We start from the raw sequence: 72,089 nt of genomic DNA on the forward strand, positions 1-72,089 counted from the left end.
TCTGTTCCATTGATCTGTGTGTCTGTTTTTGTGTCAGTGCTGTAATGTTTTTGATTACTATAGCTTTGTAGTATAGTTTGAAATCAGGGAGTGTGATACTTCCAGCTCTGTTCTTCTTTCTCAAGACTTTTTTGGCTATTCACATTTTTTGTGGTTCCATAAAAATTTTAGAATTATTTGTTCTAGTTCTGTGAAATATGCCATTGGAATTTTGATAGGTATTACATTGAATCGCTAGACTGATTTGGATAGAATGGACATTTTAGCAATTAATTATTCCAATCCATGAACACAGAATATTATTCCATTTATTTGTATCATCTTCAGTTTCTTTCATCAGTGTCTTACAGTCTTCAGTGTTTAGGTCTTTCACCTCCTTGGTTAAATTTATTCCTAGGTATTTCATTATTTTTTGACACAGTTATAAATGGAATTGCTTTCTTAATTTCTCTTTCTGATAGTTATTTTGTTTTGTTTTAATATTTATTTATTTATTTATTTATTTGGTTGTGCTGGGTCTTAGTTGCAGCAGGTGGGTGCCATAGTTGCGGCTCACAGGCTCCTTAGTTGCGGCTCATGGGCTCCTTAGTTGTGACATGCATGTGAGATCTAGTTCCCTGACCAGGGATTGAACCCGGGGCTCCCTGCATTGGGAGCATGGAGTCTTAACCACTGCACCACCAGGAAATGCGGGATCTTTCGTTGCAGCACACTGGCTCCTTGTTGTGGCACGCAGACTTCTCTCTAGTTGTGTTGTGTGGGCTCCATAGAGCATGGACTCTGTAGTTTGTGGCATGCAGGCTCTCTAGTTGAGGTGCACGGGCTCAGTAGTTGTGGTGTGTGGACTTGGTTGCCCCATGGCATGTGGTATCTTAGTCCCCCGACCAGGGGTTGAACCCATATCCCCTGCACTGGAAGGTGGATTCTTTACCACTGGACCACCAGGGAAGTACCTCTGATAGTTTGTTTTTAGTGTATAGAAAAGCCACAGATTTCTGTATATTGGTTTTGTATCCTGAAACTTTACTGAATTCATTTATTAGTTCTAATAGTTTTTTTAGTGAAGTTTTTAGGGTTTTCTATATATAATATCATGTCTATTTATAATAATAAATAGTGACAGTTTTACTTCTTCCTTCCCAATTTGGATGCCCTTTCTTTCTTCCTCTTCTTCTTTTTTTGCCTAATTTCTGCTGCTAGGACTTCCAATATTATGTGGGATAAAAGTGGTGAGAGTGGGCATCCTTGTCTTATTCCTGATCTTAAAGGGAAAGCTTTCAGCTTTTTACTGTATGGTGTTAGCTGTGGGTTTGTCATATATGGCCTTTATTATGTTGAGGTATATTACCTCTATACCAACTTTGTTGAGGGTTTTTATCATAAGTGGATGTTGAATTTTGTCAAGAGATTTTTTTGCATCTATTGAGATGATCAAATGGTTTTTATTATTCAGTTTGTTAATATGGTGTATCACACTGATTGATTTGCAGATACTGAACCATCCTTGCATCCCTAGAATAAATCCCGCTTGATCATGGTGTATTATCTTTTTAATGTATTGTTGAATTCAGTTTGCTATTATTTTGTTGAGATTTTTTGCACCTATGATCATCAGAGTTATTGCCCTGCAATTTTCTTTTTGTGTGTGATGTCTTGTCTGGTTTTGGTATCTGGGTGATGCTGGCCTCATAGAATGAGTTTGGAAGTGTTCCTTCCTCTGCAATTTTTGGAATAGTTTGAGAATGATAGGTGTTAACTGTTCCCTAAATGTTTGATAGAATTCACCTGTGAAGCCATCTGGTCCTGGACTTTTTTGGGAGTTCTTATTGTGGTTTTGATTTGCATTTCCCTGATAATTAGTGATGTTGAGCATCTTTTCATGTGTCTATTGGCCATCTGTATGTCTTCTTTGGAAAAATATCTATTCAAATCCTCTGCTCACCTTTTAATTGGGTTGTTTATGTTTTTGATACTGAGTTGTATGAATTCTTTATACATATTTGGATATCAACCCCTTATTGAATATATCATTTGCATATATATCTCTCATTCAGTAGGTTGCCTTGTCACTTTGTGGATGGTTTTGCTGTGCAAAAACTTTTTAGTTTGGTGTAGTCCCATTTGCTTATTTTTGCTATTGTTCCCCTTGCCTGAGGAGATATATCCAAAAAATATTGTTAAAACTGATGTCAAAGAGCTAACTGCCTATGTTTCTTTCTAGAATTTTTATGCTTTCAATCTCAATTTAAGTCTTTAATCCAGTTTATTTTTATACATAGTTTAAGAGTGTGTTGTATATTTTCATGTTACTAATTAGCATCCTCTTATTTCAGCTGGAAGAACTCCTTTCAGTATGTCTTACTACCATTTCAGTAAGGTAGGTCTACTGGTGATGAACTCCCTCAGCTTTCATTTGTCTGGGAAAGTCTTTATCCTCCTTCGTTTCTGATGGATAACTTTGACAAATACAGTATTCTCAGTTGGCAGTATTTTTCTTTCAGCATTTTGAATATATCATCCTACTGTCTCCTGGCCTTTAAGGTTTATGCTGAGAAATCCACTGATAGCCTTATGGGGAGTTCCCTAACAAGCTGTTTTCTCTTGTTGCTTTTAGGATTCTCTCTTTATCCTTAACTTTTACCACATTAATTATAATGTTTCAGGTGTGTGTCTCTGGGCTTATCTTATTCAGGACTCTCTGGGCTTCCTAGACCTGGATGTCTGTTTCCTTCTCCAGATTAGAGAAGTTTTCAGCCAGTATTTCTTCAAGTAATTTTTCTGGCCCTTTTTTGTTCTCTTCTCCTGGGATCCCTATAATGTAAATGTTATTCCACTTGATTTTGTCTCAAAATCCCTTGAGGTATCTTCACTTTTTAAAATTCTTTTTTCATTTTCCTGTATTGTGTGGGTGAGTTCAATTGTTTGTCTTCCAGCTTGCTGATTTATTTTTCTACCTCATCCAGTCTGCTGTTGAACCCCTGTAGCATATTTTTCAGTTCTGTATAACTTATGTTTGATACCTTCTTGTATTTTCTATCTCTTTGTTGAAGTTCTCACTGTGTTCATCCATTCTTCTTCTGAGTTTGGTCAACATCTTTATGACCGTTACTTTGAACTCTTTATCAAGGAGACTGCTTATCTCCATTTTGTTTAGTTCTTTTTCTGAGGTTTTATCTTGTTCTTTCAACTGGAACATATTCCTCTGTCTCCTCATTTTGCCTAATTCCTTGTGCTTATTTCTATGTATTAGGTAAATCACCTATCTCTCCTAGTCTTGAAGGAGTGACCTTATTTAGGAGATGTCCCGTGGGGCTCAGAAGTGCAATCCCACCTGTCCACCAGAGCCAGGAGCTCAAGGGGTGTTCCCTGTGTGGCCTATGTGCACCTTCCTGTTGTGGTGGGACCACAGCTGCTGTGGTGTGCTGATGGGCTGGGCTATTGCCACACTCCCCCAACTGTTAGGCCCAGCTGAGGTGTAGGGATGGGCAGGGCTCTCAATGGCCGTGCCTACTGGTGCTAAAAGGTTAGAGGGAGAATTCCAAAACAGCGCCCTCCAGTGCTGGCATTAGTAAGGTAGCCTGAGATAAAAAAAAATGGCTCCCATCAGTGCCTCAGTCCCTGAGGAGTGTCCCAACTGGTTCTTGCCTCTCCAGCAAAAGCATTAAGATTAGTAAGTCCCCTTCACCTGTGGTCCATGTGATTTTCAGTCTGGTGTTTTTGTGCTGGATTGTGGGTCAAGTTAGCCTGCACATGAGCTCTATGAGACTGGATTTTCTGTTACCTGCAGTTCTGTAGTTTTCCTGGGCATATTTTTCATTGGTTTTCAAAGTCAAATATTTTGGGGGTTAATTTCTCTTGTGCAGGATCTAGGTGCTGGGGTGCCTGATGTGGAGCTCAAATCTCTCATTCCTCAGGGAAAAGATCCATACCTTTGTGATCCCTCTTAATAGTGGGTCACTGTGGCTGGGATGTGCATTTTTTCTTGGTGAGACCGTATCTCTGCCTCTCCTCTGTGTCTTGATGTGGTCCTTTTACCTTTTGTTGTGGAACTCCATTCATCCAGTTTTCAGGTTCCTTTCCAAGGGACTTATTCTATATGTAGTCATAGATATGTTGTGTTTGTGGGAGGAGGTGAGTCAGGATCTTCCTATGCTGCCATCTTGAGCACATCCCCATGTGCGATTTTTTAAATGTTTATATTCTGTTGAAAATATTGATATTCAAAAAAGTAGTTTTGGATATGTTCTAAAAATTTAGATGTCACCAATAAATTAAAATCAGAAGTGTTGGTTTTATTGTTAAAAGAAATATTCATTCTTGTAAGACTTAACTGAGACTTAATTTCTACCTAAATGATTGCTTGCTAAACAAAGTATCAAATATGAATTGTAGTGTAGCAAGAAAATAAATGGGCATAAATAATTATTTACACAGCAAAGGAAACAATCAACAAAGTGAAGAGGTAACCTACAGAATGGGAAAAAATATTTGCAAACTGTATATCCAAGAGGATAGTTCATATACAAAATGTATTAAAAACTCATTCAACTCAATAGCAAAACAAACAAATAATCCAACTTTAAAAATGAGCAAAAAACCCAAATAGACATTTTTTTCAAAGAAAATATAGGAATGACCAACAGGTACATGAAAAGATGCTCAACTTTATTAGTCATTAGGGAAATGCAAATCAAAACCACAATGAGATACTACCTCACGCCTGTTAGAATGACCATCATCAAAAAGAGGAGATAAAAAATACTTGTGAGGATCTGGAGAAAAGGGAACCCTTGTGCACTACTGTTGGTGGGATTGTAAACTGGTACAGCCACGATGGAAAACAGTATGGAAGATCTTCAAAAAATTAAAAATAGAACTGCCATATGATCCAACAATTCCACTTCTGGGAATATATTGAAAGCAAACAAAAACAGTAACTGGAAAAGTTATCTTCACCCCTATTTTCATAGCAGCATTATTTACAATATTTAAGACAGGGAAACAACCTAAGTGTTCATCAGTGGATGAATAGATAAAGAAGTTATGGTATACAAGTAATAGAATATTATTCAGCCATTCCTGCTATTTGCAGCAACTTGGATGGACCTTGAGGCATTATCCTAAGTGAAACATGTCAGATGGAGATATACAAATACCATATTATTTTAGTCATATGTGGAATCTTAAAACAAAACAAAACAAACTCATAGAAAAAGAGATCATATTTGTGGTTACCGGAGGTGGAGTGGGAGAAAGTAGAATTGGAAGAAGGTGGTCAAAAGGTACAAACTCCTAGTAATAAGTAAGTCCTAGGGATGTAATGTATAATATGATGACTATAGTTAACAGTGCTGCCTGATATATATGAAAATTATTAACAGAGTAAATCCTAAAAGTTCTCATCACCAGAAAAAATTTTTTTTCTTTTTAAACAATTGTGTCTATATGAGATGGTGGATACTACATAAATTTATTGTGGTCATCATTTCACAGTATATGTAAATCAAACCATTATGCTATACACCTTAAACTTATACATGTATCAATTACATCTCAATAAAACTGGAAAAAAAGAAAAAATAATTAACCAGTAGCAATAATCCAGACTACCTTTTCATGAAGTTTGGATACACAAAGAATGGGAAAATATTGTCATAAGATTTTGCAGCATACAAAAGCATTTGATCCTAATTCATCATCGTTAATACTCCTGTCTTCTTCAGTAGTGATGGACCTAAGTTATCTTCTGCCAATTTATTTTATTTTTTGTTTATTTTATTTTTATTTTTTTTCTGGCCATGCCACCATGGCTTGCAGGATCTTAGATCCCTACCAGAGATCGAACCCGGGCCCTCGGCAGTGAGAGTGCAGAGTCCTAACCACTGGACAGCCAGGGAATTCCCTCATTAGGTTTATTCCATGAACCATAATGCAGGCATATGTGAAGGATAGGTCTTGAATGCCAACGTCTTCCATAGGCTGCTTTAGTGAAATAGGACTTCACTGTTGATTTCATTTACTAGGCATATCCTTTTCCTCTGAGATGTATCATGCTACCCTTCTGGGGTTTTTTTCTTCAGGAGGTATGAATGAGCTGCAAGGTAGACAAGTAATGTACTTAACTACTAGAACAGGCAATAAGCAAAGCAAGGCAGAAGAGAAAGCCATTCTGGCACTGTGAACTCTGAGGGGCTGGGATGGCTCAGGATACACTGGAAGCAGCACCTTTCCCACGCAGGCCATGTTCTCTAGCACTTCTTCAGAGTACCTTTACCTTTAGTTGAAACTGCCAGTTCTGCATCAGCCTTGGTTGCCTCAGTCTTAGCTGGGCCATTCTGTTGCCTGTGGTTGTACCTTGTTCATTTTCTTTGCTGTATAGCATTCCATCGTTTGAAACTGCCACAATTTATTTATCTATTTTAATGTTGATAAATTCTTTCTTAACATCTGTCATTCCTCTAGGCCGCATGTCCATACAGAGTTCAATAGATTTTTGTTGGATAAATGGATACTAAGTAGGTGATGTGAAATAATACTGGGAAGCTATTTGAGGCCATAATGTAGAGAACCTACAAGTCTAATAAGTGTGCCCTAGTTTCTTGGACAAACAAGCTTCAGGGAGGAGAGGTTAAAACGATGGACTATGGAGCAGACTATTTGGATTTGACAGCCAGTTCTACTTACTAGCATTTACTGTCTATATAACTTGGGGCAACTTACCTAATATCTCTGTGCCTCAGTTTCTTTATCTAAAACAAATGGGTATCATAGGGCAATTGTAAAGATTAAATGAGTTAATATTTATAAATTGCTTAGACCAGTACCCAGCACTTAGTAAGTTTTACAGCAGCAATTGCTAAGTAAAATGGGCGTCCACTGTAAGTTTTTGAATAGGGAAGTGGCATTTTTGGTTCAGGGTGAAAGGCTAATAAAGGGAGGGCCAGCAGTCCAGTTACAGCTACTATTTTTGTCAGGAGGCTGACTCTCATTGACCCAAGGAATATTGCCTGAATAAGAAACACTAGTGAGCAACTCACATACAGGGAAAAAACTTGAAATTTAGAATGAGAAATTTACATTTCAAAGATTCCATCCTTTGCCTCCACAGACAAATTGTGAATGGGTGGTTTGGAATTATAACCTGTAATTAGAAAATTTTCATCTTTTATAACCATCAGTTAGTGAGCAAACTATAGTTGTTACAGCAGTGGAATTTCAGACCAGCAGGAGAGGGATTTCTTTTCATTTCACTGAAATGGCACAAAGTAAGAATTGCCCTCTTGCCTAAGCATCTGACTGGTTTGGTGAGATTTGCAGAAATTTCCACTGGAAGTTTCCTGCAGTGAACTTGTCTATGTTGTGCTGGGTTATCTCATGGAGCCAAACTATGGAACAGCGAATATAACGGAGTCTGGGAAGAAACATGCTGCACTCCAACAGCATAATTTGAAAATAATTTAAGAAAAGGACCACTTATGAAGTTAAGAAAAACAACAAAGGATAGTGCAGAATCTTAGACTAGAAACCCTGGGAAGACCTGACCACCCTAGGCTGAAGGGGAAGTGGGAGGAAGTGTTTACCAGAACCCGGAGAGGGCTGAGGACAGAAGCCATGGGCTTTGGTTGAGGAGGCATCCAACCAATGGCTCCCTGGTAAGGAGGGAGCTGTGAGAATGAACATGGGATAAATAACAGACTTTCCTCTTACCCCACCTCCCAGTCTCCTGCCAGCACACCCATTGGCTGAACCTGTCTGGAAGCTGGAAGGCGTGGGGGTCCATTGATGCAGTTCAGAAGGGTGAGCCTTCCTAAGGCTCAGAGCACGTGGAGAAGGCAGAGGCGTGGACATGAAGGGGCAAATAACGAACGTCCAACAGAAACAGAGAACAATGGCATGGGCCAGGTAGCCCATTTGGCTATTTCCAGAGTCAACCTGATCTCATAAAACAGCTGTAATTAATATTAGTAATAATAACTGGTATAGTAAAAATGTGGCTTTTATTTATTGGGCATCCCCTATGGGCCAGGCAGTGTACTCAGAAAGTTGCATACTTTATTTTATTTAATCCTCACAATATTCCCATAGCTAGTATCACTGCTATCTTGCAGAATAGAAAAACTGAGGTTTAGAGAAGTTAGGTGATTTGCCCCAAATCCCATAGCTCATAGAAACAGGAAAATTAGTTTAGTCCCATGTTTTCTAATGCCAAAGTCCATGCCCTTTTTACCACTTCAGTGGTAATCAGTAAAGTAATTTACTGATTACTTTTATTTGTGCATTCACTTGAAGTATTTTCTACTCAAGTGAACTTATTTGTATAAAAATAGAAACAATGCAGAAATTATCGATTCAAAAGTTCAGTTTCATCTCTGTTCCTCAAAACATGTCCCTCCTCAGGAGATTTCACTGTTAATGGTAGGTTATGTCTCCTTCTCCCGGAATCTTTTTTTCCTATGTATTTACAAATTTGCATATATGTAAGCACCTACATAGCTATTTATTTTACATAAATAGGGTCATTTTGTTTATAATTTGTTCAACTTCTTACTGTGGCCTTTTTTTCCCCCTTTGGACCCCTCCCTACCATAGTGACTTATGTTATTATCCTGTGGCTTAAATACATACAGTTATATAATTCCTAATTTTGTGCTTCTAGGTGGTACACAACTATAAAACCCAAATAAAGAACCAACAAAATTTCAAAATAAAAAATTAAATTATCAATGTTAATGTAATGCAGTTTAATGTAATTGAATTTAAATTGTCAGGGGTTTAGTTTAGTAATAGGAAGATGTTTTATCTTCTACTTGTTGACTTGATCCTTTTGATTTTAAGCATGATGGGCCATTATTTATGGCATCAGCATTATCATTTTATTATTTTTCCTTTTAAACAATAAACAATACACTCTCTTTTGATCCTTTGAGCAATTAATGTAATAATGCATGCCCAAATATACTGAAAAATTTTAAAAGGACCATTTAACAAAAACATTTTCCATGTATCTCTATAATTACGTGTTCTGGTAGTGAACTTTTGCCAGCTAATTAGATCAGAGGGAGATACATACAAAGAATCCACTTTCTTACTGAATGGTATTAACAGTTATACTGCTATATCTGGATTAATGTCTATAGTATGACACAACTCTCCAACAAATGTTTCTCTACTCAAACTATTGTTAAGCTTTTAGGTAGGACAAAATGAGGTAATTTTTGGCCTCCAGTTGACTTTGGTGCCTTATTTCCATTCTAGGTCTGCCTCAATTCTTTCCTCATTAGGAGGAAATCAATCAATTCTTTCCTCATTATGTTCCAATAAAGTATGCTACTGAACACTGTCATTTTCATGATGTATAGCAAAATCCCAATTTATTAAGTTACTTAAGAAACTAAAGTTTTAGTCCATGAAAATGTCTTTCAATTTTGAGTATCACTGCAAATCTCAGGATTTATCTTTATAATTGGTTAAACGAAATGACCTAAGTATGACAGCAGATATAGAATGTTGTCATTTGGATATTAGGACATGCCAGCTCAAATGCATTCAGTTATGCCTATTAGCACATAGAAGTTAAATGCTACCTCTTCAAATGATCAGTTGATAATGACCTGATTATAAACCACTGTGCAAAAATGAGAACACTGGAATTAATATCTGTTTGTGGGTATTGAGTGGTCATCCTGATTGACCCAGAATATACCTATGTTATTTTTTTCCAAGAGTTTCAATCAATCATATGAGAATAAAGAATTATAATAATCTCAAGGTATTTGTGGATACAGCTTCCCCTGCCCCTGCCCTGGTGTAAATGAGTGCTTCCCAATTTGAGAATTACTGTGTACTATGTTCTACTTTCCTGCATGGGGTACAGAGGCCATCAGGTTTGGTGGCAGTTACCACTCTGCTAGTTTGTACTGTGGCTTTGAGGCCCTTTTTTCCTCTTTCAAGATATACTCACTTACTCTAAAAGATAAGAGGGAAAGTCATAATGGTAGTTATACTGGTATGTAATGACCTCAGAAATGTATTATCCTGCTGTGTAACTCATCCAGGTGGCATGACTGCCAGAAATGTGTTTTGTTTCTAGATCCTTCCTTGGTATTCAATATGGGAATATCTCATTGAAAAGAAAGTGTCCCCTTAAAATGCTACTTGTTTTCAAAGTTACTGATAGTTAAGAAAAAGACACAAAAGGTTAATTTTCCTTTCATTCCGCTCCCTCCCTGCTTTCCCTCTTTTCCTTTCTCCCCTCCTCCTCCTTCTTCTCCTCCTCTAACAACTTCTTTTTTTCTGAAAAATATACTTTAGGCTACCTCCTTTGACTTGAAAGTATAAAACAGACATATTCCCAAGTTGATAAAGCTTGTTAGGGGCAGAACTGTTACTAGACTAGGATCTCCAAGCCTCCCAGGACTGTGCTCTACATACTAGACATCTGCTGAAGAGCATAAATCAATAATATATTAAGAAACATGCAGCCTTACACAATTCCAATTAATATAGTAGGAATGAGGGAACTATAAAACCACCATTTGGCAAATACCACAGCAATAATTGTTGCAGGCAAGATCCACTGATGGATAAAATCAGTGGGTGAAAGATAGGGTAGAAATAGCATAATAGCAAAATCTCAAAAAAATCTCCCCCCCCCAGGGAGAATGATAACTTGTAATAATAATTTGCAATGAAGAAACCCAACAGACGCCATAATGACCAAGTGTTCAAGGTCAATGTCCCTGGTACTGAGACATATCAGTATCTCATACCTCTTGATATCATGCACTGAGAAGTACACAAGATCACTTTTGCAGTAATCGTGCCAGAAAAGGCACAAACTTCTCTTTAATCATGAGAAAACATCACATAAACCCAAACTGAGCAACATTCTACAAAATACCTGTCTACTACTCATTAAAAGTATCAAAGTCACGAAAGATAAGGAAAGACTGAGGAATTGTCACAGACTGGAGGAGACTAAGGAGACAACCAAATGCAGTGTGGGATCCTAAATTGATCCTGGAACACTAAAAGGACATTAAGAGAAATACTAGAGAAATTCAAATAAGATCTGTAGTTCAGTCAATAGTATTGACTGAATATTGGCATATTAATTTCCTGGTTTTGATACATGTTAACATTAGAAGAAGCTAAGTAAAGGGTATATGGAAACCCTTTGTACTGTTTTTGAAACTTTTAAATTATTTCAAAATAGAAAGTTTAAAAAAGTAAAGAAAAGGTAGAATTGGTTCAAGATGGTCAGGGTAGAAGGACGTGTGCTCACTCCCTCTTGCAAGAGCACCAGAATCACAATAAACTACTGAACAGTCATCGACAGGAAGACACTGGAATTCACCAAAAAAGATATCCCACATCCAAAGACAAAGGAGAAGCTGCAGTGAGATGGTAGGAGGGGCGCAATCACAATAAAATCAAATCCCATAACCTCTGGGTGTGTGACTCACAAACTGGAGAACAGTTATACCACAGAAGTCCACCCACTGGAGTGAAAGTTCTGAGCCCCATGTCAGGCTTCCCAACCTGGGCATCTGGTAATGGGAGGAGGAATTCCCAGAGAATCAGACTTTGAAGGCAAGCGGGATTTGATTGCAGGATTTTGACAGGACTGGGGAAAACAGAGACTCCACTCTTAGAGGGCACACACAAAGTAGTGTGTGCATCAGGACCCAGGGTGAAGGAGCAGTGACCCCATAGGAGACTGAACCAGACCTACCTGCTAGTGTTGGAGGGTCTCCTGCAGAGGCTGGGGGTGCTGTGGCTCACCACAGGGACAAGGACACTGGCAGCACAAGTTCTGGGAACGACTCCTTGAAATGAGCGCTCCTGAGTCCGCCATTAGCCCCACCAAAAAGTCTATAGGCTCCACTGCTGGGTTGCCTCAGGCCAAACTACCAACAGAGAGGGAACTCAGCCCCACCCATCAGCAGACAAGTGGATTAAAGTTTTACTGAGCTCTGCTCACCAGAGCAACACCCAGCTATACCCACCACAAGTCCCTCCCATCAGAAAGATTGCACAACCCCCTTAGATAGCCTCATCCATCAAAGGGCACACAGCAGACGCAAGAAGAAGTACAATTCTGCAGCCTGTGGAAGGAAAACCACATTCACAGAAAGATAGACAAAATGAAAAGGCAGAGGACTATGTACCAGATGAAGGAACAAGATAAAACTACAGAAAACATGCTGAGACACATAGTAATCAAATTGACAAAAATTAAAGACAAAGAAAAATTATTAAAGGAAACAAGGGAAAAACAACAAAGAACGTACAAGGGAACTCCCATAAGGTTGACAGCTGATTTCTCAGCAGAAACTCTACAAGCCACAAAGGAATGGCATGATATATTTAAAGAAATAAAAGGGAAGAACCTACAACCAAGATTGCTCTACTTGGCAAGGATCTCATTCAGATTGGAAGGAGAAATCAAAAGCTCTACAGACAAGCAAAAGCTAAGAGAATTCAGCATTACCAAACCAGCTCTACAGCAAATGCTAAAGGAACTTCTCTAAGTGGGAAACACAGAGAAGAAAAGGACCTACAAAAACAAACCCAAAACAATTAAGAAAATGGTAATAGGAACATACATATCAATAATTACCTTACATGCGAATGGATTAAATGCTCCAACCAAAAGACACAGCCTTGCTGAATGGATACAAAAAAAAGACCCATATATATGCTGTCTATAAGAGACACACTTCAGACCTAGGGACACATACAAACTGAAAGTGAGGGGATGGAAAAAGATGTTCCATGCAAATGGAAATCAAAAGTAAGCTGGAGTAGCAATACTCATTTCAGATAAAATAGACTTTAAAATAAAGTATGTTACAAGGACAAGGAAGGACACTACATAATGATCAAGGGATCAATCCAAGAAGAAGATATAACAATTAAAAAAATATATGCACCCAACATAGGAGCACTCAATACATAAGGCAAATGCTAACAGCTATAAAAGAGGAAATCGACAGTAACACAATAATAGTGGGGGACGTTAACACCTCACTTACACCAATGGACAGATCATCCAGACAGAAAATTAATAGGAAACATGAGCTTTAAATGACACAATAGACCAGATAGATTTAATTGATATTTGTAGAACTTTCTATCTGAAAACATCAGACTACACTTTCTTCTCAAGTGCACACGGAACATTCTCCAGGATAGATCACATCTTGGGTCACAAATCAAGCCTCAGTAAATTTAAGAAAATTGAAGTCATATCAAGCATCTTTTCTGACCACTACACTATGAGATCAGAAGTCAATTACAGGGAAAAAACCATAAAAAACACAAACACATGGAGGCTAAACAATACGTTACTAAATAACCAAGAGCCCACTGAAGAAATAAAAGAGGAAATCAAAAAATACATAGAGACAAATGACAACGAAAACATGATGATCCAAAAACTATGGAATGCAGCAAAAGCAGTTTTAAGAGGGAAGTTTATAGCAATACAATCCTACCTCAAGAAACAAGACAAGTCTCAAGTAAACAATCCACCCTAACACCTAAAGGAACTAGAGAAAGAAGAACAAACAAAACCTAAGTTAGAAGGAAAGAAATCATAAAGATTAGAGCAGAAATAAATGAAATAGAAACAGAGAAAATAGCAAAGATCAATACAACTAAATTCTGGTTCTTTGAGAAGGTAAACAAAATTGATAAACCATTAGCCAGACTCATCAAGAAAAAGAGACTCAAATCAATAAAATTAGAAATGAAAAAGGAGAATTTACAATGGACACCGCAGAAATACAAAGCATCGTAAGAGACTACTACAAGCAACTCTATGCCAAAAACTGACAACCTGGAAGAAATGGACAAACTCTTAGAAAGGTATAACCTTCCAAGACTGAACCAGGAGGAAACAAAAAATATGAACAGACCAATCACAAGTAATGAAATTGAAACTGTGATTAAAAATCTTCCAACAAACAAAAGTCCAGGGTCAGATGGCTTCACAAGTGAATTCTATGAAACATTTAGAGAGGAGCTAACACCTATCCTTCTCAAACTCTTCCAAAAAGTTGCAGAGGGAGGAACACTCCCAAACTCATTCTATGAGGCCACCATCACCCTGATACCAAAACTAGACAAAGATACTACAAAAAAAGAAAATTACAGATCAATATCACTGATGAATATAGATGCAAAAATCCTCAACAAAATACTAGCAAACAGAATCCAACAACAGATTAAAAGGATCATACACCATGATCAAGTGGGATTTATCCCAGGGATGCAAGGATTCTTCAATATACACAAATCAGTCCATGTGATACACCATATTAACAAATTGAAGAAGAAAGACCATATGATCATCCCAATAGATGCAGAAAAAGCTTTGACAAAATTCAACACCCATTTATGATAAAAATTCTCCAGAGAGTGGGCATAGAGGGAACTTACCTCAACATAATAAAAGCAATATACAACAAACCCACAGCAAACATCATTCTCAATGGTGAAAAACTGAAAGCATTTCCTCTAAGATCAGGATCAAGACAAGGATGTCCACTCTTGTTGCTGTTATTCAACATAGATTTTGAAGTCCTAGCCATGGCAATCAGAGAAGGAAAAGAAATAAAAGGAATACAAATTGGAAAAGAAGAAGTAAAACTGTCACTGTTTGCAGATGACATGATACTATACATAGAGAATCCTAAAGATGCCACCAGAAGACTACTAGAGCTAATTAATGAATTTGGTAAAGTTGCAGGATACAAAATTAATGCACAGGATACAAAATGCAGGATACAAAATTTTGCACATTAATGCAAAATTAATGCACAAATCTCTTGCATTCCTATACACTAACAACAAAAGATCAGAAAGAGAAATTAAGGAAACAATCCCATTCACCACTGCAACAAAAAGAATAAAATACGTAGAAATAAACCTACCTAAGGAGGTAAAAGACCTGTACTCAGAAAACTATAAGACACTGATGAAAGAAATCACTGTTGACACAAACAGATGGAGAGATATACCATGTTCGTGGATTGGAAGAATGAATATTGTGAAAATGACTATGCTACCCAAAGCAATCTTCAGATTCATCACAATCCGTATTACATTACCAATGGCATTTTTGACACAACTAGAACAAAAAAATCTTAAAATTTTTATGGAGACACAAAAGACCCCAAATAGCCAAAGCAATCTTGAGGGGAAAAAATGGAGCTGGTGGATTCAGACTCCCTGACTTCAGACTATACTACAAAGCTACAGTAATCAAGAGAATATGGTACTGGCACAAAAACAGAAATATAGATCAATGGAACAGGATAGAAAGCCCAGAGATAAACCCATGCACCTATGGTCAACTAATCTATGATGAAGGAGGCAAAGATATACAATGGAGAAAGGACAGTCTCTTCAATAAGTGGTGCTGAGAAAACTGGACAGCTACATATAAAAGAATGAAATTAGAGCACTCCCTAACACCATACACAGAAATAAACTCCAAATGGATCAAAGACCTAAATGTAAGGCCAGACACTATAAAACTCTTAGAGGAAAACCTAGGAAGAACACTCTCTTGACATAAATCACAGCAAGATCTTTTTTGATCCACTTCCTAGAGTAATGGAAATAAAAACAAAAATAAACAAATGGGACCTAATGAAACTTAAATGTTTTTGCACAGTAAAGGAAACAATACGAAAAGATAACCCTCAGAATGGAAGAAAATATTTGCAAACGAATCAATGGACAAAGGATTAATCTCCAAAATATACAAACAGCTCATGTAGCTCAATATTAAAAAAACAAACAACCCAATCAAAAGATGGGCAGAAGACCTAAATAGACATTTCTCCAAAGAAGACATACAGGTGGCCAAGAAGCACATGAAAAGCTGCTCAACATCACTAATTATTAGAGAAATGCAAATCAAAACTACAATGAGGTATCACCTCACACCAGTTAGAATGGGCATCATCAGAAAATCTACAAAGAACAAATGCTGGAGAGGGTGTGGAGAAAAGGGAACCCTCTTGCACTGTTGGTGGGAATGTAAATTGATACAGCCACTGTGGAGAACAGTATGGAGGTTCCTTAAAAAACTAAAAATAAAATTACCATATGATCCAGCAATCCCACTACTGGACATATACCCAGAGAAAACCATAATTCAAAAAGACACATGCACCCCAATGTTCATTGCAGCACTATTTACAATAGCCATGTTATGGAAGCAACCAAAATGCCCATTGACAGATGAATGGATAAAGAAGATGTGGTATATATATGCAATGGAATATTACTCAGCCGTAAAAAGGAATGAAATTGGGTCATTTCTACACATGTGGATGGACCAAGAGAGTGTCATAGAGAGTGAAGTAAGTTAGAAAGAGAAAAACAAATATCATATATTAATGCATATATGTGCAATCTAGAAAAATCGTACAGATGAACTGGTTTTCAAGGCAGAAATAGAGACACAGATGTAGAGAACAAATTTGTGGACACCAAGGAGGGAAAGTGGGGATGGGGTGGGGAGGGTGGGATGAACTGGGTGATTGGGATTGACATATATACACTAATATATATAAAATAGATAACTAATAAGAACCTGCTGTATAAAAAAATAAATTAAATAAAATTTAAAAAAGATTTGAAAGGTAAAAAATAAATAAAACTTTAAAAAAAGGTAAAGAAAAAATATTCAGGACAGAGATTCTCTCCTCTTGAGAAGGGAAGAAAAGTTTGAAATTTTTAGGACCATCTTTAGATGGTCAGTCAAGTTGACAGGGTAAAGTTCTTTGAGAACACTTGTATACTGTAGTTTGCCTGAGGAATTCATTTTGTTTTAACTTTTAAGAATATATGTTTATTTATTTGGCTGCATCAGGTCTTAGTTGTGGCATGTGGAATCTTCGTTGCAGTGTGCGGGTTTCTCTTTAGTTGTGGCACATGGACTCCAGAGCACGCGGGCTCAGTAGTTGTGGGCTTAGTTGCCCTGCGGCATGTGGGATCTAAGTTCCCCGACCAGGGATCAAATCTGCGTCCCCTGCATTGGAAGGCAGATTCTTAACCACTGGACCACCAGGGAAGTCCCATGAGGAATTTTATTGATTTCATTTTGTCTTCCCTTTCCTATTCTCCACCAGAATATCTTGCTATTCCTTAACAAGTGTGACTTGAAAATTGTGTTGTATATTAAATGTTATTTTATAAAATTCTGACCACATAAATTTTTCCTGTTGAGAACTCATTTCCAACTTTACAGGGAGATGAAATGAGTTTTGATTCCCCCAGTTATCTGCGGTAGTCTGCTTTTATGGACTGTATCTCATCTTTTAAATGAGTCACAGTTGTATCTAAATCTGATAAAGTTAATCAATCAGCAAGTGTCTACTTACCACTTGCTGAGAACTCAGAACATAGCCACAGTCCTCAGTAAGCTCACAATGTCTTTGAAGAAAGAAGATGAACACAGAGAAATCAGGGCAAAACCCTTAATGAAGTCCTGAATGAGGTCCTGGTGTAGAATTTAAGCACTGTTGGAGGAAAGGGGTTAGGAACTGGAATGGTCAATGTAAGTTTCCTGCATAAAAAATTATTTGTGTCAGTACATCAAGTTGTACCTCTTAAATAAATACAATTTTTATATGTTAAAGATAATTTCAATAAAGCTGTTAAATAAGAAATTATTTGATCTAAGTCTTGAATTGTGGGCAGAAGTCCATAGATGGTGAAGGAAAGGATTTCAGATAGAGAACAAGTCATCACTGGAGTGGTCAATGGCAGGAACAGCCTGCCTAGATGTTGTGGCAGTGGATGTTGACCTGAGGTTGGATCAATAGTCAGTGGTAGGGGAAGAGGAGAGACTGGATTATGGAGATTCCTGAAAACCAAGTCAAGGATATTAGAGTACAAGCCTGCTGCAGATAATAGAGAGCCTTTGCATGTTTGGGAATAAGGAGGCTGTTGTAATAATCCAGATGGGACCTGAGACCATGCTAGGTTTGCATGTTGATAGTGGGGATGAAGAATGGATATGACTTAGAATACCATAGGAAACATTAAGATTTGATGAATATGAGGGAAATGGAAAGGAGTGACAGAGGACCTGAAGATTTTAGGATCAGATAGGTGGATGCCAGTACCATTGACAGCAGGAAATTCAGGAGGCAAAGAAATTTAGGGAAAAAGGATATCATTCTGGTGTAAAGTTTGAGAAATTGCAAGAGGTTCAAATGAAAATGTTTTAATAATAGTTTTATAAACTCATTAATTCAACAAATGATCACTTGTTTTGTGCTGGAATTTAATGCTAGGTGCTGAGGATAAAAAAACCTATGATATGGGGCTTATCCTAAGGGAGTCTGGTAGAGACAAATATACAGGCTATGTTTGTAGGGAGGATGAAAACGTTCTAAGAGCTCAAAAAGGGACAATTTCCCCAAGGTTTGGGGAGTATGGGATTATAGGTCAGGCAAAATATGAAAGATCTGAAAAATTTTGAGTCATTAGCAAGAAGTAGTAAGTGGTATCTTAGATTGGCTAAGTCCAATTATTTTTAATTAATTAATTAATTTATTTTTGGCTGAGTTGGGTCTTTGTTGCTGCGTGCAGGCTTTCTCTAGTTGCAGTCAGCGGGGGCTACTGTTCATTGTGGTGCACCGGCTTCTCATTGCGGTGGCTTCTCTTGTTGTGTAGCACAGGCTCTAGGTGTTTGGGCTTCAGTAGTCGTGGCACGCGGGCTCAGTAGTTGTAGCTCGTGGGCTCTAGAGCACAGGCTCAGTAGTTGTGGTTCATGGGCTTAGTTGCTCCGCGGCATGTGGGATCTTCCTGGACTAGGGCTTGAACCCGTGTCCCCTGCATTGGCAGGTGGATTCTTTTTTTTTTTTTTTTTTTACATCTTTATTGGAGTATAATTGCTTTACAATGGTGTGTTAGCTTCTGCTTTATAACAAAGTGAATCAGTTATACATATACATATGTTCCCATATCTCTTCCCTCTTGCGTCTCCCTCCCTCCCGCCCTCCCTATCCCACCCCTCCAGGCAGTCACAAAGCACCGAGCTGATCTCCCTGTGCTATGCGGCTGCTTCCCACTAGCTATCTACCTTACGTTTGGTAGTGTATATATGTCCATGCCTCTCTCTCGCTTTGTCACAGCTTACCCTTCCCCCTCCCCATATCCTCAAGTCCATTCTCTAGGATGGCAGGCGGATTCTTAACCACTGCGCCACTAGGGAACCCCGCTAAGTCCAATTTTTTTTTAAATTAATTTTTTATTTTTAGCTGTGTTGGGTCTTCGTTTCTGTGCGAGGGCTTTCTCTAGTTGTGTCAAGTGGGGACCACTCTTCATCGTGGTGCACAGCCCTCTCACTGTCGCGGCCTCTCTTGTTGCGGAGCACAGGCTCCAGACGTGCAGGCTCAGCAGTTGTGGCCCACGGGCCCAGCTGCTCCACGGCATGTGGGATCTTCCCAGACCAGGGCTCGAACCCGTGTCCCCTGCATTGGCAGGCAGATTCTCAACCACTGCGCCACCAGGGAAGCCCCGCTAAGTCCAATTTTAATGAAAGAAAAAAAGGCAGACAATCAAGGTGTGAGTCCTGATGATACTCTCACTGAGAGAACAGGAGAAAGTTGAGAGTCAGTGATAGGAATGGAGAAAGTACTGGAAAAGCTGCAGGAGAATTTGTAGTGGCGCCACAGACACTGAGAGAGTTTCAAGGACGAGAGAGTTTGCCAATTGTTTGGATTTGAAACAGCTTTGAGGGGATTATTTCAGTGAATTGGAAAGGGCAGAAGTTGGAGAGTAACCAGAGAGGAAATAAAAGCATTGAGCACTCATTTGAAAAGTATGTAATAAAAGAAAGATGTAAAATAGGAAGGTAACCAGAGGGGGCACCAAGAGTGAGTGCAGTAAAATCTTCTCCACTCATTCACTCTACTCAAAAAATGTTGAGTCATTTGCCAGACACTGGGATGGGTACTTCACATATATTTTCTCTTTTAGCCCTCACAATTTTTTGAGTGGGTATTATCTCTTCAGCAAATATTTATTGAGGGCTCCTTGGTGCCAGATAGTATTTCAGGTGATGAGGATACAATAGCGGACAAAAATAGTCACAGTTCCTGCCCTCTTGGTGCTTATTGTCTGAAGGGAGAATTGACATTAGATAAATCATGTCACACATTATGAAAAATTGCAACAGGAAGAAAGTATACTATTGTGGGATAGTGATCATTCATATAGGGTGGTGCTCCAGTTCACCTTTGTCCTGTGAACAAAAGTTTTGCTCAACAAGTTAATAGAGGAAACGTCATGACATCTTTATGAAAAATGTTCCAACTTGCAGAGAAGTGTGCAAATGGGCACACTGGGTTTGCTGTGACTTTTAGGGCCACTATGATTGTGGGCACTGATGTTAGATGACTTCAAGTGGAGACCTGTTCTGCTGCCCTCCTGAATCTTTTGACTCATCAAAGGTGTCTTTTCAAAGTCAAGAATGGTTCCAAGATTGTGCTCCGAAAGTGGTGGAGCTCATGTTTAAACCTGAACCTGGGAAGCTGGTTCAGGTTGACCAAATGTCCTCTTCTCCCCAACCTCCCAGAGGCATCCTGGAATTTAGAACCTCCAGATAGCCCACCCAGAGGTGGGAACCATGGAGTTTCTGGGCAGCATTCCTACTCCAGCCTCTGGAGTTTCTCATTTGGTCTTGACTCCCTATTTCTGTTGTCCTAGCTCCTGATTATTTTCCTTTTTGCCCATATCCTGATCTCAGTTTTTAACTCCTGCCCGGTAAATTGAAATCACCTCTGACTGGTTTCTTGTTTGTAAGTTGGTTTCTGTCTCTGGAAGAGTTGTGCTCCCATCTTCTGATAGGTTTCATCATTGTTTCCCCTTGCCCGTCATCTGGGAGGCAGGCAACTTCAAGTTTCCAGGATATATGATCACCTTGAAAGCAGATCGACTTTTGAGCTTCGTTTAGTGTCCTATTATGGTGATTAACCAAGAGCCATCCTGGTGTGGCTTTGAGGAAGTGAAATGCATCCTCCCTGCATTCTTCTCTGAGCTTCTTAGTGATTTCAGGTCTTACAGGTAAAAGTGTCTTACAAGGCTTGTATCTTTGTGTGTCTGTGGAACAAATTACCATCGTGAGCAGGTTGAAAATAATTATTGTAATAAATTTGAAAAATAAGACTGTTAAATAAATTCATGATCACCAAACCAGAAACAAAAGTAAGGTTCCAACCTGGTCCCTTTTTATTCTCTCCCTTAACAGCATGCTTTCCTGTTAGCCCAATCCTCCCTAAACTAGGTCTCAGAGTGTAAAAGTGGAACCAATTTTTATTTGTCTGGAACTCACCAAAATGTATCATCTTTTCCCTCACATCCTCATGGAGTTACCAGCTCATTATGTTTGATTTACTGGAGAGTCTGAAGCTCTTGACCATAAGAAGAAATGATTTCCCACACTCTCTCGTGTCCTGAAGTATTTTCTTGTTTCCTAATCAAGAGTTTTATTAAAGCTTTCCCTCCCTTTCTAACGACACAAGAACATGACCTGGAAGTGACCTTTTTAAGCTTTTCATATGTAAAGCAATTTACCATAATTACGATAGGACTGAACTTTTTTCTTGAGTTTGAGGAAAATTTAATATGAATCCATTCATTTTATTTATTTTATTTATTTTTAATTTTTATTTTTTAAAATAAGTTTATTTATTTATTTAATTTTGGCTGCGTTGGGTCTTCGTTGCTGCGCACGGGCTTTCTCTAGTTGCGGTAAGCTGGGGTTACTCTTTGTTGTGGTACGCGGGCTTCTCATTGCTGTGGCTTCTCTTATTGCGGAACATGGGCTCTAGGCATGTGGGCTTAAATAGTTGTGGTGCGAGGGCTCAGTAGTTGTGGCTAGCGGGCTCTAGAGTGCAGGCTCAGTAGTTGTGGTGCACGGGCTTAGTTGCTCCATGGCACGTGGTATCTTCCCGGACCAGGGCTCAAACCCGTGCCCCTTGCATTGGCAGGTGGGTTCTTAACCACTGCGCCACCAGGGAAGTCCAGAATCCATTCATTTTACATTTAAGTTCGTGAGTCACACCCACATTATGTCCCTGGTAAAAATTCTGAAAGGCCACAGCAAGAAGCAGAAAAGGGCCACCTCCATAAGAGTGTCTGTCTATGAGCCCATGTTTGCTTTCCAACCCTAAACAGAAACGCCTGACTCAGCACTGTCTGGGAAAATCAGCCTTTGTTTCAAAAAGATGTTGTTCAATAATGGTGTCACAGTCCCAGCCATACCATCAGCCCACCAGGAAGTCTGAGGAAGGGAGGCAGGCAGCCAGAAGGACAGAACTTTCTTCTCACCAGGAAGTACCTAGCTCTAAGTGAGAGATGGGTCACTTGGTGCCACCAGGGGAAAGATAATTTAGCCATTGTGTTTACGATTAAGAAGCATTCCTCTTTACTCATGGAAGACTTTCAGTGTCACTACTGCCTGGAACCAAATGAAATCCTCCCAAGCAATGGTTGGGATGGAGAATTAACCACAGAACATGGTCACAGTGAGTTTGTGGCCCGGGCTGGGCACTCTGTAATTGAGCTTGGGTCGAGACCAATCTTCTCCACAGTCATGGTGGCCCTGTGCCATTAGTATGGTGCCCATGAGTGGAGGAGGCTTCAGCTCACTGAAGGTGCCAGCCATGAAAATGGCTCAGAAGAGATGGTGCAAACAAGCTGCTGTGCTCAGGCTTGGGTCCATGCTGTTGGCGGCCAAGCAGAACAAGTCAAGGTCGTAGAACTGAGATAGGCTGGGACCTGGGACCCTTTACTGGAGTGCTTGCCCTTGCACCAGGACAAAGTCTCCTCGAGCAACAGAATGCAAAGCAACTATAAGGGACTGAAAATCACTGCACGCATTCGCCAACTACCATTTCTGAGGCGCTGAGAGCAAAAGCAGGATATTACGCATGGTCCCTGCACATAGCACCACCAAGGGGGTGGGCAGACCCCCTAAGCCACCCCTCCGGCCCAACCCACTGATTTGCCCCCACCCTCATCCCATTTAAGGGACCAGCTTGCCCTCCTCGGAGAGCAAACGAGGGCACCTGTTACTTGTTTTCTCTCCCTTGTGCAGCAGCACAAGTCCCAGTAAAGTGTTGCCTGAATTCCTCATCAATTTCTATTGATTAAAGAGTCCAAGAACCCGGGTCAGTAACAGAACAACTTGAGACTTAGGGCATTGCCCCCAAGGAGCATCACCACTTGGGGTTCTAGTGACCAGGCAAAGAGACCCTCCAGGTGTCTGAGCACACCCTCCAGTTCTGCCAGGGTATGTTGGCATTTCTGCTGCTCGCCTCAGCAGTGGCTGGAGGTTTCTTCTTCTCCATGTCCTCTGCCAGGGACTGCACTTCCAGCTCTGGAGCCGCCATCACGACCCCCAGGACTGAACTTTATTCTTGCAGGTAATTTAATGTTTTCTTTGAGTTTGGGGGAGGGATAGTCAACTCCGTTTACAAAAGGATGTATCCTGGGGTCCAAGCAATATAACCAGTTGGCAAGGGAGAATGTTTGTATTAGAGAACAAACGGACCCTAACTGCAGATTTTAACGTGGTTAATTGGTATTTATTCTTTAATAACTCAGTAACTCAGGCATCACTTCATGTGGGAAACCTATTCTGAATTTCCCCACCCTCATCCAAAGACACTGAGTCAGCAAACCAGGATGTATGGTCACCCTCTATAAAGTTATGTCTGAATCTCAAAGTACTTACCACACTAATCGATCTTCTGTAATCACACAATCAGAAAATGATAGAATGCAAAAAACACAGTATGGTGTAGGGGATGGTTGATTTGGATATTCAGAAATGTGTTTACCATTGGATATTTCATCCAATGATAAACACATTTCTCTAGATCAGACTGCCTCGGTTCAAATTTAAGGTCTCTCACTGACTGTGTAATATTGAGCAAGTCACTTAATCCGTGCCTCGGCTTTCCCCATCTGTAGAAAAGGAATAATAATAGTATCTACCTAACAGGGTTGCTGTGAAGATTAAATGAATTACTTGTGTAAAATGCTTACAACAATGCCTGAAGCATAGTAAATGCTACCGAAATATTACCAATTATTATTATGGCATGTGGTTGGTCTGGTAGAAGAGGTAGAATTTGAAAGGGAGCTGAAGGATAAGTGTGCTAGGTAAAGACAGCTTTGTACCAGTAGGCAGGGACACACTTTTATAAGGCTGTAAATGTTAGCAGCTAAGGTGGTGTAAATAGTTGTTTTCATTTTATTTCTACTGGTCTCCATTCACTCCTTTGGTTTGGGAAAGTAATTCTCTGGTGTTTGGCCCAGTGGAACTTAAACTCCACTTCCCTTCTCCTGAGCTCATGACAGACACTGATATGTTGATAATGGTATTTTTTCCAGTGAGCAGATGAAGCCTCAGAACGCTTCTCACCATGGCCCTCCAGAGAGGTCCTGCCAGTGTGACTGAAAAGACAAGAACACATATGCCATTCCCAGGTGAGTCCCTTGTTTCACAGCAGAGGGACCTGGAGCCTAGAGAACTGAAGTGACTTGCCCAAGGCCACACAGCCAGCCAGAGCAAGAACTGGAAATTGGGTTTTTCCACTCTTTGGTTGGTATTTGTCTTGCCATCATGTATGGTGGTATTTATTTTCCTAACATATCACTTAGTTAGCTTAGTTTCTGATTACAATGGCCCCTGCCATCAATTACATTGTTGTAGCTTTAGATGGTTAAATATACATATATATAAAATATACATGTGTGTGTATGTATGTGTGTATATGTATTGTCAAAAGTTCATAAATAACAGAAGTAAAACCAATGAATCATTGAAGTAGTAATCAGTAAAAGTTTATTGTGCACATACCACAGAGACAGTTTATGAACCAGGAGCGCTCAAACCAAAACATGGAATGAGGCTCAAGGTATACTGTTAAAAAACAAATTATATACTGGGAAGGCAGTGACTGTTTATTCTTCACCATGATTGGTTATAATATTAGAATTTTCTTAAATGATAGGGAATTGGTTAGTGGCCACCGCATATCAGTTTGGAGAAACAGTTTAAGTTTTGCTTATGATTTTCAGAGGCATAAGCAAGAAATGACCCAGGTCAAGTTAGTCTTGCAAAATAAGCTAAATTAAGCTTTGCTTGTACGATTAAACTGATTTTGTCTGCTCAGGGACTTTTCCAGGCTGGTCTCTTTGTTTTTGATTTTAACAGTATCACATCATATATTTATTACATTAAAGACATATATGGCTGCAAATAATTAAAAACAAAAGGAAGCAAGGTACAATCATTCATCCAGGAGATTCCCTACAACACTGTAGTGAAATTCATAAGCCTTGCTTGCTCTGCAGCAGTGCTGATGGCACTATCTATCTGGCTTAACCAAATTATTGTGGCATGATCTTGTAGTCAGGTTGCAAATGAAAAACTCCAGGCTAATCAACAGCAGACTGAGTGTACTTAGAGCTTCGTGCATAAATTGTGATATTTTACTGCTTTTAAATGATGCATGATGAAATGATTGAAGACATCATTACATGGAACAATATCCAACAGGGAATGTGATATTCTTAATGATTTAGCACTTCAAGCTCTTATGGGAGTGTTAACTACTTTTACTGAAGAACTGTAGGGAAGTGGTGTGTTTTAAGATTAAGACTGGATCTAGACAAACAGTGGAGTCTTGACCATATCACAGACATGTTCAGGGAACCTGGCAAGTGGGTAAAAGTGGAGGGTCTAGCTCTAAGCTGGATCTGAGTGATTTAATTAGCATTGCTTAAACCCTAGTAAAGCGGTTTTCAATCTTGGCTGAATATTAGAATCACCTGGGGAGCTTTTAAACCTCCCATGCTGGGGCCCCCTCCAGGGATTGTGATTTAATTTTCTGGGTGGGGCCAGGCACTGATGTTTCTAAAGCTCCCAGATGATTCTAATGTATAGGCACAGAGGTAAACCAATGGTGTGGTCCTTGAGCAGCAAATACATCAGCCTTTTTTGGATCCTCCTCCTTTTTAACAACGCTGGTGTAGGGATTGCTGTGAGAATAAATGCAGGAGCAGAGAGAAGGCGAAACAGGTAGGAGAATACAGGGGAGGGTCAGCAATTTCTCAAAACCTTCACCTACTTGTTCAGAGTTTTAAAACTCTCCTTATAGGTGAATCATTTGATACAATTTCTAAGGACAAATCATGTCTGGAATATGACTCTATGCCTCCTAACCTCGAATTACAAAAAGGACTTAATGTATTCATCAATCCGTTCACTTAATGAGCTTTTACAAGAATACCTGGGGCAAAAAATCAGTATGTGCTCTCCAGAAACAACACCAGCATAACTTTTTGGAAATTGACACAGGAGAGGCACAGAATATGCATATATGGGCAATGGACTTTTCTTCTTCCCTCTCCTCTGGAGCCAGGTACTTTCTCTGGTTCACGAAAATGTAACTCAGGACTGGGAGGATAGTATTGCCTTTGCATAATAAGGTGCAAGAGATAAAATTACCAGAAGGGCATATTCGACAGCTGATTTTTTTGGACAGTTTGCCTGTTGGCTACACCAGGACATGAACCCCTTCCCCCTTTTTTTTTTTTAACATCATTATTGGAGTATAATTGCTTTACAGTGTTGTGTTAGTTTCTGCCATGTAACAAAGTGAATCAGCCATATGCATACTTATATCCCCATAACCCCTCCCTCTTGAGTCTCCCTCCCACCCTCCCTATCCCACCCCTCTAGGTGGTCACAAAGCACTGAGCTGATCTCCCTGTGCCATGCAGCTGCTCCCCACTAGCTAGCTATTTTACATTTGGGAGTGTATATATGTCCATGCCACTCTCTCACTTCGTCCCAGCTTACCCTACACCCTCCCCGTGTCCTCAAGTCCATTCTCTATGCCTGTGTCTTTATTCCTGTCCCGCCCCTAGGTTCATCAGAACCATTTTTTTTATTCCATATATATGTGTTAGCATATGGTATTTGGAGGTTCCTTAAAAAACTAAAAATAGAACTACCATATGACCCAGCAATCCCACTACTGGGCATATACCCTGAGAAAACCATAATTCAGAAAGAGTCATGTACCACAGTGTTCATTGCAGCACTATTTACAATAGCCAGGACATGGAAGCAACCTTCCCTCTGTTTTGATTCTACTTAGAGCCGTACTTCCTCACTCCTGATCTCACATGTTCCTCCCATCCAGTGGTGAAAATTGAGGTTGTAGAGAATGACAGTAAACCCTTTCTGGGGCTGCATGTAAGAGTTGACAGGGTGAGGGCCATGAGGAGGTTGAAAGGACTGAGGGGCTACGGGGGATTGGGCAGAGGGCGTATGGAGTAGAGGTAGCTACTGAAATGCAAGCCGAACCCCGCAGGGAGGCCTCTCCCATAAGCCCACCAACCACTGAATGAATAGATTTTCTCACCTCAATCTCAGGTAAAAGACTGATTGATTGCTCTTTGGGATTTTGTATATTTGTTTGCTCTTTTGTTTTTATTTATAGACTATATTATATTACCTTTCACAACAATGATCGTTAGTGCTGGGGTAATAAAGGCCATAGAATTTCAGAGAAAGGTCAGGCTCCTGTCAATAACCAAAGCTTCAGGAAGCTGAAATGCTGAAAGTCACTAGAATTTCATAGACTATAGGCTTTTTAATTGGAAAAATCACTGGAGAGACTTCACTCCACTCACTAATTTTCTAATGAAGTGACCTAACTTCTAGAAATAGTGAGGAGTGGGGTCGAGATGAACTTAGACAGAGGGAACTTTATAAGCCAGGCTGTAAGAGGAGAGAAGACATAAGACCCACTGGAGGATGGAGAAATCGGCCGCCTGGTTATTCAGGTTTGCTTTAACCTTGGGCAAAAGTGAATTATTTTAACAAAAGAAACTGAAATATTAATATGAACAAGATGTAAAGTACTTAGATATGGCTCATGTTAGGAAAAAATATGAGATCAGGGAAGTTCTGTGAGGGATAAGGACAGAGGAGAAGCACTGCAATTTACTTGGAAGTGAGACCTTCCCATATAAACTTAGAAAACAAAAGGATGAGGCTTCTTCCTTTTCCTTTTTCCCTCTTCGCTGCTCTCCCCCATTCGCTCTCTCTCCTCTTCCTCCCTCATCACTTTCTCCAGTCCAGTGTCATCACTGAGTGGGAATCCATGTTGAGTGATACGAGGCTCTCCTCAGTCAGTGCTTCCCTAGTGACCAAGACCGTGCCATCCAGGGAATTAACCTGCCATGTGTGTGGGGGTGGCTGTGCAGGCAGAGGCTGGGAAGGCTGGGAAGGTAGGGCATAGGGAGCTCTCGCCTATATTTAGCAGTCTCCCTCTGTCCCACACTCAGACATCTGGGTTGAGTGCTACCTCTGTTAGAAATAAAAATACAATAATAAAAAGGAGCAATTTGAATTCTGAATTTCATATGGAAATGATTAGAAGTGTGAATATTGTCAATGGGATATGTCATCGTTGCTACAGAAATAGGCTTTGTCATTACAGTAAAGGCAACTGTAATTTTATTTTGGAACTCCTTCTGCCTCCTCTTTCCTTATAACCTCCAAGAAAGTAACTGAAATTAAAAATTGGTCCACTCTGCCCTGCTAACCCCACCATTAAATCTTCTCAATACTATTATGTTCATGATTCTCAACATCATAATTCAGGAATGAATCAAAGAGAACCCAAAGGTTCAGAACCTTTTTTTTTTTTTTAGATTCCATATGTATGTGTTAGCATACGGTATTTGTTTTTCTCTTTCTGACTTACTTCACTCTGTATGACAGACTCTACACCTCACTACAAATAACTCAATTTCATTCCTTTTTATGACTGAGTACTATTTCATTGTATATATGTGCCACATCTTTATCCATTCATCTGTCGATGGACGCTTAGGTTGCTTCCATGTCCTGGCAATTGTAAAAAGAGCTGCAGTGAGCATTGTGGTACATGACTCCTTTTGAATTATGGTTTTCTCAGGGTATATGCCCAGTAGTGGGATTGCTGGGTCATATGGTAGTTGTATTTTTAGTTTTTTAAGGAACCTCCATACTGTTCTCCATAGTGGCTGTATCAATTTACATTCCCACCAACAGTGCAAGAGGGTTCCTTTTTCTCCATATCCTCTCCAGCATTTGTTGTTTGTAGATTTTTTGATGATGCCCATTCTGACCGGTGTGAGGTGATACCTCATTGTAGTTTTGATCTGCATTTCTCTAATGATTAGTGATGTTGAGCATCCTTTCATGTGTTTGTTGGCAATCTGTATATCTTCTTTGGAGAAATGTCTTTTTAGGTCTTCTGCCCATTTTTGGATTGAGGTGTTTGTTTTTTTGATATTGAGTTGCATGAGCTGCTTGTAAATTTTGGAGATTAATCCTCTGTCAGTTGCTTCATTTGCAAATAGTTTCTCCCATTCTGAGGGTTGTCTTTTGGTCTTGTTTATGGTTACCTTTGCTGTGGAAAAGCTTTTAAGTTTCATTAGGTCCCATTTGTTTATTTTTGTTTTTCCATTTCTCTAGGAGGTGGGTCAAAAAGTAGCTTGCTGTGATTTATATCATAGAGTGTTCTGCCTATGTTTTCCTCTAAGAGTTTTATAGTGTCTGGCCTTACATTTAGGTCTTTAATCCATTTGGAGTTTATTTTTGTGTATGGTGTTAGGAAGTGTTCTAATTTCATTCTTTTACATGTAGCTGTCCAGTTTTCCCAGCACCACTTATTGAAGAAGGTGTCTTTTCTCCACTGTATATTCTTGCCTCCTTTATCAAAGATAAGGTGACCATATGTGTGTGGGTTTATCTCTGGGCTTTCTATCCTGTTCCATTGATCTATCTTTCTGTTTTTGTGCCAGTACCATACTGTCTTGATTACTGTAGCTTTGTAGTATAGTCTGAAGTCTGGGAGCCTGATTCCTCCAGCTCCATTTTTCTTTCTCAAGATTGCTTTGGCTATTCGGGGTCTTTGTGGTTCCATACAAATTGTGAAATTTTTTGTTCTAGTTCTGTGAAAAATGCCATTGGTAGTTTGATAGGGATTGCATTGAATCTGTAGATTGCTTTGGGTAGTATAGTCATTTTCACAATGTTGATTCTTCCAATCCAAGAACATGGTATATCTCTCCATCTGTTTGTATCATCTTTAATTCCTTTCATCAGTGTCTTACCATTTTCTGCGTACAGGTCTTTTGTCTCCTTTGGTAGGTTTATTCCTAGGTATTTTATTCTTTTTGTTGCAATGCTAAATGAGAATGTTTCCTTAATTTGTCTTTCAGATGTTTCATCATTAGTGTATAGGAATGCCAGAGATTTCTGTGCATTAATTTTGTATCCTGCTACTTTACCAAATTCATTGATTACCTCTAGTAGTTTTCTACTAGTAGTTTTCCTAAAGATGGTAGCATCTTTAGGATTCTCTGTGTATAGTATCATGTCATCTGCAAACAGCGACAGCTTTACTTCTTCTTTTCCGATTTGGATTCCTTTTAATTCTTTTTCTTCTCTGATTTCTGTGGCTAAAACTTCCAAAACTAAGTTGAAACATAATGGTGAGAATGGGCAACCTTGTCTTGTTCCTGATCTTAGTGGAAATGGTTTCAGTTTTTCACCACTGAGAACGATGTTGGCTGTGGGTTTGTCATATATGGAGTTTATTATGTTGAGGTAAGTTCAGTTCCCTCTATGCCTACTTTCTGGAGGGTTTTTTTTTTTTTTTTTACCATAAATTGGTGTTGAATTTTGTCGAAAGCATTTTCTGCATCTATTGAGATGATATGTCATATGGTTTTTCTCCTTCAATTTGTTAATATGGTTTATCACATGGATTCATTTGCACATATTGAAGAATCCTTGCATTCCTGGGATAAACCCCACTTGATCATGGTGTATGATCCTTTAAATCTGCTGTTGGATTCTCTTTGCTAGTATTTTGTTAAGGATTTTTGCATGTATACTCATCAGTAATATTGGCCTGTAGTTTTCTTCCTTTGTGACATCTTTGTCTGGTTTTGGTATCAGGGTGATGGTGGCCTTGTAGAATGATTTTGGGAGTGTTCCTCCCTCTGCTATATTTTGGAAGATTTTGAGAAGGATAGGTGCTAGCTCTTCTCTAAACGTTTCATGGAATTCGCCTGTGAAGCCGTCTGGTCCTGGGTGTTGGTTGGTTGGAAGATTTTTAATCATAGTCTCAATTTCAGTGCTTGTGATTGGTCTGTTTATATTTTCTATATCTTCCTGGTTCAGTCTAGGAAGGTTGTGCTTTTCTAAGAATGTCCATTTCTTTCAGGTTGTCCATTTTATTGGCATAGAGTTGCTTGTAGTAATCTCTCATGATCCTTTATATTTTTTCAGTGTCAGTTGTTACTTCTCCTTTTTCATTACTAATTCTGTTGATTTGAGTCTTCTCCCTTTTTTTCTTGATGAGTCTGGCTAATGGTTTATCAATTTTGTTTATCTTCGCAAAGAACCAGGTTTTAGTTTTATCGATCTTTGCTATCATTTTCTTCATTTGTTTCTGATCTGATCTTTATGATTTCTTTCCTTCTGGTAACTTTGGGGTTTTTTTTTTTGTTCTTCTTTCTCTAATTGCTTTAGGTGTAAGGTTAGGTTGTTTATTTGAGATGTTTCTTGTTTCTTGAGGTAGGATTGTATTGCTATAAACTTCCCTCTTAAAACTGCTGTTGCTGCATCCCCTAGGTTTTGAGTCATCATGTTTACATTGTCATTTGTTTCTAGGTATTTTTTGATTTCCTCTTTGATTTTTTTCAGTGATCTCTGTGTTATTAAGTAGTGTATTGTTTAGCCTCCATGTATTTGTATTTTTTTTATAGATTTTTTCCTGTCATTGATATCTAGTCTCATAGTGTTGTGCTTGGAAAAGATACTTGGTATGATTTCAATTTTCTTAAATTTACCAAGGCTTGATTTGTGACCCAAGATATGATCTATTCTGGAAAATGTTCCTTGAGCACTTGAGAAGAAAGTGTATTCTGTTGTTTTTGGATGGAATGTCCTATAAATATCAATTAAGTCCATCTTGTTTAATGTATCATTTAAAGCTTGTGTTTCCTTATTTATTTTCATTTTGGATGATCTGTCCATTGGCGTAAGTGAGGTGTTAAAGTCCCCCACTATTATTGTGTTACTGTTGATTTCCTCTTTTATAGCTGTTAGCAGTTGCCTTATGTATTGAGGTGCTCCTATGTTGGGTGCATAAATATTTACAATTGTTATATCTTCTTCTTGGATTGATCCCTTGATCATAAAGTCATGTCTTCCTTTGTCTCTTGTAATAGTCTGTATTTTGAGGTCTATTTTTTCTGATATGAGAATTGCTACTCCATCTTTCTTTTGATTTCCATTTGCATGGAATATCTTTTTCCATTTCCTCACTTTCAGTCTGTATGTGTCTGAGGTGGGTCTGAAGTGGGTCTCTTGTAGACAGCATATATACAGGTCTTGTTTTTGTATCCATTCAGCCAGTCTATGTCTTTTGGTTGGAGCATTTAACCCATTTACATTTAAGGTAATTATCGATATGTATGTTCCTATTACCATTTTCTTAACTCTTTTGGATTTGTTTTTGTAGGTCTTTTTCTTCTCTTGTGTTTCCTGCCTAGAGAAGTTCCTTTAGCATTTGTTGTAAAGCTGCTTTGGTGGTGCTGAATTCTTTTAGCTTTTGCTTGTCTGTAAAGGTTTTAATTTCCCCATCGAATCTGAATGAGATCCTTGCTGGGTAGTGTAATCTTAGTTGTAGATTTTTCCCTTTCATCACTTTAAATATGTCCTGCCACTCCCTTCTGGCTTGCCGAGTTTCTGCTGAAAGATCAGCTGTTAAACTTATGGGGATTCCGTTATGTTATTTGTTGTTTTTCCCTTGCTGCTTTTAAAATTTTTTCTTTGTATTTAATTTTTGATAGTTTGATTAATATGTGTCTTGGTGTGTCTCTCCTTGGATTTATCCTGTATGGGACTCTCTGCATTTCCTGGACTTGATTGACTATTTGCTTTCCCATATTAGGGAAGTTTTCAACTATTATCTCTTCAAATATTTTCTCAGTCCCTCTCTTTTTCTCTTCTTCTTCTGGGCCCCCTATAATTCGAATGTTGGTGAGTTTAATGTTGTCCCAGAGGTCTCTGAGACTGTCCTCAATTCTTTTCATTCTTTTTTCTTTCTTCTGCTCTGCAGTAGTTATTTCCACTATTTTATCTCCAGGTCACTTACCCTTTCTTCTGCCTCAGTTATTCTGCTATTGATGCCTTGTAGAGAATTTTTAATTTCATTTATTGTGTTGTTCATCGTTGTTTGTTTGCTCTTTAGTTCTTCTATGTCCTTGTTAAACGTTTCCTGTATTTTCTCCATTCTGTTTCCAAGATTTTGGATCATCTTTACTATCATTACTCTGAATTCTTTTTCAGGTAAACTGTCTATTTCCTCTTCATTTGTTTGGTCTGGTGGGTTTTTACCTTGCTCCTTCATCTGCTGTGTGTTTCTCTGTCTTCTCATTTTGCTTAACTTACTATGTTTAGGGTCCTCTTTTTGCAGGCTGCATGTCCATTGTTCCTGTTGTTTTTGGTGTCTGCCCCCAGTGGCTAAGGTTGGTTCAGTGGGTTGTGTAGGCTTCCTGGTGGAGGGGACTAATGCCTATGTTCTGCTGGATGAGGCTGGTACTTGTCTTTCTGGTGGGCAGGACCACATCCGGTGGTGTGTTTTGGGGTGTCTGTGACCTTATTATGATTTTAGGCAGCCTCTCTGGTAATGGGTGGGGTTGTGTTCCCGTCTTGCTAGTTGTTTGGCATAGGGGTGTCCAGCACTGTAGCTTGCTGGTCGTTGAGTGGAACTGGGTCTTAGCTTTGAGATGGAGATCTCTGGGAGAGCTTTCACCATTTGATATTACATGGAGCTGGGAGGTCTCTTATGGAGCAATGTCCTGAACTCGGCTCTCCCACCTCAGATGCACAGGCCTGACACCTGGCCGGAGCAGAAAGACTCAGTCAGCCCCATGGCTGCTAGTGTTGGAGGGTCTCCTACAGAGGTGGGGGTTGGCTGTGGCTTACTGTGGGGACAAGAACACTGGCAGCAGAAGTTCTGGGAAGTACTCCTTGGCATGAGACCTCCCAGAGTCCACCATTAGCCCCACCAAATCTCTATCCTTTTTTATGGGCAGCTGATTGGCTCTGAAAAAGTTTCCTTTAGATGAGTTAGATGTTTTTAAAAAAATACGTTATGTATTTAATGAAATTCCTCCTTTGATCCAACCCATAAGCAAGATATGTTGACTTTCTAGCTCCAAAAATTATGTCACATGAGACCGTGTGTCTCTGTCTCTGATGCCACCATCTTAGTCTGGCTCTCATCTGTGCTAGGTCCTCCTGCTCAGACTCATGCCCCATCCCATCCACTCTCACAGCAGCCAGTGTCCTCATCTTACATTGTAAAGGACCCTACCCTCCACATCGCCCCCCTGCTTAGAGACCTGCAATGACAGAAGTTTGAATTCCCCTAATACAATGCCCCTTCTGTGCCCCACTGTCCCTCACCCTCTGTTACGTTCTCTCCAGCGCTCTGCTGTTTCTTTCATAAAACCTTATAACAATTTATGAATAGTTCATTTGCTTATTTTTTTTCTTGTGTCATCTTGCCTACCAGATTGTATGATTCATAAATTCAGGGATGTTTCTCTTTCTGTCTTGTTCATCTTTGTTTCTTAGTGGCAAGCTCAATGACTAGCACATGGTGGACTTTTTCCCCAGCATTTTTTAAATAAAAAATTTCAAACATACAGCACAGAGATTTTTATAATGAACACCTGAATACCTAACCCCTAGTTTCTACTGTACTTTCTTCATATCTATCCCTCTCTCTATTCCTGTATCTACCCTCAAAACGTGGTTGACTTTTAATACATTTGTTGAATGAATGAGTAAATGAAGAATGATACTCTTTTGGTCAATAGCCTGAAGCTATACATCCTGAGCTTCTTTGTTTCTGTGTGGAAGGAGGGTATGGGGAACTACGTCATGTTTCGTCGGATGTGTATCTGCTCATCTCTGTACCAGTCATTGGGCCAGAAACTGAGGATGCAGAAATAAGGACAAATTTCCTGCCTTCCAGAGGCACGGCCTCCACTAGCAAGAAGACCCAAATATGTTAGTGATAGAAGAAATAAGTAGAAAATGTTGACAAGCGATTTTTTTTCGCTTGTATGACTTGTTAATAAAGACTGACCAGTCCTATCTTGATGTTCAAACTGCCTGATTTCTTGGCCTTTTGTGTTTTTTGTTGCACAAGTAGACAAAAGCGATTGTTTACTTGCCCAATGCCAGTGAAGGAATATTTTATGATTCCTAGTTTAGTGAGTGACAAATGCAAGCCCATTTGAACCATGAAACCCTTAGCTTTTTTTTTTTAAAGTTCTGTACATACCATTGAAATATACAAATAATAGAAGCAAAAGAAAAGCATATAAATGTTCCTAATCTAGGCTAACTATGGTCAAGGTAAAGAGCATCTCTGCTTAGTCTAGAAAATTGACAGAGCAGAGCAGAGAAGGTAGAGCTTTCTTCCCTTCTGCATACAGATAGTTTTTTCTAAACTATGTTTGATTATATTTTTTGGACCCTGTATTTATTATTTTGATCGTGCAGAGGAAATGCTTACCTTTGAAGTGACATCCTAGGGCAGTGCTTTGCAATATCCTTTCTTAAACTTTACTGTGTCTGTTCACATTTATAATATTTTGATTCTTATTTTAGAAGGAGGATTTTAAGAAGGTCAGTGCAGTATCTTTGTGATTGAATTCCAAGAGTACTTAACAGGGGTCCATGTATATAAGGGTGTTGAATCATTGTGAACTGGGAATGCATTCAAGTTCTAGCTTAACTGAGAATCCTCTGTTAAATATTTAAAAGTGAAGCATTCTTTTAAAAGAGACCTATGGGCCTGGACAGCATAGAAATGGGTGAACACAGCACCGCTAAGCTGCAAAAGCAGAGCTGGGACCTGAGCTTGTTCCTCCAACCTTGGCTGTCTCCTCAGCCCCTGACCCCTTTTATTGATGGCGTTCTGTTTTCTAACACGTTTGGAATCCCCAGCCCATTAACTTTCACTTGCTCACATTGTCCTTCCATGGGCTTCCATGAGGCAAATATTTCAGGGCCCAGTGTGGTCCTGACCTGGATTTGCTTCCTGGCTTCGCCACTAGTAGTTACAGGACCTCGAACAAGAAATATACTTTTTCCAAGTTCTAGGTCCCTTACCTGTAACTGGGAGACCTTAATACCTACTTCAACATGTAAAACATGTCCACCATGGAGAAGACTCTTGATAAATATATCAATAGTTTTACCCTACCATCTTAAGATCAGTTACCACCTTGGATCACTAAGAAATGATGTTTGCAGAGAAATATGGATGTAAGCACCTAGATATTTAGTGCAATAGGAGAAAAAAGCAAATCTGAAGGTGGATATTTTATTTATAAAATTAAACCTAATTTATTTTGCAAAAATCAACACATACATGTTCAGATCTGGTTTATCCTCAAAACATGTGTTTTTGTTTTTTTAACAAACATGCAAGCTAATTTGGCATGCCAAACATTTTTCTCTTTAGCTCTCCTTGGAAAAATTTTTTTTCATAACACAAACAAGGGTGCAAATATTGTCCAAAAACTATTTACATTTTTACCCTCCAGAATTACTAACATTAAGATATATTGAGAGGAAAGAAAAACTGCAAGGTTTTGCCTTTGGCATTCACATTTGATTCAGCAGTATAATTAAAAACTTGTATTTGTTTTTAAGATAAACACTTTGAAGGAAATTTAATAAATCTTGGTTTTGCTCTGCAAAGGAGCCACTGCATCAAAACATTTAACTGGAGCTGTCGAGTTCCTGCTGGTAGAATATTACTTCCAGCCTATTTATTAGCTTTTCTTCCTGTAGCCCAATATATGATTCCCCCCACCCCACCCCTCCACTGAGTGAAAGCACAGAAAGGATGCAATTTCTTGTCTCTTTTCCCCCAGCATCATGCAAGGCAAGGCAGCATCACAAGTCACAGTATCTGAATTTACTTTGATTGTATACTTTTTCTTACACTTAAAATGATTTTGTATTATAATACTTACTGGGTCATCTAAAATCAACATTGTTGATTTTAAACTGTTATAAAGCCAGACTTTTAGAGACACTTGAAAAAATTCATGAACCATGTCTGAAAGGAGATAATTACCTTCAACCTATTCTTTTGCGCTTGTAGTAAAAGAATTTTAGGTATCAGCAGGTTACTAGAAAATAAGACTTTAGGGGGTCTATATAATTTATTCGGATCTTTTTGTATATTGTAAACAAGATAGGATACTTTTGACAGTAGTGTATGAACAAATTTTTAAAAAATATATCCTTCACTATAGAATAGGTATCAAGAGAGCATTTTAAATATGATTCTGATAGGTCTCTTATGAGCCTACTTCCCAGAAAAAGTTTATATGAAATTTCCCAATTAAAAACAAAATCTAAAGTCATAGATTTAAGCTGAGAGAATATGGTATGTGAGGTAAGGTCATTGTGTTATCTATGGTCTGATGCACAAAGTATCATGTACAAAAGAACCTAAAGAGACATCTATCTCAAATTTCAGGCAGGATATGAATGCATAGAGAGGAGAGAGTTTTTCAGGTGAGATAGTGAAAGAAGCTACAGTATTCACCTAAATTAATACATTGTAAGCAACGTACACATATGTAATGCCAGTTCACAGGATACAAACAAGATCAATTAGAAATTATACTGTGATAGCCACACATTTTGGAGAAAAATTCCCAAGCCAGGCGAATGTGGATTGGGATAAAAACATAGGCGGTGTATACCACCATAGCAAAAATGGTTATTAAGATGGTATTGAACATGGATCGCTCCCAGGGCTCTAAGACAGCACAGCAGCTAATGATTTGGTATTGATAGTAGAGCCAGGAGAAATAGTCCTTCACACGTTTGAAATCCATGGCTGCTTCCTTCAAGCTGCAGAAAGTCTGTCCTATTAAAAAAGGTAACAGATTAGAAGAAAAAAAAATAAGGCACTAAACACAGAATCTCCTGATATTTTCATGATCTCAGCATGTCAAAAATTTTCAAAGAATGTTAATGATCATTGAGTGAATTACTAATAGGAATATTTTATGGAAATAATAACATATTAATCATAGGAATTAATATTGCCATTACTACTAATAATTACTACTAGAATGAATAGCAATAATATTATTAACAGTGACATTTATCTAAAAATAATTGCTAGTAATAACTCTAGTGATAATAATATCTACAGTTGAGGCTAACCACATTTTCTTTAGCCCTGTACATTTAGAGAGATAAACGTGAGTTTTCTATTTCCTACAGCATATATTCTGGTAGAAGATTAAGGAATAGTGTGCAGAAAAGAGTTAATATAGCAAACCTGAGGCTGCTATTTTTAGAAGGGTCCTTGGCTGGCATCTGGGAACTTGGCTTTTGGAATGTTCTTTCTGTTCCCTAATGGATAAGGATGATTCACTATTCCTAGACTGTGCAAACACTGTAATTTATGGTGAATACCTGCTTTATTCTGGGAGTCTGGAATTTTTGTAATTGCCAGGCAAAGAGTGTCCATGTGAGCAGCCCCAATAAAAACCTTGGTGCTGAGTCTCTAATGGGCTTCCCTGAGCAGAAACATTGACATGTATCACTGCACTTTTTGCTGGTAAAGAAAGCACACTTGGTGTGTCCACTCATGGGAGGAAGAGAACATCTGAAGCCTATAAATGGATTTCTTCAGACTCCAACCATGTCTGTCTTCCTGACTGATCCTGTTGTATATCTTTCTGCTATAATAAACCTTAGCTGTGAGTGAGAATATATGTTGAGTCCTGTGAGTCTTTCTAGTGAGGCACTGGACATATGGATGGTCTTGGGACCTCTGAAACAAAGGTGAAGCCCAACGTGTACCTTTGGGTGGTCATTTGGTTTTTGGGTAGAGAACTTATGAAAACCATATAAAAATGTTTTGTTGGCCCTCAGATAGGATCACAGTTAAAACTACGTGGAAAACCTCCTAGAAGGAAGGGCATCTATCATTTCTTTACCAATTTATTTATTTTTGCGGTATGCGGGCCTCTCACTGCTGTGGCCTCTCCCGTTGCGGAGCACAGGCGCTGGACGCGCAGGCTCAGCAGCCATGGCTCATGGGCCCAGCCGCTCCGTGGCGTGTAGGATCTTCCCGGACCGGGGCACGAACCCGTGTCCCCTGCATCAGCAGGCGGACTTTCAACCACTGCGCCACCAGGGAAGCCTAATATACCAATTTTTATTTATTCATTCATTTCTTAAAGATTCTTGGGAAGATTTTGCAGACACTCAGAGACACGATGGGTGTCCTTGGGGAGACAAGCTGACCTGTACCTGTTGTGCTTACTCCTAGGAGTATCATGGTGCTACATCATCTAAGTCCACCTTGATAACTTTTATTATTCAAATCACAGTTAAATATTTTTGAAGATCATTCCTGTGTTCTGACCTGAATGTATCTGTCTTTTATTTGATTCTCTTTTGAGTAAAAGCAAGATGTTTTTGCTCCATAAGACTGTGGACTCAGGCTATGGGGAGACTCTCATGATCCTAATGCCTGGCACAAAGACTGTCATCAGTAAATACTTGCTGAACAAATGAGTAAAGGAATGAATGACGAGTAACCAACTTAAAAAAATAATTATAGATGACTCACAGTCCCGACCTAAGTGGGATATGGTAGGCTATTGCTGACTTTCAATAACTTGGCTTTGATAATAAGTAACCCTTTCTGACAAGGAAAATTTCCACAAAAACTTAAAGTGGGAAAGTCTCTGTGTTACCAGGTCATGATTATTTGTAATAATGGCCAGAGTAATCCAAATAAGTAGATAATACATTTACTCAGTCTCCTAGAAGCCAGAGTGGAGACAAAGTAATTGGATTTGAATGGTTTGTCCTGTCAGGTAGACCTCAGTGAGAAGTTACCTCCAATGTTCTTTTTCACTCCTAACTCTGGTTGCAGAGAAAGAGCAAAGGTCAAAGGTTTAAGAGAAAATGAGTGACAGAAGAAGTGATAATTTCAGTGAATAATATTATCCAAGCAACCAAGACTTTCCACTGATAGGCTGAAAGAGAGAAATTAGGAGGTATCCCTATTTGAGCTTTTAGGCTGTCCCATGAGACAACTGTATATTTCAAACTAAGTTTAATTTTTAAAAATATTATTGATGGGGCTTCCCTGGTGGCGCAGTGGTTGAGAGTCCGCCTGCCGATGCAGGGGACACGGGTTCATACCCCGGTCCGGGAAGATCCCACATGCCGCGGAGTGGCTGGGCCCGTGAGCCATGGCCGCTGAGCCTGTGCATCCAGAGCCTGTGCTCCACAACGGGAGAGGCCACAGCAGTGAGAGGCCTGCATACAGCAAAAAAAAAAAAAAAAATTATTGATGGATACGCACACTTGCTCCTCTTCATTACCTAGACAGAGTTTGGGGTGGTGTCAGGTAACTGATCAGGAGTGTGAGAGTCCATTCACCAGGTATGAAGTTCCAGACTGTGCTGGGTGAAGGTGGGAGAATGATGGCTCAGACAGGCCCAGACCCACCCCTTAGAAACCTTGGTCCAGTTGGGAAGACAGGTTGCAATCAAATAATGTATACAAATATATAATTATCTACTGTATTATGCCCTAAAGGGTAAGAGCAATGTATAAGGGGCTGTGGGAAACTTAATCCAGTCTGAGTATGTCTCTGGGGAAGAGATATTTGAGATAAAATCCAGGAGATGATTGTGAATCTAACAGATAAAATGAGTAGTCAGATGGGGAGAATGGACAAGACATAGGGATCAACTTGTGTTTGTGCAAAGGTTAGAGGTGGGAAGGAGCTTGATAGGTGGTCAAGGGAATGGCCAGAGTGAGGCCAAGTGCCCTAGGGCCTTAGCTGAGTGGGCAAAGTATTTTGTCTTGATCCTATGAGTGAGGGGGCTTCAAAGGTTTTTAACAGGGGAATGCTGTGGTGGGTTTGAGAGGATGAGCCTTTAAGATCATATGGACACGTTGCCTTTCCTGCATCCTAAAGCCAAACTGAAATGATTTTGAATACCAATCATTTCAGTAAATCTATGCCTCTGCTGTCTCATGGGCGTTACTCATTCAGAATCAACCATATACTGAAAATCTGTTTAAAATATTCTTAATATTCTTTTTACTTTTATAAATGAGATAAATTACTCATTTAGAAACATCATTGACCTCTATACATTTTAGCTTTTAAAAATTTACTAATTAACTGCCTGCCTATTGCTTTCTCTTCAAAAATTAAATTTCTTGCTCAAGCAGCCCCAGCGGACACCTTGACTGCAGCCTTGTGAGGGACCCTGAGCCAGAAGCACTAAGCTAAGTTGTGCCCAGATTTCTGAGCCGTAGAAACTGTGAAGTGGTCAGTGTTCATTGTATTAAGCTGTAAAAGTCAGTCAGTCAGTCAAGGAAATGACAGTTCTAAAGCATACCAACATGCATTACACCAAAGCTGGATACCTGGTAAGAACTTGGTCACATGTTGCTAACAATTTAAAGAATTAAGATTAAAAATTTTTTTTCTTGTCCATTTCCACAGTGGGCTGGATCATTTCCCAGCCCTCTCAGTAGTCAGCTCTGACATGTAAAAAGTACTTTATTGTCACATCTCACTTCAGTCTCATGAAGTAAAAGAGTCAATAAAAAGCATTGATATCCCCCTTTTTTTTTTTTTTTTTTTCTTTTTGCGGTATGCGGGCCTCTCACTGTTGTGGCCTCTCCCGTTGCGGAGCACAGGCTCCGGATGCGCAGGCCCAGTGGCCATGGCTCACGGGCCCAGCCGCTCCGCGGCATATGGGATCCTCCCAGACCGGGGCACGAACCTGTATCCCCTGCATCGGCAGGCGGACTCTCAACCACTGCGCCACCAGGGAGGCCCAATCCCCCTTTTCTTTGATTCTTTTTCCTCTTATTAATGAAAAGCAATTTTAAAGATTATCTATTCATTGTTTCTCATGAAAAGGTGAGAAAAGAGTTGGTTATTATTGATAAATCATCTGATACAACCTATTGTTAGAATATGCACTATATTTAGGTTCTGGATTTGCTTCAGTAATATGTTTTACTTCCTTCTGAGTCCATTTTTAAGTCTCCTATGGCAGGGGTCCCCAACCCCTGGGCCGTGGGCCACTACCGGTCTGTGGCCTTTTAGGAACCAGGCTGCACAGCAGGAGGTGAGCAGCAGGCAAGCGAGTAAAGCTTCATTTGCAGCTCCCCATCGCTCCCCACCACTCCCCATCACTCACATTACTGCCTGAACCATACCCCCCTACCCCCACCCCCAGGAAAAATTGTCTTCCATGAAACCGGTCCCTGCCACAAAGGTTGGGGACTGCTGTACTATGGGAGAACATGGAAGATTTAAGACAACCACTTTAGACAAATTAAGATGAGTAATGTGGGAAGGCGAATTCATTCATTCATTAACTAAAGGCATTTTGAGTGCTACTATGTGGTTTTCTCTTAGTAGTAACAGCTTCAGAAGGAATCTGTTCCAAAATGGCTTTGCAGACAGGAAATGCTCTTCTAGGCAGCAGCAAACTGGACCATGTAACAAACATGCAGTGACGAGGGGCCAGGAATGAGCACTAAATAGGGGGAAAAGGCATGGAAAAATGCTAAGGAGGAAGCTAGGAAAAGAGGCTGAATTTGAGAAATAAGATGACAAAAATGGCATGAAATTAATTATTCACTGGTAACCTAGAACTAGATGACAGCAAACATCTTAATGTCTTAATCTTTCACAATCAAATGTGAAATTAACTTGCCCTTAAAGACCTGATGGCATATCCTAGTAAAGCTAAACAAGAGACTTAAAATGCTTACTTTATTCAAGCACACCACACTTCTCCTTGTTTTTAATTATATGTTTTTTAAAAGGAGATTTCCCGTATATGGGAAAGAGGGAGGAAGTAGTTTGTTTCTTCTCCTTTTCCTCCTCCTTGTTCTTTTAATTTTTTCTCTAAACTTGGTGATTTTTAAAACCCTCTTAAATCTTTAATGAAGTTGTGCATTCAAAGTTGACACTGCCTAAGCACATTGTGGTATGTCTTCAGTGGTACAATGGCCTGGATGGGTTTGACTCTTAACAGCTGAAGCTGTGTGGTGATGACTTCAGGTGACTGGGGAGGGTTGTGAGCCCCTGTGGCACACAAAGTGGGTGAAGCTCTCTGTAAAAAGTGGGGGTGAGGCAAGGGCCAGCACTGTTACCTGGAGGGATGGATACTGAGGCCTGAGGAAAGGCTTTTTCTGGGTCATTGTTTGTTTGCTTGTTTGTTTTTTAATGTTCCTTTTTTTCTATTGATTTATAGTTAACTTACAATGTCATGTTAGTTTCAGGTGTACAGCACAGTGATTCAATTTATATATATGTGTGCATGTGTGTGTGTGTATATTCTTTTTTAGATTCTTTTCTCTTATAGGTTATTTCAAAATATTGAAAATATTGAGTACTGTACTATACAGTAGGTCCTTTTTGGTTATTCATTTTACATATATAGTAGTGTGTATATGTTAATCCCAACGTCCTAATTTATCCCTCCCCGCCCCCCTTCCCCTTTGGTAACCATAAGTGTGGTGTGTATATATATATATACCACAACCAAACTATATATACAATGGAATGTTACTCAGCCATAAAAAAGAATGAAATAATGCCATTTTCAGCAACATGGATGGACCTAGAGAATATCATACTAAGTGAAGTAAGTCAGACAAAGACAAATATCATATGTCACTTATGTGGAATCTAACAGAAGTATACAAATGAACTTATTTGCAAAACAGAAATAGACCCACAGACATGGGCCATTGTTTTAAAAACAGGATAACATCTCCTTCAGGAGGATCCATGTAATACCACATTCTAAGATGCTTAATGGATTTGATTTATCAGGGTTTCTCTTGTAATAATAACAGAAACAATTTCTGTTTTCATAGGATTATCTGTAGCTTAGAAAGTGCTTTTTATTGCATTTTCATAATGGGTTTGGGACTAAGGACAGGCATTGGTTCAAGTTCTGACTTCTCCACTTGCTGGGTATGTGACCTTGGCCCAGTTACTTAAGTGTTCTGGGCCTCAAGTTCCTCATCTGTAAATGGAAATAATAATCCTTTCTGTTTAAGGTTGCTGTGAGGATTAGCAAAAATGCAAGCAAAGCATCAATTAAAGGGATTTGTATATGGAGGAAATACATAGATAGGAAGATGGAATCTAACTGGTGAAAGGCTTTCCCCTCTCCCCCACTTCCTTTTATTTATTAAAAATAATTATTACCATGCTGTTAATTGCACCAGGAACTGGAGGTACCATGGTGACTGAGACAGTCATAGCCATTGCCCCCAAGGACTATCATTCAGCTGGATATATTCCACAAATATATATTTTAGACAATATTTACCACATGTATTAGGTAGCTAAAGTGGAATCCTAGAATGTTAGCAGCTGGATGGACTGTAGAATCCCCTAGACCCAATCATTAATTTTAAAGAAAAGTACCAGGACTATGAGGCTAACATTAAATTGATATTAAATTGGTTGACATCAAATTGGTTTGTCAAACTGAAGTAAAGTGACTGGACTATTCCAGATGGTGAATACCCTGTGTTTTGTGAATTGACATTGGATGAAAGAAGCAAAAATTCCAATGGAGGTTTTCTGTGGTCTTCAGAGTTGATCAAGGACATTGAAATCAGGTGTGTAGGTATCTGGATGACTTCAGCCTCACCCTCTCTCAGTTTCCCCAGGCTCTACTCTTCTCTTACTCAAGACTCTTTCCTGAAATCCCACTGTTCAGATTCTCCTCTAGTAAAATGAAGGTCTGGCAAAGGCTTCATTTATTGCAAATATTACTGGGAACTGGCAAGGTCTTCATTTATTGCAAATATTACTGGGAACTGGCAAAGGCTAAGGTTCTTGTTAGTAGTGTACAACTTAGCATGGATAAAAGACCTGAATAAGAGTTTTGCCAGGTTGGGGGAGAAACAGAGGGGAAGGAAGAGATTATTAGAGAAGGATTATGAGAGTCTTGGGAACCAGAAAGAGAGAGAGTGATTTCTAAAGGGAACCCAGTGAATGAATGGGGGACACTGACAGTGGAAAACAGTGAGGACTTGGAATTCCCCTAAGAAGTTATCTCATAATTCATTGGAGAGTAAGTGGGTATTTTTTATTTCTGAATGTCACTGAATGTATTTTTCTCTCACTAGATTTGTGTACAGTGGGGAAAAGTAAAGTTTAATCTCCTCTCTCACAATGAGAAGGAGAATTCCGGGGACTTATGACCCACATTACTCAGGAGCAAGCCTTTCTTCTGGCTTGAACAGAGAAGAAGGTTAGAACAAATAGAGTGATAAAAAAACCCCACATGCTCCCATGAACCCGTGTATATGAGTCATGAAATGAGAATGCTGTAAAAGGGAACATGCGGGGTGGTGGCAAAAGTAGAGACTGGGCTTGCTCAGGAGGCTTTTTGGTTTTGGTTCTCTCCATGGGAACAGGAGTGGTAAAAAGTTAGGCAACCACAATGAAAGATGAGTAGCAGACGATTTGTTAGGGTGGCGTTTTCCTTGGGAATACTGCAAAAGACTTCATCCTGCAGCCCTCCTCTGCCTAAAGAAAGTACTCCAAATTATTGGATTTTCTAAGGAAGGGATTTCCCTTTCTAAACATTAGCGAAAAATGAACCTTCCCTCCGGAGGAGGGGAAAAAGACTTAACACATTTTGGCTTAAATTTCCTTCTAAAATGTCAGAATCTGGGGCTGAAGAGAAAAGTCAGAAGGATTTGCAATTGAATTTGGGTTAACTCCTTCTCAACTTATTTTGGAATTCTACATCAATCACCCAGCTTTTTTTGTGCTTCACATTTGGAACTTGAAAACCTGAGAAGGGGAAAAAGTATCCTGCCTGCTGCTGCAGAGAGAGATGCTGTATCTAAAAAGAGACTGTGTCTGTACTCAGAAGTAGCTTTCTTTGGAAAGAACTTAATAGATTTACTCAAGTTCAAGGCTTCCTTTAATTAAGTAATTCATTTAAAGAAGGAGCAGAGTGATGTCCTTCCAAAGAGTACAGTGTGAAAAAGGGTGATAAAAATGGGTAAATTTACAGTGGAGGAGACTGATAAGTGCTACCTCAGCCAGCTGATCAGGGCCACCGTAAACAGTGATAATTCATGTTGGTAGTATGTATCCATGATATGATGGCATGAAAATGGCACTTTACTTCTTTTGTCTTCCTCCCCCAAACCCACAACCTCAGTCTAATAATGAGAAAAAACATCAGACAAATTTTAACAGAAGAGCATCTTAAAAAATACCTGACCTTAAATTCTCCTAGTACCTAAAACTCTCAAGATCATCAGAAACAAGCAAAGTATGAAAAATTGTCACAGCCCAAAGGAGCCTAAGGAAACATGACAATTAAATGTAATGTGTAATGGATGGAATCCTGAAACAGAAAAAGGATTTTAGGTAAAAACTAAGTAAATTTGAGTAATGTATTGGCTTTAATAATAGCCTATCAACGTTGGCTCATTAATTGTAACATGTGTCATACTAATGTAAGATGTTAATAGCAGAAACTGGGTGCAGGGTATATGGTAATTTACTGTATTATCACCTCAGTTTTTTCATAAGTCTAAAAATGTTCTAAACAATAAAGTCTATTAAAATTTTTTGAAGGCAAAAAAATAATTAGGAAAGTCTTGAAAGGTCCAGAGTTACCCTTATTCCAAACTCCAATGAACTTTGCTTATGCTGTTCTGCCTTTCTGGAAAACTCTTCCTCATAACTTTGAACATAATTAAATAATAGTCTTCCATAAAGGACTGACTTTCAAATATTTTCAAACACAATAGAGATGAAAAGTACATTTTACTTTTGATCCAGGGTACATACACATACTCATACACATACACATACCCATACCCATAAAACTGAAATAAACATCTCTCAAAATAATACTCTGCATGCTGATATTTTATTTCTTATTCCATTCTATTCCATTCAGTTTCATTCTGCTGTGTTCTATGTTATTGTCTTCATTCATTACAAAATACCAATCGTGAGCTACCATACCGATTTCTTAACCCACCAATTGCAACCTGCAGTTGGAAAAACCCTCCTTTAAGGCTTATCTCAACTGCTAGCTTCTCCAAGATGTCTCTGCATTGTTCAGTTTGGCAGACACTAGTCACATGTGGCAATTTAAATTTTTTGTGCTTATTAGCCACATGTGGCTTGTGGCTACCATATTGGACAGCACAGATATAGAATATTTCCATCACGCAGAAAATTTTATTGGGCAGTGCTGTGGACTCTCTCCATCTCTCACTTGGACTAATGAAATAGCCCACCAACTTGTCTCCTTTTCACCTTACAATCCTCCATGCTGCTGCTGCAATTAGCTTTCTAAAATTACAGGTTTATTTTTCTGCTTGAAATACTTCAGTGGCGCTCCATTTCCTATGAAATGAAACATTCATGTAAGGCCCTTCACAGTTTGATCCCTCCACCTCTCCTGCATCATCTCTGAACTCTCCTGCTAAATGCCATTCACTCTTAAGCTTCCATGTTTTAGTTCATCCTCTTTTCTTTTCTAGAAATATTTTTGTGCCCCTCTTCTTTTAGATAAAATCCTATTTATTTTCAAGACGTAGCTTCTATGTTCTCTCTTCTATGAAACATTCTCAAGAGACCACCCTTCCCAAGGAATGTATATTGCTTTCTTTTATGGGTTACCATTGTAGCTTTTATACTGTATTATAATTAGCCATGTACAGTGTTTCCCCATTAGACTATGAGGTCTTTGAATACTGGGAATATGCCATGGTCATCTCTATATCCCCAGTGCCTGGAATGTGGGATACTTATACACTGGCTGGTGGGCTGGTTGGCTGACTAAATTGTAAGGCTGTAGAAGGTAGGGACCACACTTGTACTTATTTAATATTCCCATAGCACAATGTGGGGCACATAAAAGGTACTTATGAATCTCATTTTCTGCTTTCAGGCAATACGTTTTAGACAGATTGTTTTCTAAGTACTGTCAAATTCAGTACAATCTGTTTTTTTGTAGGATGAAAGGGAGCTGGTACTGATATGACAAATACTTTTAAAGTTTCCAATACTGTTGAAAGTTCACGGACTCTGTGGGGGAATAAAAAGCACTTCTAAAGTGGTTTTAAATCCCATTAAAATGGCTTTTTACAAGGGCTTACTCTAGGTGAGTAAAAATTTAAGATTGGTAGAAAAGTGGTTCTAATGGACAAAAATTCCAGGATGAGAACATCTGGAGACCTGAATTCTATTACAGCTTTTTTTCCTCTTCATCTTTTCTTCTTTTCATCTTTTTTTCTCTTTATTTCTCTTCATTCATTCATTCATTTTACTTTGTGTCCTTGGGCAAGTTCCAAAGTCTTTCTGGGTCACAGCTTCTCTGTGTAAAATGAAGATAATTGCTTCTAAGTCTGTCCCAGTGATATAGTAAGGAATGTGGGGATAGTTTGTGAGCTCTTTGGAAATATTTGTAAGAGTCATAATGATAGTAATAGTAGTGTTTGTTGTTGTTCCTTGTGGATTGGTACAACTTTAAACTACTTGCAAGGTTTTATTAAATTATAGAGTCAAAGAGTCTTCACAGAATATTCTATAACAGTTACCTCAACAATGGAGTGCTTTGGATATTTTACAGGAAAAAAAACCCTCAGCCCTTCTTTGTTTGCTAAATGAACTTCCTGGTACATTGAGAAACAATAACAAAACAACACATGTATATAACCACTAACACAAACCACTATTTGAAAGACATTGCAATCTTTACACAAATCTTTAAATGTGTGTTGGGCAGGGCCACCACATTCCATTGTGTGGGCTGTGCACTGCACAAACTTGTGTCATGGTTCTTGGAGACCTGATTACAAACTGCTTCTTTATGTAAACACAATTTGATTCACAAAGATACAAATTTGTATGATTAAAGGAAAAACCTCACATTGTGTCTATGTACGAATCAGACACAACAATAGTTTATTGGCTTCCCAGTTTCCAGATGTCTTGCTCTAAGTTTTCTGTGGGTGACTGTAATGTTTTCTGTGTCTCACAGAAGGTTCTATTCTTGCTTAACATTTTCTAGGGAATTTCCTTGTCATCTTAGAATACTCTCCAGTCACCCTTTGGCAAGCAATTCTTCATGCTGATACTGAGGTGAATATTGGAAGTCAGACCAGAAGTGATGGATTTGAAGTCCAAGTCTTTAGAGGGAGCTAAAAAAAACAACTTAAAAGTTTGTGATAAATCAAAGCCAGAGAAGCAAATCAAACAACCATCGGGCAATTAAGGAACTTTCTTTATACATTCATGAATTGCTTGCACAATTTATAGGCTCCTCAAAGAGGAAAAAACAAACAATTGTAAGTCAAAGCATGCTTCTGCTTTTAGGCAGCTAAGTTATTCAACGTTTTATAATCTTAGAAGTGAGTTACTGAAATAGTGTACTAAGAGGAAAAAGTCTCACCAACAATTTAGCCAAGTTGTTGTTGGTATGGTGTTGGTTTGAGTAATACACAAGAGTAGAGTGTTTTTGTGGAGATCTGAACCAACCTTTTGGCCTCCAATTTCCATTAACACCAACAAAAGCAGAACAACAGAAAACATGTACTTCTAGTCCAACTATTAGCTGAGGCCTCTGGGCATCACAGTGTGCGTTGAGTAACTGTAATTTCAAAGCAGTCCTGGTTGTTTGGCATTTTATGACAGACTCTAGAGGGATTTATGAGTGAAGAACTTCTGGCTGGGAAAGGAAACTTGGAATTTGACTTTAACAGAAAATTTCATAATAGTTTAGGAAATACCAAATTCACGTTAGATCAATTTCAATGTTGTGTGGCTATCAAAAAAGAGATACATATAGTGAAATTAAAAATGAGAAGCACATAGGTTAATGCTGAGTAGATGTGTTATGAATAGGAAGAGAAACTTGTAATAGGAGATGACATATCTTGCCTTTTTCTTGGTGTCCCGTCATTGATTCATATAGAAACAGGGCAAGGGGAATTCCCTGGTTGTCCAGTGGTTAGGACTCCGTGCTTTCACTGCCAAGGGCACGGGTTTAATCCTTGGTTGGGGAACTAAGACCCTACAAGCCAGGCAGCCAAAATAAAAAAGAAACAGGAAAAGCATCCTTCTTTATTCCTGCCAATTTGGGAGTGGAGAGTAAGGCTTCCAGGTCAAGATTTTAACTGTAATGTCATTTCCTAGGATGAACCTCTTTATTACTATTTTATTTTTTTTTAAAAAAGAAAGAAAAACCCCATTATCCTAAGGAAAGAGGAAAGAATATAGCTTCTGGGTGGCTTTTTCCTTCTGCAGATATTGTTCCCAAGGGCTGGCAATTTGTTTTTAGAAGTAAAAAGTGAACAGAGTTGCAACACTAACAGTGGACTTAAAGATGTTAATAACTGTTTAAATAGGGGGATATATGTATACATATAGCTGATTCACTTTTTTATACAGCAGAAACTAACACAACATTGTAAAGCAATTATACTCCAATAAAGATTAAAAAAAAAAAAAAGAAATGGAGAGAATAAAAGCAGACCAAAAGAAAAAGTCATTAAATGTATACACATGTTAAAGCGCATTATTCAAGATAGCCAAAAGCAACCCAAATGTCCATTGGCAGATGAATGTATAAACAAAATATAGTATATACATGCAATGGAATAGTATTTATCTTTTAAAAGTAAGGAAATTCTGACACATGCTACAACATGGATGAACCTTGAGAATGTTATCTCAGGTGAAATAAGCCAGTCCTAAAAAGACAAATGCTGTATGATTTCACTTATCTGAGGTATCTGGAGTAGTCATCTCATAGAAACAAAGTAGAATAGAGGTTACCAGGGGCTGGAGAAAGGGAGAAATTGGGAGTTGTTCATTGGATGTGAAATTTCAGTTTTGCAAGATGAAAACATTCTGGAGACTGGTTGCACAACAATGTGAGTATATTTAACACTGCTGAGCTGTACACTTAAAAATGGCAAAGATGGTGAAATTTTATGTTATGTGTATTTTACCACAATTTAAGAATTTTAAATGTCAGTGAATAAGTCTAAAAATTAAGAAGGACTGAAATTTAAAAATACACTTTAAAAATAGTCTGAACAATATTTTTTTAAAGTCATTAAAAGTCATTGAGAGTCTCAGGACTTCCCTGGTGGCTCAGTGGTTAAGAATCCGCCTGCCAGTGCAGGGGACACGGGTTCGAGCCCTGGCGCAGGATGATCCCACATGCCATGGAGCAACGAAGCCCATGTGCCACACTATTGAGCCCACGTGCCACAACTACTGAAGCCCACGTGTCTAGAGCCCATGCTCCACAAGAGAGGTCACCGCAATGAGAAGTCTGCTCACTGCAACGAAGAGTAGCCCCCGCTCACCGCAACTAGAGAAAGCCAGCACGCACAGCAACCAAGACCCAACAAAGCCAAAATAAATAAATAAGTAAATAAAAACAAAAAAAGTCATTGAGAGTCTCAATTTGTAGTGGGGCATTACTAGTCTAGCAAAATTGCTTGGATATACCATCCAAAACTAAGTAAATGAATAACCCCAAAGGTCTTCAAATAATAATTGTGAGGTTCCAGTTGGGGTTCCCTTCTTCTTGGCTTTCATGATATAAGAGGAAAATTGGAAACTGATGAACTACAAAGAACTTTCTGAGAGGAGTGTTGACCTGTTTAGGTTGATTCTTGGCATCAGTGAAATTCTCATAGTTTAATTCCCTATAGTACTTGTGGGAATTAAAATTCTGTGATATGCTTACCTGTTTTTGACAAGGATATGAAATAAAGAGCTCATAAGACCCCCAAACCCAGAGTATTTAAAAGGGAGTAAGAGTGGAAAATTGGCTAAATAGTTTGACTGAAACTACTTTTCTACTGTCATTACAAACCCCTTTCCTGGCAACTATGTGCCACGTACATCATAACAGTTCTGCCTTTCTCTTTTCTTCCCCAGCTCTTTGCCATCAAAACTACACTTTGGTAAAGGAAATACCTGCTTACTGTTTGTTCCTAAGGACTCAATTTTCTTAGAAGCTAAAAGCCTGAGCACAAAAAAAATCAAGATTTTTTTCTCATCCCTGCCTATTGTCATTATATTTCATATGTCTTCAGAAATAGAAGACTTTTTTTCCCAAGGAAGAGTTTGAGGGCAAGGAAGGTGAGTTACTGCAATACTGATTTGTCAGAAGCATACCTGCTGAGCACTTGTTCCCAGTGTTCTGCCAAAGGAAATCTGGTTGTATAGGCAGCTGGTCAACTAAGACTCTTCCAATAGTATTTTCTAATACTAATTTTCTGGGTTGTGTTTTTTGCAGTTTTTTTGGATAGCATTGAATAGATTTGCTCATAAAACTTTTTATTGTTTTTATTTTTCTGTTCTTCTTCCTCCTCCTCTTCCCCCTCTTCCTCCTCCTTTTTATTCTTCTGGCCTGTTCTTTATTTCTTATTACATTGTCTGGAAGGCTTCTGGTGATGAGTTCAGTGTTTTTGGTGACCAGCAACACTGAACTTTCATGGGTGTGATTTTTTTGTGACAATAGTAAGACAGCCTGTTGCTTTTTTACTGCCCTCAACTGACCTGCTTCTGTATCTCAGTTATTACTGCTTTTAGGAAAATGAGTGGAGAGCTAGCCTGACTCCAAGGGTCATGGAGATAGACACAGCACTGTTGAGGTGTTCTCTCTGCCAACCCCCAGATCAAGGGACATTTCCCTACTGGATTGGTTAGCATTCTAGGTCAGCTAGTTTCTGAGATGGGGCAGAGGGATGTGAGAAGGGAAAGGCAGGAGTGATAGAGTTATGTCAAGACATGTCATTGCTTTTAGACAGTTAAATTAATTAGATTTTGCAATCTTGTACTTAGAAATGAGTTACTTAAGTGAGATAACAAAAGAAAAAAGTCTCAATGGCAATTTAACCTAGTGGATTTCTCATTCTCCTGGGCAGAATGGCATTGACATATTATGCTGGCTTCATTCTCTTTCACCTGCTCCCAGGTACATGGGTACCTGCATGCTTCTAGTGAAAAGTGGAAAAGGGCTGAGCTCCAAGATTATTCTTTCAAATCAGTAACAATTGTTCATTTCCTAAGAACTTTGTTGATTCTCAAGTAAATGTGGAGATGGCTAATGGCAACTGGGCATATTAAGAAAAATATTTTCAACCAATAGATTTGAAACCAATTTAACTATACGCTCAAACTGGGTGAGATGAAATGTTCTTTTCCCTCTTTGAACAAATGTGGGTTTGTCAGGAATACCAGAGGGGGCTTCCCTGGTGGTGCAGTGGTTGAGAGTCTGCCTGCCGATGCAGGGGACACGGGTTCGTGCCCCGGTCTGGGAAGATCCCACATGCCGCGGAGTGGCTGGGTCCATGAGCCAGGGCTGCTGAGCCTGTGCGTCTGGAGCCTGTGCTCCGCAACGGGAGAGGCCACAACAGTGAGAGGCCCGCATACCGCAAAAAAAAAAAAAAAAAAAAAAAAAAGAATACCAGAGGAAATCTGCCAAGATAGAAAAATATTTGGGTTAAGATATTGTAGTAGGTTGAATGGTGGCCCTCCAAAAGATATGTCCACATCCTGGAACCTGTGAATGTAACTTTATTTGGAAAAAGTGTCTTTGTGGAAGTAATTAAGTTACAGATCTCTGCAAAAGCTCATCCTGGATTACCCAGGTCAGTCCTAAATCCAATGACAAGTGTTCTCAGAAGAGAAGGCTAGTGAAGACAGAGGCAGAGATTGGAGTTATGTAGCCATAAGCCAAGAAGCCATCAGAAGCTGAAAGAAGGAAAGGAGAATTTTCCCCTAGAGTCTTTAGAGGGATTGCAGCCCTGCTGATATCTTGATTTCAGACTTCTAGCCTCCAAAACTATCAGAGAATAATTTTCTCTTGTTTTAAGCCACCAACATTTGTGGTACATTGTTACAGCAGCCCTAGGAAATGAATTCAGATCTCTTCCTTAAAACCACTAGAATTGTATAATGTGGAATTCTCTTCAGGGGACAGAAACAGCATTTATTAAGTACCACTGTGGCAGGCACTGGCTAAACGCTTAACTTAAATGATTCCAACTTTAAAGATGAAGAAACTGAGGCCCAGAGTCTCACGGTGACCACATGGGGAGCTGGGTGAGAATCCTCCCGAGAGGCAATGTGGTGAGTAGTTACGAGCTCTGGCTCTGGATCCTGTCTGGGTTTGACCCTGGCTAAGTTGCTCAACCCCTCTGACTCAATTTCCTCTACTGGAAAAAAAGGAATGATAATAGAACTTCATTCATACAATTTCTGGGAAGATTAAAAGATGTAAAGTATAAAGTATAAAGAATAAAACATAAGAAGAAGGCCTAAGTGAATGTTAACTGTTATGGTTATTATACACTATACTAATGTACTATGGCTAAGCCTATGAATACCAGACAAAGAATAGAAGAGAATGAGATCATTTTTAAGGCAGAATGTGTCAACTTTATCAGTTGTTAACATAGAAGCCACTTTTAGAGAGATTATTCTTCAGAATGTTTACTCAGTTCTGGTGTGGCTATCACAAAGTAGATAAAAAAGTATATTGCCTCATTTCAAAGATGAGGAAACTGAGACTCATTACGTTTTTGTACTTCACTATTGTGAGAAGCCAAGGGGGAAACAACACTGAGACCCAGTCTTGGGGTTCTCTCACTCCAAAGTGCTCTTTCTATCACGCAAATGACTTTATAAATGCTTTACAAATGCTAAGTGTCCAACAAGTATTTTTTGAATTAGAAAAATCAAGCCTCATTATCAGTAACTTTAAAGTAATAGTGGAGCTTCCCGAACTATTCTGAACTGAAGAAATTGTTGCCAACTGTTTCAAAACCATAAATCTCTTAAAGTATTGCAGCAAAAGAGAAGGATTAAGAAACAGAAGATAAACCTGTTTCTTTTTGTCCACACCCTCTACCTTTTCTTTTTTCCGCATTTACTGTAGATTTAATAAAAGTGGGTAGGTGGCTAGTTGTAGTCTGGGTTGTTTCCACTCTATTTCCTTTTCTTTCTTTCTTAAAAATAAAATAAGCAGAAAGAAAGTGAATGTCCCATATGAACACTGACCAGGCTTACTTTCATTAACGTTTTTTAAGAAAATGTTTTCATTGTATCATATTCCTCTCTTCATTTGTCCCATCTGGTTAGCTAAGTACTTTTTGAAACATTTACTCCTTTCTTGTATCAGAGGTCTTCCAGGATAAGATACTGCTCCATTTAAATAAAAAATGAAGGATGCCGAAACAGAAGCAGTTTTAACCAGCAAACCCATAAATAAGACAGTAGTTAGTGCTATGTAATCCTGACACTGGCACTTGTACTGAAATTAGCCAGAGGTTCTTAACCAGGAGGCCAAGAACTTGGTTGGGGGGTGGTGGGTTGTGGAATCTGTGAACCCCTTGAAATGTTTGTGAATTTTGCATAAACATTTTTTGGTATACACTTCAAAGGAGCCTGTAATGTCTGTAAGCTAAGAACCACTGTTTCAAGGCCTCATTACTAAAGCTAATTGCCACATTTCACTCCTTTGTATCATCTTAAATGCCATTATAATATCAAGTATATCATAAATGTTTCTTGGTTGCTTAAGCGAGAACCAGAAGCTTCATCTTGTTAAAGATGTCATCTTATAGGCAAAAGGGGCAGATTTCTAAAAGCGAGACTCTATGATATAATCAATCAGAAGAATCTACCTGCCTAGAAGGGTCCAGGTCTGGGTTCTTGTCCTTGCTTTCCTGAGGAATGATTCTGTGTGTGTTACTTCTCCTCTCTGGGTTGCAGCTTCTTCATCTGTGAAATTAATATTTGAATTAAATAAACCCAGATGCCTTCAAACTTTAAAACAATTCTATTCTGTGTAAAAGATGATTAAACCTCTTAGAGAGATGATCTCCCACAAAATTCTAGAATGTATTATAAAAACAAAGTATCACAAGCTAGCCTTATTTTAAAATTTATTTTTAGAGAAGTTTAGTTTGAGGACATGCCATCGGCTAGTGATTTCCCAATGTACTCTGAGGGCTATAAGGTGCCACATTACCATCTATGGCGGGGTTGAGGAGAGGCCCGGGATGGGACAAAGAGACAGAAGCTAAGAGCCTCACATCTCACATCTCACTTCTATCAGAGTAGCCTGCTTTTAATCTGCTTTATACACTAGGTTTCTGGGTGAGATTTTGTTTGTAGAAAGTGTTTCATAATTTTAATTAGTCTCTGTTGATATCTATGTGGGGGAAAAAAAGGAAAAAGAGATTAGGTTAATCACTGTATTTAAACATCCATCTTTGAAAAGGCACTGGAAACAGTCAGAAGCCCTAAGCCTTGTATCCTATTTTGTCATTTATTAGCTGTGTGTCACATCAGGCAAGTTAGATAGTCTTTCTGAATCTTTGTTCTCAAATATAGCATGATGATAATATCTTTTCCACAGGATAATTGTAAGAATTAAATGAAATAATATTTGTGAAAGTGTTTTGTAAATGGTGAAGCATTATAAAGATGGTGAGTGGGTCTTTAGTGGTGAGCTCCAGGGCTCTGCATTTTGTCCTGACCATTGTTAGCATCTTTGTCCATCTGAATTACGTCATAGAAAGTAAGGGTGATCAAATTCGCAGATGAACCAAAGTTATGGGGTGGAGTTCTAAAAGACTTAGCAGATTATAGAGTCCCAAAAATGATTGAGGGTAAAACTTTGGGAAAAATACAAAGTCTTGTTCTTCAGTTCAAAAAGTCAATTGCCCAAGGTTAAGATAGGGAAAAATGTGGCCCACAATCAGTTCAAATAAAAAAGACTAAGGAATTTTACTTGAATTCAAGTTCATTATGAGCCAATAGTGTTGTGAAATGGTTGACAAATAAGTGATCCAATTGTCCTAACCTGTTTGAACTGTTATAACAGAATAGCACAGACTGGGTAACTTATAAACAACAGAAATTCGTTTCTCACGGTTCTGGAGACTGGGAAGTCTAAGATCAAGGCGCCAGCACGGTTGTGTTCTGGTGAAGGTCCTCTTCCTGTTCCTAGTTGCCACATTCTGGCTGTGTCCTCACATGGTCTAAGGGACAAGGGGTCTCTCTGGAGCCCTAAGAACACTAATGTCACCATGAAGGTCCCATTCTCGTGACCTAAGCACCTCCCAAAGGGCCCACCTCCTAATACCATCTCCTTTGGTGGTTAGGATTCAACATATGAATTTGGGGGGGGACACATTCAGACCATAGCACCAATATTCTTATATATTTATAGAAGTACTGTGCCACCAGCTCTTGGCTTTGATTAGCATCCTTCTATCTGCTGAAAATAGTCACTCCAGCAAGTTGAGCACATCCTCAGAAAGCTAGATGGCGAAAATCTGGAAGGTTTCCAATGGGAAACATTGCAAGAAGATTTTGGGGGAGGAACATATCAAGGAGGTCTTAAAAGATCTAAGAGGTTTTAAATGGTGTTACAAGCTATTATGGAGGGAAAGGTTTGGAATTGTTTTATTGTTTTCAGAGGTTAATCTCAGGAAAACCTGGGGAATTCTCTGACGGTCCAATGGTTAGGACTCGGTGCTTTCACTGCGGTGGCCTGGGTTCAATCCCTGGTCAGGGAACTAAGATCCCGCAAGCTGTGTGGTGTGGCCAAAAACAAAAACAAAAACAAAACCAAAAAACTCAGGAAAAACTTTAAACAGTAAGAGTAGTCTAAAGGGGAAAGGGTTGGCTGATTGAAGTAGTGAGAATTCCATTAGGGAACTGTTCAGACAGAGTCTAGACAGCTCCTTCTGAGGGTTGCTACCCATCAGAATGAAGGGTTTAAGAAGAGATTACTAAGCTTTCATCACATCTAAGGTACTACTTCTTCTTTTTTTTTTTTTTTTTTGCAGTATGCGGGCCTCTCACTTTTGTGGCCTCTCCCGTTGCGGAGCACAGGCTCCTGATGCACAGGCTCAGCGACCATGGTTCACAGGCCCAGCCATTCTGCGGCATGTGGGATCTTCCCGGACCGGGGCACGAACCTGTGTCCCCTGCATCGGCAGGCGGACTCTCAACCACTGCACCACCAGGGAAGCCCCAAGGTACTACTTCTATAATAGCATTCAATATCCCATTGGAGAATGATTAAACTTTTTTAAACTTCATTAAACTTTTTTCCATAATAAAAGAATATGGATTTTGAAATTGGCAAACTGGAGTTTGCTATAGTGTGAAATTCTGGATGTTGTTTAACCTCTGTAAACATCAGTTATGACATCACTAACACGGAGATGGTTAGTTATTTCTGTGTGGTTGTGAAGATTACACAACATTGGTAAAGGATGCTTAACGGTGCCTGGTTTTAATAACGGCTCAAAGCTGGTAACTTTTATCACAATATTATTTGTTCCTCTTATTTTCTACACGCATTTTATTTCTTCTCCTAAGATATTCCTTTCAGGTGGCTCTATTGAACCCATAAGACACAAATGATGTAAGTAGGTAAAATGGTGACTCACATGAGTCTGGGAGAAAGAATTTGCCCTGTAGGTCATGGGGGTGGGGAGAGGGTACCATATCATCTGTTTTGTGTTTGAATCAGGGTTTCCTCCTAAATGGAGGAAACCTGTGGAACAACATTTTTGTCCTGAATTATAACCTGATTTTCCTGCCCATCAAGACCAGAACTAGACCAACCTGACTGATTTTTTTCTTTGTTTAAAGTTTTAGACAATAAAATATCCTATTAAAAATTTAATGACCGGGACTTCCCTGTTGGTCCAGTGGGTAAGACTCCGAGCTCCCAATGCAGGGGGCCTGGGTTTGATCCCTGGTTGGGGAACTAGATCCCACATGTGTGACACAACTAAGAGTTTGCACACTGCAACTAAGAAGTCCGCATGCCACAACTAAGAGTCTGCATGCTGCAACTAAGAAGCAATTTACTACTCTTAGAAGAAGATAAAAACATGAGATTCCCCCATGGTTGGGGAAGAGGCCAAGAGAATTCTCTTTAATAGCAGTAGAGGGAAGTATTAAAGTTACTAGGTTTCCATAGATGGTCACAGGTTGGCATTTCATCTTATTTAGAAGGTAATAGATAAACACTGCATGTGAGGAGGCACTAGGATAATTCTGACTAAAGATCTTACACAAAAAGAGGATAATCAAACTTTCAAAAGGAGCACAAAAGGGCTTCCCTGTTGGTGCAGTGGTTGAGAGTCCGCCTGCCAATGCAGGGGGCACGTGTTCATGTCCCGGTCCTGGAGGATCCCACATGCCGCAGAGCGGCTGGGCCCGTGAGCCATGACGCGCTGAGCCTGCGCGTCCGGAGCCTGTGCTCCGCAATGGGAGAGGCCACAACAGTGAGAGTCCCGTGTACCGCAAAAAAAAAAAAAGAGGCAAAAAAGACAATATAATACTCTTAGGTTTAGATAAGGCTTGACTTCAAATAAAATTTTTTTTTCATTTTTCTGTCTTCTTCTGCATCAGTGAACATTTATTGATGTTTACTGGCATGACATTCTGTGAGGCACAAGTATGTTCCAGAACATAGATGAACTGGCACTTTGGCTGGTGGGTGTGAGAGCAGTAGAGGTATTATTGCCCCAGAAAAATTGCTTTGGACGTGCCATCTTGAGCTTTTTTCCTTCTTTCTTTTTCTAGCCCTTCAAATTTTCTTGTTCAATATTCTACTTATATTCATTCCCAAATTCTCTTTATAATCTTTTCAGAGATCTGGAACCCAAAGTGATAACTTTAGTTTGGAATTCCTAATGGACATCCTTCGATCTTATAATAGAGCTGAAGGGGCAGGGATGTAATATTTGAGTAACAAACGGTCACCCAGGAGACTGCCATTCTGTATTGGTAATAATAGCAGATATTTATTGAGCAACTTATGTCCCAGAAGTTTATATGTATTACCTTAGACAGTTCACTTAACAACATTATAATAGAGGTACTATTTCTATACCCATTTTACAAATGAGGAAACTGAGGCATTGGGAAATTTCAATATTAACCCAAAGTCTCACAGTTAATGTAGAGCACACACTCTTAATTACTATTCTGCCAGACTGCCTCTCTATACAAAGACCTCTGGTTACAACCTGACAAATCACCATGCATGCATGCATGCATCCATCCATCCATGAATCCATCCATCCATCTATCCATCCAATCAAATATTCAGTAAGCATGTACTAGGGATATAAACTATGAATAAGACTGATGTACTCACTCTCTTCAGGCCACTTTCTAGAGAAGAGGAGAGACAATTACACAAGTATCCTACACAGTGCGATAAGTGCTATGATAAGGAAGTGTAGGGTACTCTGGGGCATAGAAAGAGGCTCTAACCCAGCCTAGATGGGGGTGTCAGGACAGGCAGGTCAAAAAGATGAACCAGTTTGCAAGGCACAAATAGAGACACAGACATAGAGAACAAACATATGGACATCAAGGGGGGAAAGGAAGGGTGGGATGAATTGGGAGATTGGGATTGACATATATAAACTAATATGTATAAAATAGATAACTAATGAGAATCTGCTGTGTAGCACAGGGAACTCCACTTCGCTGTACACTAGAGACTAACACAACATTGTAAAACAGCTATACCCCAATTTAAAAAAAAGTTCTTGTCCTCATCACTGTGTGCTTTGACTATTTTGTAACAAAAGGCATATAAGGTAACCTCAAGAAAGAAAGGTCTTTGACCTTTCTCAAGAAAGAAAGGTCTGTGTTGTTCCCCCAGTACTTGGCACATAGTGGCTGCTCAATTAAAATTTGTTAACTAAATGAATGAGAATTCTAATGCTCCATAATAACTCCTTTATAACAGGGAGGTTTTTGACTTACTTCTAATTTGATTCAAATGCTTCTCCTCTAAGCCTGAAATAAATGTTTGCTTTTGACTTAAAAAAAAAAAATCACGTCCTTGCTCCCTTTTAAGCCATTTTCTAAAAGTTCTATTTCAAGAGATCTGCCACACCCATTATATTTTACTAGAACAATGTGTCCTCAGGTTTCTTTTAAGCCAGGTGCCCTGAGGCGAGATTCTAGGACGGTCTGGGAAAGCAGAGGCTCTCTGGTTGCTTTTCTCCTTTTTTCCAGTTGATCTGTGGGGTTCCATGCTCTGTTATGTAGTTCTGAAAGATTTGTTCTCCTTTCACCTTTCCAGAGTGTCCTGGAAAATTTTCTTTCTCTCAAACTCTCCGCTACCGTCTTCACTCTTTCAAAAGGTGTTAGCTTTGGGAAAGTGGTCCTTAATTATTTACCACACAATCCTCTGGCAGACTACAAGAATCCAGGGCAAAGCAAGAGAGAAAGGCCACAAGAAAACTGAAAGCCCAGGCTAATGATTTCCCTTAACAAGAATTTTTGTTGTCATAAGGGGTGTTTTATTTAGGTTGTAGTTCTTTAGAAAAGACATGAAGTTATGTCTTCCTTGTGCTTGCTTGGAATGTTGGGGCTAATGTAATGTTTTCTTTGGTGAAACAGCAGTAAATCCAAGGTAGTAAAACAATGCTGACGTGAAGGGGAAACCAAAGCTTCTCGGGGGAGAAGTTAACTTGGAGCAGGTAATCCTTACGGCCCGTCCCATACGTGACCTTTATATTATCTAATTACATAATTTTACTTCCTAGCCTGATGCCACAGTTTAAAATTGTACCTCGTTCCCTTCCCTGCTTATTTTTTCTCCAGAGCCCTTATCTTCTACTAATACACTGTATAATTCACTTAAAAATTATGTATTTATATGACAGCCCCTCTAGAATTTGAGCTCCTGAAGGGTAGGAATTTTTGTCTGTTTTGCTTATTACTCATCCAGGGCCAAGAATTGTCCTGGTGCAGGGTAGATGTACAATAAATATGTTGAATTAAAGCATTATTAATCCTAATCAAAGCAATATTAATAAGTAATAACTATAATCAGGTTTTTCCTACATGCACTTAATTTATACACAACTGGTTGGACATTTAAAATTATTTTTTAGAAATCTAACAAAATATGACAATAGGATCTCTACAAAAGCTTTGATGGTCAAAAACTGCGTGAAACCCATTTTCATCAGCATGGTATGCTCTTCTAAACTTGTGCATGGAGGGATAAGCTTGGCCTGGTGAGAATGGAAAATCTTGAGGTTTCCTGATGCAGGTAGACTTACTTGAATCCCTAAAGCTAAAGGTATACTTTGGCTCAGTGCACTCATAACTGTTCCTGGCAACAAGTTCAGGTGTTTCTTATACCCCCATGAAACTCAGACTCACTAATTTTATATTCCCATTTCTGGACAAAGCATTATCATCCAATTCCACAGTTCTTCACAGGATCAGGTAGTTTATGGGAACACAAAATATAGAAGATGAATAGAGGAGAATATTAATTATTTGGGAGCTTCTATATTTGAGATTATTATAATCACTGGAGATGCTTCCCAGCAGTGACATGTCAGTGTGTTCTGAATACTACAGTTGCCACTCCAGCTCTTCCTTTACCCCCAAGGCTTCTACTTCCGGGCCAATCTAGTGCAAGTGAAACCGCGTTAGTCTGAGTAGCAGACAAGTACACTTTTGGCTGAGATTCAGGTACCCTCCCTCTCTAACCCATTGTGGCCTCTCTCAACAACTGGCCTAAAGAACTGATAAAGAACTAGACTTATCTAGAAACAGGAGGAACAGCTGGCCTCACTGAGCTTGGATTAATATAATGAGTGGATGAGTCCAAAAAGTTAGGGCATTGCAAACAAATTCTCTATAGGACTGCATCAATGACATTTGACATTTCTAAACAGAGAAAAGCTTGGGCAGGTGTGTAAACATATGCAAATCATATAATATGTATCCTCTGTGTCACTCAATTATTTCACCTATCTCATGTGGCCCTTAGGAAAGATCTTCACATGAACTATTGGTCTGGTGGTACATGAAGATTCATGAACTCCAAGTTCTAAACCCACATGTTCTTTTAATAGCTTGGATAATTTATTAAAAACAGCTTTATTGAGATATAATTCAAACACCATACAGTTCACCCAAAGCACACAATTCAATGGTTTTTAGTATACTCAAAGTTATGCTAACTTTGAGTATAAAAACACAATTGTTTTTAGTATACTCAAAGTTATGCAACCATTACTAATCAATTTTAGACCATTTTTGTTACCCCCAAAAGACACCTTGTACCCTTTAGCAGTGACTCCCTATTCCTGCTCATTGCCACTCCCATCCCCTCCAGCCATATGCAACCACTAATCTACTTTCTGTCTCTATAGGTTTGCCTATTGTGGATATGTTATATAAATGGAATCATACAATATATAGTCTTTCACTTAGCATAATCTTTTTGATGTTCATCCATGCCATAGTACATATCAGTACTTTATTCCTTTTTATTGCTGAATAATATTCCATCGTTCCATTCCATAGCGCATTTTATCTATCCATTCATCAGTCAATGGATGCTTGGGTTATCTTCACTTTTTGGCTATTATGAGTAATGCTTCAGTGAACATTTGCGCACAAGTTCTTACAGGGACCTAGATTTTCAGTTCTCTTGGATAATACCTAGGAGTGGAATTATATGGGTTATACGGCTGGGTTATATGGTAACTCTATGTTCAACTTTTTGAGGAACTACCAACTTATCTTCCACAGCAACTCACCCATTTTACATTCCCACCAGCAATATATGCTGGTTCTAATTTCTCCACCTCCTCTCCAACAATTGTTATTTTCTTTCTTTTTGATTATAGCCATTTTGGCTGGTGTGAAGTGGTATCTTGTGTTTTTGATATTCATTTCCCTAATGACTAAAAATAGTAAGAACCTCTTCGGTGATTGGCCGTTTGAACCTCTTCTTTAGAGAAATGTCTAAAATCCCTTGCCCATTTTTAAATGGGTTATTTGTCTTTTAGTTGTTGAGTTTTTTTTCTCTTTTGCATTAAGAATGCGGGATGGTTGGAAGGAGAGCCTCAGATCTTTCACATGCTCTTGCCTAGGGTAGAGCTTCTGCAACACTGGTGGTGGATGAGATGCTTGTGGCCTGCTTTCCCAGGGATATACTAAAGCCCTATGCTGGGATCTAGGCTGAGAGGGAGTCCTGTGTTCTTGGCTGTACCCCCCCTCAGAGTGTAGCACCATCACATCCAGGTGGAGTTGGCAGGGAAGTGAGTTGTCATTCAAAATCCAAACTCTTGCTGTTCTTATGGAAATTTAGTGGATTGTCTTGAACAAATTTTTCTTCATTTGTTGTATTTCCTCAGGACAATTTCTAGAGACTAAATAGTTGTGTACCTACAATTTTCAACAGTAATTTTAAAGTTATAGTATTGTTGTTTTGCTAAGGTGTGGGTTCACAGAGCTCCTCACACCACCGTTCTGGAAGTTGAGTCCCACTTGGATAATTTTAATGAAGATTTTGCATCTTGTATACTTGGTGGTGAAATAGTTTATGCTGACATAGTAGATATAGAATTACAAAGGACAGTTTTTTACAAAAGTATCTGCAAATTTACAAACAGTGGATTAAGAAAACCAGTTGAAGTTGAGAATTGGTTGACTTTCAACTTCATATCCACTAAATTTCTAGAATGCCCACCCATTTGGTTTGACGAACCACTGTTAATTTATTGTTATTAAATAGTTGTATAGAAATCTTTGGGTAATGAGGGTGACAATACATTTCATATGTTTGTTGTTGCTCTAGTAATCTGTGTGCAAAACCATCACAGCCATTGAAACAGTCATCAATATGATGCCCGTTTTAAAAAGCATAGGAATAATTTAGACGTGAAAATCAAACTATTCAAACCTCATTAGTTTTATGCACTAATCTAGAAAATTCACAAGAAAAACTGATCATGTATTTCTTAACTTTTGTTTAATTCAAAAGAACTACTGGGCTACAAAGTCTTGTAGAAAAACAATTTTCCCAACTTCCCTGGTGCATTTATTTGTAGTTTTAAGGCTAAAATTTACATTTAACAATTCTTCAAATTCTTTATTTGATCAAGGGCTGGGTTCATATGTTCATTGCCAACCAGTTGAATGTCATTTTAGTTGAAACAGATCTAGAATCTCTGCTCTTATCTAAACCCTTCTTTATTATACCACATCCCCACCCGCATGTCAAAGTTATCTATATGTACCTTTCTCCTTGGGTTTAGAAGTCTAGTTACTTATAAATGAACACAATCATCTTTAAGAAAATACATCCTGCGTAATAATCATGAAAAAATGTTAAAATGTAGTCTTCACTTTTTGGTCAGTTGACTTGTGTGTATTATTGCCTCAAGTAGCTTATGGGCAAAAAAGTATTGTATAAGAGCATGAAACAAGATAAAGATGAATATTTAAGAATGAAATCAAGCACCTCCCAATGACATTTCTCTGATTAGTTATTACTGAACTATACAAAGATAAATAATGAAAGTAATTAACAAAGTAATTTTCTCTTCTTTTGGCTGGGAAAGTTTTAATAATAAAGTTTGGCTCTGTTGAGTGAAACATCTTAGTTTCTAACATAGTTAAAGGCAAATGGAAAAGCCCATTCAATTCTTAAAATTTTTAATGCAGTTAAATAATAAGCTGATACATTGCATTATGGCTTGGTATTATTTTTTCCTTATAAAGACAGGAATTCTATCCTTCTAAAGCTACTTTACAGTTCAAGCAGATATTTGGAAGATGGAAGATGCTTACCTCCCAGTTGGGTGTATCTCCTTGCGGCTTAGGTGAGTACCAGTGCTTTGGCTTCTCCCCAGCTGCTGCGAGCTTCCCACTGCGCTGGGCACCTCGAGGCTCCAAGAGTTAGGTGTTCGGCCCCGCCCTCTGCACTATTGCTAAAACTCCAATTCTGCCAGGCTGATTCCGGTGATTAATTATTGACAAAAGGAAAACACTCCCAGGCAAACTTGTGTCTAACCGCCCTGCTCCCAACGACTCCTTCCAGAAGAGAATGCCGGCTGCACCACTCCCCTCCCCCCCTTGCTCTATGGTCCCAACTTCCCACACGCTGCCACTCTCAGTCCTGGGCGACCAGGCTCGTCCTCGGAGGAATGCAGCCCAGCGACTTCTACATTTTTAAATTTGGTTTCCTGTAGCTCGTTAGCACTTCTCCGGGGACCAGCCTCTCAGGAGGGGGTGCTTTCCGGATGCAGGGGAAGCCGGGGCTCTGAGAGCAACGGAGCAGGCTAAGGCGTCGCTGTCACCTCCGGCTGCTGCAGTAAAACCCCGAGTCGCGGCGGGGATGGGCAGGAGGGGGTGGGGAGGCGCCCTCCCCCTCGCTTGGATCGGAGCCCCGACACTACCGGAGGGGCACGTACTTCTGTGGTAGTGGTGGGAGCGGGCAGATAAACAGGATGCGAAGGTGGGAGCTTTGGGGCTTTAGCCTAAGCCAACGTCAACCCTCCCAGGGAAAGCCTGCGCCCAGCATCCATCGATCTGCAGACTTCGGCAAGGGGGTGAAGCCGGGCGGATGCTGAGGACTGCGGTCTGAAACTCAGCGGCAGGCTCCGAAGTGAGCCCAGGGCTCCGGGCCGGGGCGGCAGTCGGCCCAGCAGGCATCCCACCACATTCATCTGTCAAAAACGGAAGAAAACAAACCCTTTTAGCTTTGGCAGTTAATTTTGGTGCCTTTGAACGTGCAAAACGCCTCTCCCCGCCCCACTCCCTCCATCCAGCACCTTCCCTCCTCCCCGTTGGCTGGGCGGTTAATCGTTGAAAGGCTGGACCCCCTCGGGGAAGCAGATGGAAGGATCGTGCCCAGCGAACTTGTGTGTGCTCACTCACAAGTGAAGAGAATTTGGGCCCGGACTGCGGCAGGAAGGCAAATTGGGGAGAGAGGGCTGGGAGGTTCGTTGCCTACACTCGCGGCGCAGGCTGCCGCGGCTCCCGGACCGGCGACCCCAGCGCTCGCGCTCGGCGCTCAATTATCTTCCCGGGGAGGCGCGGGACCGCGAAGAGCATCTTCCCTGAAAACCAGCATCCAGAACACCATCGATTCCTTTTCTACCAAGGACATAGTGCTTAGATGGAACGCCGCCGCTGCTTGCTGAGAGCGCAGAGGACCTTGAGGCTCCCAGCCCCGATATCTCTGTAGCTGAGACTCTGCCCAAGACCTAGTGGGGTCCGGGGCGAAAGAGTCTTTTGATTAATGAGCATTCGGGCAACATCTGCCCGTCAGCCCCCATCGCCTAAGGAGGACACGTTGCACACGCTCATTGTGCTGAAGCGCGAATTTTAGCTGTGGGCAGGTTTCCGCTCACTTCACAACGCGCTTCCAGCAGGTTCCAACCTGCCGGTGCAACGAAGAGAGAGACTCACATAACTGGGTGGGGGTTACTGCAAGCCGGAGGGAGGTGTCCCCAAAGGAAGCCGAAGGTGGTTGGGGTCAAGGAAGGGAACCAATGGAAACTGAGCACCTTGGAGCATCTGTGTTGGCTGTTTTACATCGTTATCTTTTCTGTGTCTTGTATCTAAATAGTAGCAACCTCTGCTAATATTTTTTACTTACCACTTTATGTTGTTCACATTCCTTATCTTCTGGCTTCTCCTGACAAACCTTGTCATGTTGGCAGCACAAGTATGACCACCCCCATTGGGAGATGAGGAAATAGAAACCCTGAGGAGTGACTTGTTCAGGTCGCCAAGCCCCTATTGCGGTGGGGTCAATACTATGTACACTGGTTTTTAGGTTTCATTATTCATTATCTAGTTTTCTTATCAGATTGTGACCTGCCTCCCCCCATACTCCCCGTGATTGTACATTTGTGGGAGTATAGAAATAGGTCTCTTCCTGCCCAAAGTTTGTGAAATGGCTATGAGACCTTGCAATTATTTGAACTGTAGGTGGGGAAAAACTGCTATAGCTTGCAGAAACATCTAGCCCATTAAAAATAATCTTAAACAACGTATGTAATATAACCACACACAGATACACCTTTATGTATATCTTTGCACCCCCACATGGAGAATAGGTGTTCTTTTTATATTACAAACAGAACATTCTCAAAACATAATTAGATCACAAAATAAAGATGGACACTTAAAAAAAAATTATTTATTTATTTTATTTTTGGCTGCGTTGGGTCTTTGTTTGTGTGCGAGGGCTTTCTCTAGTTGCGGCGAGCAGGGGCCACTCTTCATCACGGTGCGCGGGCCTCTCACTGTCGTGGCCTCTCTTGTTGTGGAGCACAGGCTCCAGACGTGCAGGCTCAGTAGCTGTGGCTCACGGGCTTAGTTGCTCCGTGGCATGTGGGATCTTCCCAGACCAGGGCTCAAACCCTTGTCCCCTGCATTAGCAGGCAGATTCTCAACCACTGCGCCACCAGGGAAGCCCCCGGACACTTTTTTTTTATTAGATGGACACATTTTAAGTGGCAGAAATCATACACAGCTCATTTCCTCCTGATTGACTTAGCACAATTGGAAATTTAAGAATACTTTAAACGTAGGTTAAAGGGAAGCACAGGGCTTCCCTGGTGGCGCAGTGGTTGGGGCTCTGCCTGCCGATGCACGGGACGCGGGTTCGTGCCCCGGTCCGGGGGGATCTTGCATTCCGCGGAGCGGCTGGGCCTGTGGGCCATGGCCGCTGGGTCTGCACGTCCGGAGCCTGTGCTCCGTGACGGGAGAGGCCACAGCAGTGAGAGGCCCGCGTACCGAAAAAAAAAAAAAAAAATTAGGGAAACACCAATGGGAAAGTACAAACTTTTTAGAAACAGAAGAAAAACAAAGATCCTACATAAAATCAGGAGAGTATAGAAAAGCCATACAACATTCAATGTATTTATTTCAAAACAATGTGTACAAACCAAGAAGCTTAGAAGAAATTACAAAAAATTGTGTTAACTCATGTTAAAAATAGAAGAAATTAATGAAATAGAAAAATAAAAATCAAGGAGAATTGATCAATGAAATAAAAACTTATTTATTGAAAAGATCAAGAAAAAAAATCAAGAAACAAAGTACAAGCAACATTATAAAAGAAAGGTGGTATATAACCACAGATGAGTTGGATATTAAAAACAAAACAAAAACAAAGATAATTTTTTTTCCTACAGAGAGGATCCTCCCTTTGTGCTGATAACTAGAAATAGTGAGATAACAAATGGTTAAGACACACCACAGCTTATAGAAAAGGGAATAAGATTTGAAGAAGCAGGCAAAATTGTTTAGAATGTAAGAATAAAAAGTAATTTTAATTGTATCAACTGAACATTTGGAACCAGCCCTTTCATCATCATTATCATAAAGCAGCTGTTGAATAACTAAAGGACACATGCTTGCTGGAGTAGAAAACTTTATAAAGTAATCAAAGTTAAAAGTAATAAAAGACTATATGCTCTCAAGGTAACCTGGGAGGTTTGAGGACAGATATTACAGGGAAAGGAATAAGATCACTTTGTAAAAGCTGTATTTATGACTCAGAAAGTTTGTTTGGAATATCTCTGGAGTTCAGAACACCAGGAAGGAGAAAGGACATGATGTGGGAATCCACTGAAAATGACCAGCCTGAAAATGGTCTTAGCTCCAGGGGACCAAAATTAATAGCCTGAAATGTGAGTTTTCTCAAGCTCCAAACCTGCCCAGGGTGGCATGGTAGAAAGAGTATGTACTTTGGGGCAAAGTCTGGTTCTACTAACATCTTTTCTACTAAGAAACTGTAGTCTGAGACAACTTGTCTAGTATTTCTATACCTTAGTTTTCTCATCTATGAAGTGGAAATAATATTGCCTCCATGGGGTTCTTCTGAAAAATTAAAAGAGCCACTGTTTACAAAGTAATTGTATAGTTCTCTATCTCCCCCACTCCCTACTCCTCCCCATCCCTCCCCCAATTTCTCCTTCTCTAAATACCATCTTTCAGGATCTTCTCTTCTGTCCATTGACATCTCCCCTATTTTGTCAGTAAGACTCTACCTTCCTTCCCTTCCTTTCAGTGACCCAGCTATCTCCTCCATGAATTTTTAGCAATTAGGAATCCAAACATCATGACTGAGTACCTTTGGAATGCTTTGGAGAGACACCCCTGAATCTAAAATTACTGAGCCCCTCTATTTTTTTTTTTTTTTTTTTTTTGCGGTACGCGGGCCTCTCACTGCTGTGGCCTCTCCTGTTGCGGAGCACAGGCTCTGGACACGCAGGCTCAGCGGCCATGGCTCACGGGCCCAGTCGCTCTGCGGCATGTGGGCTCCTCCCGGACCAGGGCACGAACCCGTGTCCCCTGCATCGGCAGGCGGACCCTCAACCATTGCGCCACTAGGGAAGCCCCTCAGCCCCTCTCTAATAAAGTGAATGGCAAAAGCAGGATTGCCCTTCCTCCCTCCCTTCCCCCTCCCTCCCTCCCTCCCTCCCTCTCTTCCTTCCTTCCTTCCTTCTTTCCTAATTCATATATTTTTTGAGTTCCTATGTGGCTGTGTTCTAGCAGAATGAGTGTCATTGCTCCAAATCACTGATTATAATTTAACAGAGATGCAGTGCTTAGGCTGAAGTCTTTAATGGAAAGACCCTAACATTTAACCATTCTTACTTTTAATATTAGAATAAAGATCATAATAGTAATGAGAGTCAGTAGTTTATTCTAAAAATTGGAAAAGCAGTATTTCATTAGGGACTAATTGTCTGTCCCATTAATCATTAACAAACATATGAGATGTATCATAATAGGCACAATTCTTGACCTTAAAAGCTGTTCTTAGCAATAAAGAGACCCCAAGAGAACAACACAGAAATTCCCAGAGCAGCAGTAAGACCAGTTTAACAAAGATTTTCTGAAGAATTTATTCTAAAGCAGCCTCAAACGCTGCCTTTTCATACAATGTCCAAAGTGTATCTACATCTATTTGGACAAGACAGAGAAGAAAATGGAATATCAGAGGAATCAAGAGAAAAGAATAAGGCTCCAACTAACTATATCAGCAATATCTCCCTTTATGTATTAACTCTTATTCTGTTCTATTGATCTTATTATCAGGAGGGGGAAAAGAAAGAAAAGCAGTAACAGATGTGAGTATTTAAAAGCAAGAACAGAAATTTGAAGCAAATTTTATTTACTTCTTTCTGGCTTGCTTTCACTATGTGCAGATTAACCCTTCCTTATTTTTTTAAAAAACTTGTTAGATTAGCACTACTTATTTTTATGATGGCGTGACAAAAAAAGTGTTGCCTTTCATTTCAGTAAACAATGTTGCCCTCCATCAGCCACTGGAGCTGCCCCACTGATGCGCCCTGAGGGGAATTCAGGATGGAGAAAAACAGGATACTGGCTCTAGATAATTAAGATGCATATTAAAGAAATAATTTCAGTGAGCCCAGACTCCTGCATCTTCCTGTACATAGAAAAGCACTAGAATCATTAACTTGAGAAGTCTGGGGGTTTTTTGTCTTTTTTTTTTTTTTGATTAACAGTAACTTTTGATGTTCTACTACTTGTTTTTTCCCAGCAAAAACTCCTATATATCCTGGCTCCTCACTTACCACTTTGGAACATTTCTTCAGAGCTATCTGAGAGGTTGTCTACCCAGGCTATAGTCCTCAGTACAGTCACTGAATAAAACATAACTTGCAAATTTTAGGTTGTGTGTTTCTTGTTTTTTTTTTTCTCCTGTCGACAGTGGCATAAAATGTTATTATTCTCCCAGAGTAGAACTCTTCATAACACTCAATAAATTTGTAAAGATATTTGAAAAGATTGTCATATGTTAATGAAACTTACATATTTTAGTCTTGGCTGAGTCACCAACTAGCGATATACCTTTGGCTAAGTCCCTTTAGTAATTTTATATTTATTTATTATTTTTTTTCAGAATAAGTGGATAATTCTGTTTTCCTGTAAAATGGAAAACATGTTTTTCCCCTCCTGGCTATGCTG

General features: G+C 39.5%; 1 protein-coding gene and 1 pseudogene across 2 annotated transcripts; both read right to left on the minus strand.

The window, feature by feature from the left end:
• Positions 1 to 22,459: 22,459 nt before the first annotated feature.
• On the minus strand, positions 22,460 to 23,426 carry LOC308617936 (MAD2L1-binding protein-like; annotated as a pseudogene). The gene is made up of 2 exons: positions 23,229 to 23,426; positions 22,460 to 22,812 (listed from the first exon to the last, which is right to left on the minus strand). The product of its transcript is annotated as an MAD2L1-binding protein-like (transcript).
• Positions 23,427 to 37,830: 14,404 nt separating this feature from the next.
• SPTSSB (serine palmitoyltransferase small subunit B) lies at positions 37,831 to 38,061 on the minus strand (the record flags this gene model as incomplete). Its single annotated transcript, XM_081235468.1, has 1 exon — positions 37,831 to 38,061. The coding sequence occupies one exon, from the start codon at positions 38,059 to 38,061 to the stop codon at positions 37,831 to 37,833; it is 231 nt and encodes a 76-aa protein (XP_081091594.1).
• Between the last annotated feature and the right edge of the window lie 34,028 nt (positions 38,062 to 72,089).

Source organism: Mesoplodon bidens, assembly GCF_964165515.1.
Source record: "Mesoplodon bidens genome assembly, chromosome: 5".
NCBI classification, from domain to species: domain Eukaryota; kingdom Metazoa; phylum Chordata; class Mammalia; order Artiodactyla; family Ziphiidae; genus Mesoplodon; species Mesoplodon bidens.